Here is a 72,089-nt window from a genome sequence, read left to right as displayed (position 1 = left end):
TTTGGGCCTGAGATAATTCAAGAAATGAATGATCAAGTTTAGTTTATAAGGACTCAAATGGCGGAAGCGCAAAGTCGCCATAAGAGTTATGCAGATACGAGAAGAAGAGACGTATCCTTTGAAATAGATGACTGGGTTTATTTCAAAGTCTCTCCTATAAAAGGCGTTAAGCACTTTGATAAAAAAGGAAAACTTAGCCCAAGATATGTTGGCCTTTTTTCAGATCGTAGGGAAGGTTTGGCTGGTTGCTTATAGAGTGGTCTTACCGGACTATTTTGGCGGTATGTTCTTAAGTCTGCTCTTAGTTGAATCTTATTCCTGTCTTAGTCTTAATGTTGACCTTGCCAATTTCGAGGATGAAATTTTATTTAAGGGGGGGAAAATGTAACACCCCGTATTTTAGTGTATTTTTATTGAAGGAATTATTTTTATGGATTCAAAATTTTATTCTCTTATTTTAAAATTATTGGATTTTTAATTGGGTTATTTTTATGATTTTTAGTTTACGAAAATTATTTTCGAAGTGCTTTCTTTAAATTAATTATTGTTATGTGTTTAAATTTCTTCTCGAATTAAATTAACTTATTATTGGGTTTAATTATTTAATTTCATGTTAATCACTGTGTTTGAAATATTCTATTTCACTAGCTGTTTTAAAATTGTTTCCGTTGGATCATTTTCGTGACCCAAGTTATGAGGATTGGACCTCATTTCTTTTCCCTCTATTTTTCTTTTCCTTTTCTTTTTCTTTTCTTCTTTTCTTTTTTTTTTTCTTTTCTTTTTCTCCTCCTGGTTTTCCTTCTCACGCGCGAGTTCTTCTCTCTCTCTCACCGTCCATTCGTTTCTCCTCCATCGCCGTCGTTAGCCACCAAACCTCTCCAAGCCGCGGCGTTCTTTGTGCTCGCGTGCCGCCGTCGCGCCACTTTCAACCACCATCTCTTCACCACATCATACTCGACCTCCTAGCAACCCAATGGACCCAACCCCACCTCCGATCCGTCACCGATGAAGCACATCCAACTCCATTTTCGTTTTGGGTATTTTTGGCCTAAAAACACCCCTTACGCCGCCACCCACGGCCAACCACCACCACCACTAGCTTCACCGACCTTCCTAGGCCCTACCCTATCAATCTTGAGTCTTCGTTTGCACCCGTTGAAAAGTTGGTTATTGTGACGAATGGCCACAGTGTATTTTACACTGTTCGACAACTATTTTTCCACTTCGAGCTCACCTGTGATCCTCGAAAAATTATTATATAGCATTGTAAGTAATTCTCCAAAGAACCTTCGTAATTTAAATGTATTTTTGCACTAACCCATTTTACTGTATTTTTTGGAATGCTGGACTAAGTCCGAGGAGTTCGGGGGTCGGATGGATTTGTGATTGGAGTTGTTTTGTTGGTTTGGTTTAATTGGTTTGGTTGTTGATGGGTTGTTTTGATTGGATTTGTTGGGATTGATTTTGATGGATGTTAGATCAGTGTTGGTGCATGTTCATACCATTATTTCATGCATGATCATGTTTGTAAAGAAAACTGGGTTTTCGTGCATTGCATTCATGCTCATGTGTGATTTGAAAGGCTGTGATTTTATGTGATATTATTTTTGGGTGCATGTGTATCACGACCCCAAGCCGAGATGCGGCATTAACTCGGTGGAGCTCCTGTGGTTACTCGGGAGCGGAATATACTGAGTAACGTCCCCTGGGTTGTCGCCGGGCGACAATGGGATCAGACGAGATGGTCTCGTGCCGACTCCGTAGGCCTTCTGCTGCGGGGACTAAAGGATGTCTGGCCACGTACGCGCTGGGCACGGAACTGGGCATCGCTCGTTGCGTAGTGTGGGTGCTTGGCCATGTACCCGCCGGGCGCGAAACTGAGCACCGCTACGAAACCAGGACGTGCGGATGGTCCATAGGGGGGCCATGGTGCATATGGAATTAATACACTATTTTATGGGAAAATAGTGCGAGTTGGATTTCTGGGTAAATCATTTTCTGCAAAAATGTTTTACGGATATTTTGGGCCAAAATGGGATTTTGGCATGTGTTGAAATAATTATTTTCGAGAAAATGATGTGTTGAGTAAAATGCATATTTTCCATGTGCATGCATGTTAGTTGCATTTAATGCATTTTATATTACGTTGTTATTTTGGGTCATACTTACCTGCGATACCATTTTGTGGTAACGCAGATTTTGATGCAGATGAGGAGGAGGAGGGCGAGCCTGAGGAGACGGCTCCGCCCGACGAGTGATCTGGGATCACTCGCTTGACTACTTTATTTTAATACATTGTTTATTTGAAACTATTGTATTATATTTTTATGGATGACTGTATAACTGCTATTTAAATTTTTACTGTTGTTTTGATTGTAAATAAATTCTGGTACTTAGTTGACAATCCGCTGCATTATTTCTTTTGTACACCGTTGCATGTACACACACTGGCACTTCGTTGGGATGCGTGACCGTATTGTCACCATCCTGGCATCTCGATCCCTGTGTATTTATATAAGGGGGATTGGGGGACCCACACGAAATACCATCACCTTTAGGCAGAAGTAAATTTCTAGACTAATACAATCTTATTAACTAGTTCACACAATTTTCTAAAATATCACACACAATAACACCTTTGGGCAATATATTATGTGCAATAAATTAGAAAACACAGATATCCTTTTTTTTTTTTTTTTTTAATCAATGAGTGTGCCACTTTGGCGGCTACCACCCACTAATATTTCAAAAATTTTACTTAATGGAAAAACAAGAATAATCTGAATGCCTATGAATTACAATCACAAAATGATAATAATAATCATCAACATGATACCATCAAAGTTAGAGTTCAAATGTGATTGTGAGATAAAAACAGTGTGAATAGATCAAGTATATAAAACAACAGATATGTCTAAAATTAAATATGATCTTGTAAAGCATATATATACAAAATACTTATAACGAGTCACCATATTAACATGCATCCAAAACAAGTTAAGAAAGAGTACACATATGCACAGATCATATAAGATACTAACTATTCATTATATAAAAAAAAATCATAATATACAGTACACTGTAGCCCTTAAAAAAATGTGTAAATAATGTTTAAAAAAAATAAAACAGTGTCTTATGATGTTACAAAAATTTTTCCAAAAATATATAAAGAATTAATAGGGCGAGTACACAAATACTGGAAAAAGAAAACGAGAAAAAACACTGTTCACGTGCCCGCACGAGCCACACGCGCAACTTGATGCGCGTGGGCAACGTTCTGGCTGGAGGAGAATTCATCTTCAACCTCTAGGCGGGTCTGAAACCGGGTCGCGGGTCTGCATTTCGGGTCAACGGGTTTTCAAACAGATTTTTCTCAATTTCTTGCAATTCTTGGGTCAAAAATCAAAATTAATTTAGGGGAAACAATATTTAGTGCCTGAAAAATACATATATGATGTTTTAAAACAATGAGTATCCATATTTAGTGTCGATTGATCAAACTTTGTAATGGGTATGAACCCTAGTTTTGTAAAAACTCAAAACCGAAACAAAACAACTATTAAACACATCTAAAACAAGTAAATAGCATTCCAAAAAACCGATTTTGACATGAGTTTGATCAATCGATTATGTAATATGATTTTCTTGCTCAAAAATGGTTCTGGAAATAAAGGAAAAATAAAAAATAAACGAAACCATAACAGTAAGGCTGCAGAAGCAGATGAAGAGAAAATAAAAGCCCAAACGGATTGAAGATTTACAATAAATAAATCCACGAATTTGATTTTGAGTGATCGATTTGCATTGAGAAAAGAAAACCGAAAACATAACATCAAAACAGCATCCTTGCATTCTTACAAAAAATTCTAATCCTAGCATGGTGGCTCTGATACCAAATGTGAAAAACACGAAAATACATGCTAGAAATTAGAATTTGAATAGCAATATAAAATACGAAAATGGTGAGAATATACCTGCGGAAGCCATATTTGGAGAATGCAGATAGACCGATCTTCCCCTCCTTGCTCCTCACAAAAATATCAGCTATCAATGGGGCAAGCCAATGGACATATAGAGAGGATGAGGGACCTAGCCTCTTATAAAAGAAAACTTATGGAATCCTCCCATTAAGGACTCAAATTCAAATGGGTCTATAAGAATTCCAGAATAAAGACCCTTGAGTTTCCAGGCCTACATACGTAATTTTACCACAATATAAATAGGATATAATCCTATATTACTAAAGTGCAATAAACCCCAAATGATCACTCGACTTAATGGGTTAAAACAAAATACTATTGTGAGCTATATAAATATATATATATATATGTCTAACCCGTTTTATAAAACATGCAATCAAATGAAGCTCATATTTAAAATTATTCTAACAATTCATCCCCATAATTTTGTTGATCATCTATATAACATACGTTTTTCTAACTTAACTAATATTGTATCTCAAATTATGGCTCAAAATTTGTACCATAGCTTCGTTTTCATTGCAGGGCAAAGGATGAAAATGTTCTGGAACTAGATTTTGCAGCACTTGACTTCACTATTCCTCACTTAACCCTGTCTTCTATTGGAAATGGGCTCAATTTTGATGCATATTTCACGACTTCAAAGCTTGGTGGAAGAGTGGGGAATGCACAACCTCTTGTGGACTATTGGAAATGGGCTCAAATTTGTTGACAGGTTCTCCTCGTATTTTATCTGTCTCACTTTTATGGCTTCTCAATGCCACCAATTTTCTTTTTAGAAAAAAAGAGGGTCCGACCTAACCTGAATGGTCCGGGTTGGTTCAGTTGGGGTTGGGGTGTTTCTGGTGATTGGACGGGGCAGGGCGGGGCCAAACCCTACTTGGTTGCAGGCCTAATGGTAGCAGCACCATTTCGGTTTGTGATAAAGGTTCCATAGGCTATTTTAGGGTAAGAGAACCGAGTGTTTTAGAACGGTTTTTTTCTTTTTTTTTTCTTTCTTAATTATGGCTTTGCATGGGTTGAAAGAGAGGGAATTGGCAATGAAAGATGGAGCTCTTTTTTCTTAATTATTGTTTAGTAATGAACTGAATGGTGTATTTTGGAGATTTATTAAGGGATTTGATAATTTTTTGTAGTCAAATAAATGATTAGGTAAAGTTGACCAAAAAATGACAGTTTTGCTGATGAAGTCAATCGGATCTGTTTACAATTGATTCAGATTGAATTAAACTGGACCAAAATCCCATTATTTCGTGTCCTATTAGTAAAAAGTTTGTAGATCGTTTCACAAGTTAGTATTAGTGTGCCACCCAGCTTTGACTACTGGCGTGTCCACTAATACAAATTTTTTTTTTTTTTTTTCTTTTTTTTTGTTTATATTTTTTTAATATATTTTAATATTTTTAAAAATTAAAAAAATATACCAATATATTAATATCCACTTTCCTAATCGGTAAGTAAAAGAAAAAAAAGAAAAAAAAATAAAAAAATATATGAGCAGGCAAAATAAGGCAGCATAATAACATCATTCTATTCCAAATATTTGTATGACTTAGGAGAAAGAGTGAAATTTTAAAATAAAAGGTGTTGGGGGTAAAATGAGTTACGTGTCAAGTCCATCGAAGGCTATCAAAGATTAATGCCCACTAGATGGGATGGAAGGAAGAAATGATAGACAATTAGTTTATTAGACATAAAGTTAAAAGACAAGGCATAAAGTAAGGGGAGATACTTGATGAGGGAGAGGCGGCAACATAAATAGGGGCTTTGGATCTACTTTCTCTGGATTGAATTGGACTTATAGAAGGAAAGGGAACCATAGATCTACAAGATTATTCTTCCGAGATAACTCTATCACTATAAGAAAATTATTTAATTGTGACTAATTATTTCATGCGAAAATGACTATTTCCTATCAAAATGAATTTATTTACATCGTAAATAATCATTTTCGTCACAAATAATCTGTCATAAATACTTATTTATCTTGGAGTGTATGAGAGTAATTTTAGAGAGCTTAGACAGAATGAAAAGCTCTACTTACAATGGATTCCACACCCAAACCCCGTGAAAGGAGGCATCCGTGCAAAACCACATAAATATCTCCTTTACTTTTAGTTATGTGTTATTAAGCAAGTCATGAATGAGTGTTCCAAATACACCATCATCACGAACCACCACGTGAGAAAAGAGGGTCATTCCACAATACTATTACAATACCGAAAAATATATCAACAGTTTGAATGAGAATAAATAAATTTTGATAGTCTACCTTCAAACTTCACAAATCCTTTCCTTTTATGAAAAGTGAAGTTTTGTAAAGACAAACATGAGCTGATCAACACAAGAGTTGGAGATTAATTAGTAAACAGTATAAAAGCAATCTATTCCGGCCCCTAAACGGGAACTTGAAATTTCAAGCTCTATTTAATATATTATGGAAAAATTCACCTAACTCTAGGCCTATTGGAAGAGGCAAATTAAAAGTAGTATCTACCATACCCATAAAACGTCGGTGACTTGAATACAAGCTTTTTTTTTTTTTTTTTGTCTTTAGAAATCAAACAAATCTGCTTCTATTCATCAACCTTTAAACAATACAATCTTGTCCTGGAGTATAAAACTAAAATGGCCTTCAGGACCATCTTCTATCCAAACTACCTCCTCATTTACATTGTATGCAAAATTTGCTAAAAAATGTGCTACCTTGTTAGCTTCTCTGTATGTATGTGTAACTGACCACATAGGTCTATGTACTAACAGCTCTCTGCAATCTGCTATCACCTGACTAATCCACTCCCGTTTTCATCTGCACAGTTAACAGCCTTGACAAGCTCCAAAGCATCCCCTTCAAACACAGCCTCCCCAATATTGAGTTCTGAGCACAGCTTCAAAGCTCTCCACAAAGCTACTGTCTCTGCAACTATAGAAGAATTAACACGTATTTTTTTCAGGCAAAGAGAAACAAGAACATCCCCTGCTGCATCTCTTATAATCATACCAGCTCCCATCATCATGTTTTTCTTATCAAAAGCTGCGTCCCAATTTACTTTCACTCCTCCTTCCCTTGGTGCCTTCCACTTTGCAAGCTCTCTTTCTCCTCTGCCGTTGCTTGTAGTTCTGTTGCTACTTGCTGCTACTTGTTGTCCTTGAGCACTATGATACTCCTCTATGCTATGTTTAACTTGGGAAAAAATGGCTTTTGGGTTAGAAAAACCATTTTCAAAAACAAATTTGTTTCTCCTCAACCACAAGCTTCATGATTATAAATATCAGCAAATAAATAACGCCAATATATACTAGCTGGGAAAACTACTCCGCTAAAAAGCACCAACAAGAGGAGGTACTAGTACTACTGTCTCTCCTCTTGTGAGGGTGGGGTAGTTTTCTCTCTTGGTTCCGAGATATGTCAGAAGAGTTTCAGAGAATGGAGAATGAAATCTCCAGTCTCAGTGAGGGGCTAAGAGTCGAAGAAAGACAGGAAGTAGTAGTGATAGAGGAAGATGTCATGATGTCAGCTGCCAAAAGCAAAAATGTTTGGTGGCACTCGTTGTGGCAGACAGAGAGGTAAACAAAGGTGCTTTCAGATCAATAATGACAAAGTTATGGCAAGCTGAAGGACGAATAGTGTTTAAAGAAGTGGGTTGGAATAGATTTCTGATTGAATTCCAAGGAGAAAAAGAGAAGAATCGAGTCCTACAAGGACATCCATGGCCTTTTGATAAATTCCTTGTGTGTTTAAAAAACTGTCATGGTGAGTCTGCTCTAAAGGACATTCAGTTTGTTTGTGAACCATTCTGGCTTCAATTTCATGACATGCCTTTCGCTGGAATGAACAGAAAGCACGAGGGAAAGACTGGGAACAACAGCAGGGAAAGTGTTGATGGTGGACTAGGATGGAAGTGGTACAGGCTGGGGAAAATTCCTACGTGTGAAAGTTCTAGTAGATATCACAAAACCTTTGATAAAAGGTTTTGGATAACTTTCGAGTACGAGGAGGGGCTGCCCAACTTTTGCTTTCATTGTGGTATAATATTAAAACATACCAATAGAAGATGTTCTAAGATGGCATGGGTAGGAAACAAGATGAAGATTACCAGCTTCAGTATGGCAATTGGATGAGGGCAAGCAACCAGAGAACTCCAAATGGTTACCAAAGGAAGGAGGAGGATTATCGATCAAAGGATATCACTGTAGTAGCTCAGCAGGGTAGTTCCGATGAAGGGCTTTCAGGCAATGATAAAAAAGGAAAGAAGTTACAGGCAGCTGAAAATATGGAAGCAGTTCTTCAGAATCCCTTAAAGTACTCGAGCAATGATCAGCTGTCAAATGATGCTTTGGAAACAATTTAAATCGAGAAAGTCAGAGGAAGGTGGGCCAGTCACAATTGGAATCTAGTTCAAAAAAGGAAGATTCAATTACTATCTCCCCAATGGAAGCAATTGGCAAAAGTTACTCCATGAATCAAGGAAATAAGTGGAAAGCTAGTACTCCATTTCGGGCTACACACTTGGTTAATTCTATGAAGAGAAAAGATATTTGTAATTATGCAATGACTGCATAATCGTTTTGAAAAAGAATGGAGTCGTTTGTTGTTGGTATTTTTTTAATAAGATAATATTAGTTAACAATTCGTATATTTCTTGGCATAACTGTTGCTTTCCTTCAGCTTTTTGAATTGGACGTTTGAAATGGCAGCTTCAAAGTGCACATGTGAAAATAGTCAAAGTTGATTTTAACGGATGGAAAAAATAAAGCTAGCCGTTTGCATATATCCATTTTTTTTTTATTTAATAAACAAACTTTCATTCATAAGAAACATTACATATCAATCTGATCAAACCAAAGAGCATGATTTACAAATGCTAGAACTTGGTCCCACCACATCTGAACATAAGCTACATTCCATGCAAACCGTGCCAAGGTATGAGCGACCCCATTTCCTTCCCTATAAACATGTTGAATATGTGAATCTCTAAAAAGCTTCATTAGCTCCTTAACATCCTGAATCAGATTCCCATTTGATGATAAAGACTCGTGACTATCTTGCAACGCCTGCACCAAAACTAGATAGTTAGATTCGACCACCAAGTTAGGTATCCCAAGTGAAAGACAAAACTGTAGTCCTCTCAACACAGCTAACAACTCGATTGTAGCAGGCTGATCAACCAAATCCTCCTTTTTGGTTACTGCCACGACCACGTGCCCAACATCATCTCATAGAACCACACCTATTCCAGCTTTTCCCACATCTGCAAACATTGCATCATCAACATTTAATTTTAAGAAACCTGGTGGAGGTGGTTTCCATTTACATATTTTTCCTCTTTCCATAGCACTAGAAGCTCGCAGCTGTATAAAGCTTTTATGTAAAGATAGAGCATGGTTCACTGCAGCCAAAGGTTCAATCACAATTTTCTCCATCAGCATCTTATTTCATCTATACCATAAACTCCAACCAATCAGGAAAAACAGAGTTAAATCTGCGTCATTGCCTCTGTCTAAAACAAGCCGAACCTGGTCCAAGAAAGTTGTCTGCTGCTGACCGTGCTGCAAGGAAGGGAGATAATGCATCCATACCAATCTAACATGAGAGCAAAAAAGAATAGCATGTGCTACATCCTCCCCGCTTACCTGACAGAAGCAACAAACATTAGCCACATCTATTATTTTATGTCTCAAATTAGTCAGCATTGGTAGAATATCGTTACAAGCTCGCCATGCAAAAATCTTGATTTTACTAGGCACTTTCATTTGCCATATACCCCTCCAAAGTTTCTTATTAGCCATAAGAGAAGAGCTATCTCCATTCCCTTCAGACTTCAAAGTTTGTATCAATCGATAGGCACTCTTTACAGTAAAGTTTCCACTTGATTCTTCATTCCAAAGCCATTTATCCATATACTTAGTACTTGACAACCTGATCTGAAGAATCCTATCAGCCACATTTGGATTGAAGAGAGATCTAATGTGACTTATATTCCACAATCTGGTATCTTGGTCAATTAATGAATCCACTGTTTCGTCCACATGTGCCTCATTAACCGAAATTCCATCTAAAGCTGGCTGTAAACAACTATGTCCTGGTACACAAAAATCCTTCTAGATTTTAATATTCTCACCCGTTCCAACTCTCCACCGACAACCTGCCCTTAACCACTCTTGAGCTTCAATTATCCCTCTCCAAGCATAAGAAGGGTTAGGGCCCAACTTTGCTTGAAAGAAAGAAACATGTGGAAAGTATTTCGCTTTGTAGATTCTTTGGAGCAAAGAGTCATTATTCTGTAAAATCCGTCACCCTTGTTTTGCTAACAAGGCCATGTTAAAAAAATGTAAGTTCTTGAAACCCATACCACCTCTAAATTTCGACGAGCAAAGCCTTTGCCAATTCATCCAATGCACTTTCCGCTCCTCTTCGTTTTGCCCCCACCAAAATTGAGCCATCAAGCTCTCCAACTCTCTACACAAACCCAACGGTAATTTGAAACAACTCATGGCATAAGTAGGGATGGATAATGCAACAGCTTTTATAAGAACTTCTCTCCCTCCTTGAGACAATAGTTTCCCTTTCCAGCTCTGCAATTTAACCCACACTTTCCTTTTAATTTCCTCAAAAGCTTGAGTTTTAAATCTCCCCACTAGGTTAGGCAAACCTAGATACTTATCATATTGCTGAAAAGTTCTCACCCCCCACAACTCAAGAATCTCTCTGTCACAATTCTGAAACATTTTAGAAAACACCACAGCAGTCTTTGTTTTATTAGCCGTTTGACCTGATGCTAACTCATACTGATGTAACACTTTCTGAATATGAGATGTTGTTTGAGAGTCAGCTTTACAGAAAATAAGGCTATCATCTGCGAAGAGAAGGTGATTTACACTCGGGGCCCTTCTACATACTTTTAAACCTTTCATCATACTTCGCCTCTCAGCATCATTCAATAGAGCAATTAGCCCCTCAGTACAAAAGAGAAATAAATAAGGGGATAAAGGATCCCCTTGCCTAATACCTCTGGTAGGAATAATATGTCCTAGGGATTCACCATTCACCAAGATGGAGAAAGAAACTGTTTTTACACACTCTATGACCAGCTGTACAAAAGACTCTGCAAACCCCAACTTCAACATAGTATTTTCTAAAACAGCCATTCCACCCTATCATACACTTTACTCATATCCAATTTAAGGACATATAACCTTTTCGACCCTTCCTCTTGTGCCTTAGGTAATTCACAAGCTCATACACAATCAACACATTATCAGTCATTAATCTACCCCCAACAAAAGCAGATTGAGATTCAGATATAACATTAGGCAGCAGATTTTTCAACCGATTAACCATCACTTTAGAAACTAGTTTATACACCACGTTACAAAGACTTATAGATCGGAAATCAGACACCATCTCACAAGTCTTATTTTTTGTAATTAAACTAATTAAAGTGTGATTAAGCTCCTTAGGAATCTTTCTCGAATTCAAAGTATGTAACACAGCTTGAGTCACGGAAGTACCAACAATAGGCCAATATTTCTGGAAAAATAGTGGAGACATACCTTCGGGACTTGGAGCTTTCGTTGGATGCATTTGTTGGAGAGCCACCTTTACTTCCTCTGCTTCATAAGGCCTAGTAAGTTGCTGATTCATCTCTGGTGTGACTTTTCTCTCCACACAATCTAAAACTCCCTGTTGACCTTGTTGCCCAGATGTTGAAAAAAGGGTCTGGAAAAAACCAACAATCAGATTCTGGTTCAAGGTACCTTCTACCCATTCACCCCGTTCATTTCTGAGGCCCTTAATCCAGTTCCTCCTCCTTCGAATATTAGCTTGGGAGTGAAAAAACTGAGTATTCTAGTCCCCTTCATGGAGCCACTGCACTCTTGATCGCTGTCTCCACATTACTTCCTCCCGTTCAAGCCACAATTGCAAATTCTCCCTAGCTTTTGACAAACCCACTGGATCAGGTTGCTCTTCATTTTTGCATATATCTTTTCAGTTTATAGAATCTAGGAGCAATATATATATGGCATGCATTAACGGCACTTGATCTGGTGGTAGGCTCCTTTGAAACCAACTATTGCTTTTGGAGATAAAAAGGCTTTAAGAAATGGTACTGGGGTGGGACGTAGGAAGTAGAGAAAAAAAGAATAAAAAAGTTTGAAGCAATTTTTTATCATTGTACTTATAGTGAGAAAAAAAAAAGATAGTCATGATTTGAGATTATTTAAAACTTTCCAGACAAAAGAGGTTATTTTTAGAGGGGCTTTGGAATCAATAACTTGTGCAAAGTTGATTTGAGCTATACAACGATCATTTGGGCAATTGTATCCTGGAAAAGACAAATTAAGAAAAGGTATGCTGCACTAATTCAATTGAAACTTTACATACCGCAGAGAGTTTGAATCTCCTTGAAGAGAGTGAGATTTATGTGCTTTAGTCTAAGTTGGTTTCGTTTGAACTTTACATTTTATTACTGTGTATTTCCTAACATTTATTTTTCATCCCCACCTCCTGTTAATAAGGTTGTTAGAAAGAGTGGTAAAAAACATTTATCCAATTGGAAAAGGATAGCAAGAGAAGGTAATTCACATAAGGTCTGTGAGAAAGGAATCATTAATGAACCTGGACTTGACTAACTCTAATAAGAAGAAAAGTTTAGAGGTATACGAAGGACTGTTGACTATTAAAAAGTTGAATTACATACTTACGTGGGTGAAACCCAGCATAGTGAACTGGCGGAGGCTGCTTAGCAGCCCTGCCAATCACTGTGAATCTCATTTGTTGGAATTGCCGAGGGCTTGAGAATCCTTGGACAGTTCATGAGCTCTATCTTTTAGTGAAAGAAAAGTTCCCAAGTGTGGTTTTTTTACTAGAAACCAAGTCTGAAAGAGACAAAGTTGACAGCATTTGAAATAGATTGGGTTATACTCATAGCTTTGAGGTGGATAGTATTGGCGGATAAGCTGCCATGTGGAAAAAGGATATTTCTACCGAGTTGTTCTCTTATTCTCCGAGTCACATTTCTTTGGCTATCAATAATCCTGAGAATGACAAAAAATGGATGTTGACACTTGTTGAGACTTCTTCAACCCAATAATTGCCTTGGTTATGTATGGGGACTTTAATGAAATAATTTCTCAAGAGGAGAAGTCAGGTGCTGCTATCAAACCATACAAACAAATGGAATCATTCAGAGAAGCTCTAGATGAATGTGAATTAAGTGATCTGAGATTTAAAGGCTCTAAATTTACTTGGAGTAACAACAGGGAAGGGAGGGAATTTGCTAAAGAAAGATTAGATATAATTCTAGGGAATTGTGATTGGAATATGCTTTTTGCTTTATGCTTTATGTTTTCACAGAGGTTCATGTTCTTCCTGTTTTAAGCTCTGACCATTGCCCTATTTTTGTTTCATGCCTCAATGCGGATATGGAGTTCAATCCACAGAGGAAAGTCTTTAGATATGAAGCTGCTAGGTCAAGAAGGGAGGATTGCAAAGACATCGTCAAGCTGGCCTAGAGATCTTTGCTTAATTGTTCCAGTAAGGCTGAATACATACATAGTGGATTGGATAGATGTAGACATCATTTAGTGAGATGAGCAAGTCAACTCGAGGAGATCAGAGGAAGCAAATTATCAAGAAGAGAGAGATGATAAAAAAACTACAAGGTTTTAATCAAGGTGATTTTAGTGAGACCAACAGATTTGCAAAGAGAAGTGGAATTTTTTTGGAAGAACAGGACCTTAAGTTGCGCCAAAGAGCTAAACAAAGGTGGCTTAAGCAAGGGGATAGAAATACCAAGTTTTTTCACATGTGTGCAAACGAAAGAATGATGAGGGTCAATGTGCTAGAGGACAAGAAGAGGTTAGTAGTATGTTCCAACTCTTTTATTAGAAGCTTTTTACTACCTCATAGCTTGATGGTATTTTAGAAACTTTAAAGCACCTTGGTCCAATTGTTATAGAATACATGAATATGAAGATGCTGAAAATAATTCACAGCTGAAGAGATTGAAAAGTCAATATTTGAGATGAACTCTTTGAGATCTCCAGTCCCAGATGGTTTCCTTGCTGCCTTTTATCAAGATCACTAGGAAACTATAGGTGCTGATATTGTTTTTACAGTTAAGGATATCCTTTTGTCCAAAAGGGGTTCTGATGAACTAAATGAAACCTTTATCTCTTTGATACCAAAGAACAATGCTCCTCATTTATCATCCGATATTCGTCCTATTAGTCTATGTAATGTTTTCTATAAAATTATTACAAAAGTGTTAGCTAATAGACTGAAACATATTCCACCAAAGTTAATATCCCCAACCCAAAGTGCCTTTGTACCAAGTATATTAATCACTAATAATATCATTGTGGCATATAAAGCTATGCATTCCATGCAACACAGAATGAGAGGCAGAAAAGAGGGTTACATGGCTCTAAAACTAGACATGAGCAAGACATATGATAGAGTGGGTTGGAGCTTCTTGGAAGCTGTTATGCAGAAAATGGGCTTTGACAAACTATGGATTAAGCTCATAATGAAATGTGTTAGCACTGTTAGCTACTCTATTCTAATTAATGGAGTTCCATAGAGAAGAATAAAACCCTCGAGAGGTCTTAGACAAGGTGATCCACTATCCCGTATCTTTTTTTTCTTTACACTAAAGTGTTAAGCTCTATTTTGAACAATGCAAAGAATAAAGGCAATTCCAGGCATACCTTTTGCTCGAGGTTCCTTGCTATTAACCATTTATATTTTTGTAAATGATGGCCTTCTATTTTATAAGGCTAATCCCTTGGAATGGAGCAGGCCTTTTAGACTTCTTGAATTATATGAACATGATTTAGACCAACGATTGAGTTTTTCAGCAACAATATTAATCAAGAAGTCAAGGACGTTATCTTATCAACTGCAAGGACTAGAGCCTCAAAATCTTATGAGAAATACTTGGGAATACCTTCATACGTGGGCAGACACAAATCAAAAGCATTAAACTCAATATTGGACAAGATTAGGAGCATGGTGAGTAATTTGAAGGTGAAGTTCTTATCACAAGCAGACAAGAAAATTCTTCTCAAATTTGTTATTCAGGCCATCCCCAGATATAGTATGGGAATTTTCAAGATTCCAAAGGCTATTTTGAAGGAGACTAATAGCATTATGCAGAAGTTTTGGTGGGGACTAAGGGAAGATAGATCAAAGATCCATTGGTTGAGTTGGTAGAAGCTAGGCAAGGCCAAAAGCTTAGGAGGGCTTGGGTTTCGTGACTTTGAAAACTTTAACCATGCTTTACTAGCTAAGAAAGGTTGGAGGTTAATTCATAATCCGCAATTATTGGCAGCAAGGGTCTTAAAGGCTAAATACTTTTTTCGAACAAATTTTCTGAATGCTAAGATGGGAAGCAATGCATCTTTTCTTTGGAAAAGCTTTCTAGCAGCAAAGCAATTTTTAAAAGAATGTCTAATTTGGAAAATAGGAAATGGAGAATTAGTGAAGATATGGCAAGACAAGTGGATCATTCAACCCACTTCTTTAAAAATTCAAACACCAGTGAGGATTTTGGAGGAAAATGCTTTGGTAAAAGAATTAACAGACACTGGTACCAAGCAATGGAGTTTGTCTTTGATTAAAGAGTTGTTTTATGAGATTGAGGCAGAGTTAATTAGTAGGATTCCAATAAGTCTTTGTAATAATACATATAAGCTAGCATGGAGATGCACTACAGATGGGAAATTCTTAGTCAAAAGTGAATATCATCTACAAGTGGACATACAAGATAGAAGGAAGGGTCAGTCATTGAGTAGGACTTCCAATTCAGAAATCTGGTCAAAGATATGGAAGATGCAAGTGCCAAATGCTATCCAAGTGTTTCTATGGAGTGCTAGCCATGAAGTTTTACCTACTATGCTTAATCTATTCGAAAGAAAGGTGATGGATGCTCCAAACTGTCCTATCTGCAGGGAAGAGATTGAAACTATAACTCATGCTTTGTGGTGCTGTAGATTAGCACGGGATGTTTAGGGCATATATTCCAAAAGAATTGAAAAAGGATTGGTAGAGGAGAAACCTTTTAAGGAGTTGCTATTAAACTTAAACTAATATTTGTATAAAGAGGAATTTGAAGAGACGACATCTATAGCTTATCAGATATGGAGAAGAAATAGATATGTTTTTGAAGAAATATTTCTACCTCCTAGCAAACTGGTGGACCTATCTTACCAGGCACTTGAGGACTACAGGCAAGCTGTGAAGAAGACCTCTTCTAGTGCATAAACAACTGTTATAGAAGATCAACACTGTTGTGCACCTCCTCCAAATACTTACAAGATTAATTGGGATGCAGCCATTGAGCAAGTACATTGCAAGGTGGGAATAGGGGTCATAGTCCAAAATTGGGAAGGTAGAGTTTTGGCTACACGGAGATCATCTAGGGAATTATATCCAGATTCTCAATTGGGAGAATCCATTGCAGCTCTTAAAGCCTTTATCTTAAGTTCCAATGGACAGTGATCGAGTCTTTGTTTAACAAGATAGTCGCTTGGGTTGAGTTCGGATTACAAGTCAAATAGATTTCGGGCTCCTAACTCAGTAGAAGGCTACTTTAAGTTAGGACTACAACATATGATACTTGAGGGAGATGCACTGTCAGTGGTTAATGAAATCATCAGTCCTGAAGAGAAATGGAGATCTCATTAGATATGTCAAAAACTTGCTGGGAAAGGTGGCTCAGTAATCTGTTAGGCATGTCCCTAGAAACTTTAACAATGTGGCACATGTATCAGCAAAGAATGCACTTGAACTCTCTAAGGAGAGAATTTTATTGGAGGAAATTCCTTCTTGTCCAGGTCCCTAGTCCACATGAGGGTTTTGTCGATGCTGAGGGTCGCTCTTCCCAAGTTGCTCTCTTTCCTTCTATGTTTTCGTATGGCTTGAGGCTTCCATTCCCTCGCCCCGTCCGCGATTTGCTAGATCGTCTTGGTCTTGCCCCATCCCAACTTCACCCGAATGCTTGGAGGCTTCTGATTTGTTGCAGTATCATCTAGTGACGTTTCTTTCTGGAGTCGAACCCAGAGTACGCTGACCTCACCGGCGGTGAGTTCTTCCTCATTCACAAGGTGTTGCAGGAGAAGGAGAATGTTTGCAGCTCCAAGGCGATGCACGCCCTTATCAATCTAGAGTCGCGATACCCTGGTCTCCAAAATTCTTTTTCGTGTTCGACCACTGATGGGAGTTCTTGGTGGTTCAGGTGAACCATCACGAGTTCCTGATTCATACTGATTGGGTCAGGTGAATAGTTTGATAGCTACCCCTGCCGAGTTGCAACGTGTTGCTATAGTAAGGGAGTTGGTGAAGAAGAACTCTAATAACGTTTTCTCGGAAGCCCTTCTTTCCAAGGAGAGCCTATGTTTTTCCTTGCCTCCCTTCAGTCATATTCCTTTTGAAGACAGGGTGACTCTTGCCCGGTCTCGGGTCACTCCTGCCCAAAAGCGCCTCGTGGATCCTTCTCCATCAGGCAAAGGGAAGACACCTCTTTTGGAGGGGGCTAGGGTCAATAGCGGCCCCTTTATGGAGCCTTGATTCCTGAAGGGCAAGCATCTGCTATGCCGGAGATCCATCGTCCGGTCGTCCTGGTGATGCTAATGAAAGCGTCCTGTTGGCATGGAGGTGCCAGTGGAATCTTTTCCCTTATAGCCCTTAGACCCATAGGTGAGAGGCCCCTCGACTAATGCTTGTGAAGTGTTCCCGAAAACTGATGACCTTAACGACCTACTCCAATGAGTCTTGGCAGTCAGGTTTCCCTGGTAGGTCATCGTGGGACGACTTTATCCGGGGGTCTGCTCCCTTTCTTTTGTTGCCGGCAATTGCTCCTTTGAAGGCAGGGTAAAGACTTGCTTTGGGGGTCTCGGCTTTGCGTCACTACATTTTGCAATGTCTTCACCTACTCTCGTGGGATGGGATGATGTGGTCTGTAGGGTAGGTTAGGAGGAGCTCGAGTTGCTTGGAGGCTTGGACTCAGTTATTAAGGGGGCAGCGAGCGCTATTTCCGGTAACCGTGTCACTGAGGTGGAGCACCAAGCAGAAGGTGGTCTCCTTTTGGATGTTGTAGATGGTGCAGGTTTAGGGGATCCGTGTGAAGATCTACCTGCCCAAGCAGGAACACATGCTGAAGTGGTTGTCGACAGGGCTCATCGGCAAGGTGGCCGCACAAGCATATGACACAGAGGGTTCAGTGGAAGTCATCCCCCCTTTGGCCCAACTGGAAACGGGGCGTGTCGCATGGAAGCTATCAGCCAGGTGGTCAAGTGTTTGTCTGGCTTCTTCCATGAGATTTGGCAATTCTTTTTCCCTCTTTTTCTTTTCTTTTGCTATTTTCTAAATTCCTTTTATTGACCATTCCATGTTGGCCTCTCTTGCTGTTAGGGTTCCTCTTATCTAACGGCCTTCATTGTGGACGGCCAAAAGGCCATTGAGTAAGAAAATCAAGAGCTTTGCGTGATGACCTGGACTGCCCTTCGGCATGCTTGCAGTGAGGGGGATGAAAGGGAGTTATTGAAGCAAGAGCTAAGGACGGTACGACTCGCCTTGGAGAAAGGGAGCAAGAAAATCAAGAAGCTTAACTACCATCGGAAGAAGCTAAAGAAGAAAGCGAGGTAAGGTGCCTAGTGGATGGAGCGACTTGTCGCAGATCTTTGAGGTGACCTGTCTCGAGTGTGGGCATTCATGATACCACGCGGGGGCATGGGTATGGTGAAGGCCTTAGGTTGATGCAGGACAGCATTCTGGAGAGACCATAGCTATGCTCGCGGATTCTAGAGAAGTATTTGCTGGACCTTGACCTTACTCAAGTTTCCGTTGACGAAGAAGCTTTTGCATTTAGCCGCAAGTTAGAGATGAAAGAGATCCCTGATGCTTTTATGGGTCCTGCCTTTCCAGCCATGCCCATGCCTACTGTTTTCTGAAATGATGATCCCGATCCTGATGTCTCTAAGGTTGACGCTCCCGATGCCGAGGTCTTTGCTCATGGTTCCTGACGTTACTATGCCGCAACTTCTTGGTGTTGTTGCTATTATTTTATTTTGCTATTCTTTCCCTTTCTTGTCCTCTTTGTAAATGTATGTACCTATGTGCCGTTAGCATGTGGCTTGTGTGTAACTTTTGATCATTAATGAAATTGCTTTATATCTTGTTATGCCGGACTGTTTGTCTTCACACATTCTTCTCTGATGTTTTCTTCTATTTTTTTATGGCCAGCTTCAGGATTTTGTCGCAGGAAATCATGGGCTCGGCGTTGGGCAAGGGAATTGCCTTCATACGGAGCTTACGATCCACCCTATCAGTGCCTAACCTATTCCTACCTACCCCATTGGCTGACCTCTCAACTGCTCACGCTGCCTTCATTCACCCTTGTTAGGTAGTCGTCCTCTTAGGGCCTTTAGCAACTTTATTTGACAAGGTTGATGTCTCTCCACTTTTTCCCTATACCGATTTCCTCTTTTTTTTCCATCCATGATGTGCTTTACCCCGCCTACTCCATTCTTCCTTTTTGCGTTGTTGTTCTTTATTTTGGCATGTAACTAAAAGAGAAGAAGATAAGTATTGTTAGTGTTCGTTGGCCTTTGTCCACTGACGTCCGTACCAGGGAGACTCCGGTTGCCTCATTAGGGGAGAGGCTGAGAAGTGTTTTGCTTACCTGCCTCTATGTCCCTTCTAGTAGCCCCGTGGCCATGGAGTTGGATATAAATATACTAGACTGCTTTTTACTGCCTTGGGTGCCGGGGTAGGTTATTCAGGCAGCCGTAGGGAGCTGCTACTATATATATATATATTGGTTGCTAATACATAGTTAGTAACAAAGACTTTATTGAAGAGTTTTTTAAGGTGTGCTGTTACACCCTCCGACCAACATCACCCAAAAAAAAAAAAAAAAAAAAAAAACCCTCACCCAACTTGCAATTGTTTTTTTTAATGGTTTTTTTAAACATTTTTTCAACCCTTTAGCCATTAAAAAAAATTATGAACTCATTAAAAACACCCTTAACCGTTAAGTAAAAAAAAAAAAAAAAAACAAAAAAGGCCAATCGGTAGCTTTTGTTGGTGATGTTTCTCAGTGGGAATATAATTTTCCTTTTTTAAAAGCATGTGCTAGCATGGGTATATATTATAAGACTATAGCAAATAAAATTATATAATTAGAAATGATGCATTAAGTTTTAAATGTGTAAGGGTATGTTTGGGTGTCAAACCCATATCAACTTATCTCAAACCATTCATTACTGGGACTCACTATTTTTTTAACTTCCTATAAAATGTTAAATATATCTCAACTTACTAATATATTTAAATATATCTTAACTTATTTGATACATTTAAAAACATCCCAATGAGACTCACAAAATATTACTATTTACTGATCAAGCAGGTCATCTGAGATCACTTCAGTACCCAAATGCAGCACAAGTCAAGTTCCAAACAAAACACAAAAAAAATTTAACTTTTTTAAATTTCAAAACAAAAATAATATTAAAAATTTATAATATTTTTATTCAATTTTTTCTCTCATTTTTTAAAACCCAATAAAACATCTTGACTCAATTCATTTCACTATTATTTGCGAAGTATTTAACTGCTAGTCACAAATTTCGCATATCTTATTCTCCAAATAGGGCTAAATCAATCGGATTCGTGTCAAATTGATTTTGATGTAATAAAATTTGTCCAAAATCTTGCCCAAAATCTTGTCAGATTTTACCAACCACTTTTCCCAACTCACAAAAAGAAAAAAGCCCGTGTCTAAAGTCCCTTTCCCATGAGAAAATGATGTTTTTGGATGATATGTGATCGGCCAGGGGGAATTTTGAATAAGTCGGGAATTGATAGCCTGTTGTCATGGAGTGAGAGCAAACCAAGTGAAGATTGGGTGTACAAAAGAGCGAGCAAATAAGTAAGGAAATTAATATTTACAACTTGGTGTGTATGACACATCCTCGGCACAGTTGACATTGTGTGATTTGATCGACAAGATACATTTAAAATTAAAATATTGGTCATGTCAACAGTATGAATATGGTATCTTTCATATATAATATTGCTCTTTTAACAATGATGTAAGAAGCAGGTGTTATTTGATAATGCGTGAAGACCAAATCAATGGAACATTTTAATGTGACGCATTCTGTTTTTTTATTTATCTTTAATCATACTTGCATTGAAATTAAACAAGAGAGTACAAAAGGTGCATGGGGGTCGGGGACCTTGACAAAAAAAGATTCATTACAGAAATTGCAATGCATACATTCAAAACAAATAAAAATAAATGAGCAATGAGACCAATAAATTAGGCTCGTCGGACCCTTGTTTTGTAGTCAAGCTAAGGAGGAGACCGCTATAAAAGTAGTTTTGAAATCCAACTTGTGGATTTGTTGAATACAATTGTGATCCAATTTTGCGAAGCAAGCACTGCCATCATCTGATTTGGATTCCGGAGTCGTTGACCAAAATCTTCACGTTCTTTTTTTCCAAAATTCTTGATAAGAATAAGCTGTAACATAGTCATATATCTAGAATTGGATGATCCAGATTAGTGGTGGCTCATTGGAGGGATGAGCGGCGGTGCCCGTGCATGAGGCTCACACAAATGTGAATGAGGGAGGAGTCGTAAAACCGAGATCGAATATATCTAGAGATAAGAAATCCAATTGTGCCACCACAAGATGATATATTTTGTATATTGGAGAGACTTTCCATCCAAATTGAATTGGAGGAAACTTCATCGATCCAAACTATCTATAAAAGGAAGACAAGTATTTATCAAACAAGTGACATGCACATTTATTTTTTTATTTTAAGTCCAAGTTAAAAATTTACAACTTGCTTGCTTGTGCTTGTTACGTAACCCATGGGTTTTATTCTTTTAGTAATATAATCTTTCACTTAGGTAAGCATAGTTTGATAAATCTATTTACTTTTTATTAGATCCATAATATCTCTTCTATGGGAAACCGGCAACTTGGAAGACTTTGACGGTTGGTTAATTGGCCTAGCCAACCGTCTGGGGCAGCTATTCATCAGACCATAGAATGGCATCAACACCATTTCAGCTTGGGACGGGGGCTCCATATGCTATTTTAGGGCAAGAGAACTGTGAGTGTTTTAGAAGGGTTTCTTTTTCTTAATCATGGGTTTGCATGGGCAGAAAGATGGGGAATTGGCAATGAAGAAAGAACTCATTTCTTCGGCTCTGGGCTCGTGATTTTATTGGGCCTGAGATTTGTTTAAGGGCCCACCAAAAATATGAAACGGACATGTTATATATGGACTATGATGGACGAGAAAAGTTATGATCTTGGATTGTTATTGTTAGTGCTTTATATACGCACGGATTATTACTGATAAGGATAGTTTAATCCAATCTCCAAATCTCGAGTATTCGATTATTGCGTTTCCAGGATAGTTGAAGAAGGAAGGGATTACTATATCGTAGGCAAATATCTCATTGCTTTCTTAAGAGAGAATATCTTTAGTTATAGATGACGGTTACCGTATTGACCTCACTAGGTGGCGCAATTTCATGATAGCGTGCGTATGGTATGCCCGTAGTCATTCAACGCATGGGGCCTCCCGTATGGGCCTCCTTCGGTATTGTTGGGCTCATATGGTGACGATAAAAAAACCTCTCCAAATATCTTTATTAAACCTAAAAAAAAAAAAAAAAAAAAAACCATTCCATGAATAAATAATTATATATATTTAATATTTTAAAACAAATAATGCGAGAATAATTAAATTGATTAAAATGGATGAAAAAAAAGGGATTATTTTATAGCTGTCCAAATGCGATGGTAATTCTAATGTTTGACCATCGCTTTGATTATAGACATGGTTAACTAAAATAGAAAATAAATAAGAAAATTTATCTTTTGTATCCGTTTAAATTTTTGTGATAAATAGTATTTTCACTTGAGATTAGAGCAGAGATTTGAGTTCTAACTCTAAGAGCATTCTCGTCTGGTTCTTTAAAACATGTTTTACTCTAAATTATAGGATTTTTATTTTGGGTTTTCCCTAAATACACGATCTATCCAATTTCCTATTTTGAGGAAAAGGTTTAAGATGTGAATAGTGATTCTCTATATTTAGAGAGTTATTGTTCATCTCCTAAATCACTTTTTATATATTTTATAGGGAGTAGTAAAGAGGTAGAAATAAAATAATAGAAATAATAATAAAAAAGAATAGAAAAAGATTTTTTTAATAGAATATAGAAAAGATAGGAAATGAGATATAGGAGGGTTTTTAAAAATGAGTAAATTTTAGGAGAAAATTATAAGAAGTGTGATTTATAGCTAAAATTTAAAGAAAATTATAGGAAATTGGATGAGAATGCTCAAACGCTTTACACCTTATCAACTTAATAAATATTTAACTCTTGGAACTATTTATTAAGGGAAGTTTGACTCTACATAAGATAGTGTTAAATTTCGCATATTTAACCACTTAAGTAATTGCAAGGAGATGTACGCAACTAGGTACCTTCCCGATCGAGGCTTCCACCCGGCTTATATGAGCCCCCAACATTTAACATTGATGTTTGCTTCTTAAAATTGAATTAAAAAAAAAAAAAAAAAGAGAAAAAAAAAGAAGAAGAAGGAAGAAGAAGACATGTAACATAGGCGAAGAAATAAACCAGGCCAATGACGAAAGACAAAAGAAAAACAAAAAAAGACAAAACAAAAGTTATCTAATCATGAAAATAAGGGAAATGCTAGTAGGCCAAATTAATGCCAGGTTTGAATAGTAAGATGAAATGATATCATTTTAGATGAAAATTAAAGAAAATATTTTTAGTTTTTTTTAACACTATTATTGTTTTAGGATTTGAAAAAGTTGAATTGTTTATTATATTTTGTATGAGAATTTAGAAAAGTTGTAATAATGAGATGAGATGAGATGAGATGAAACCGTTTCTGTATTCAAATGGGGCCTAAAAGAAAAAAATAGAATGTAACACTAATTTTTTTTTCCCAATTATGAGACGTCTTCTCTTCAGATTCAATCTTTTTCTAATCTTTTTATTAATAGCGAGTCTCATCTGCCCTGATCGTCTGCTTTTTCCACACGTGAGTTACTTCATGAGCAGATTTCGCTCATGGGCAGGATTCTCTGTAGAGATCCTCTAACTCTTTTTAGAGGAGGGTTGTTGGACTTGCTATACGGGCCAATAGGAAGGGAAAAATCCCCTTACATGAATGATACAATTTTTAAATTTATTAATGGATTTAATAGTTGTTTGCAGCCAATAAATTATTATTTGTCGTTTTGATAATAAATTAATGCTGGAGATGATGGTGATAGTAATAATAATAATAAAGAGTTATGCTTTTAATCTGATATGAGGTGGATTTTTCAAGAATGCTCCAAGAAATAAACTTTACGGAAAGTAATCTCCTTGCCTAGGGAGGGGCTTGACGTAACGTGTATGGCTTCTGCAGGGGGTACCCAACCCCCGCCAGCATCACAAATCAGGCAACATTCGTATGTAGACTTGCTGAGACATAACCCTCAGGCCATTCCTGAGGTGAGTATTCCGTTTCGGCAGCCCAAGTATGTGGATGGAGATATTTTTGTACAATTTACGAAGGAAGAATTGGATCGTTCTGCGGTACCGTTTAGATTTTCTTTGGTGCTGAAGTTGTAACGCCCCGTATTTTAGTGTATTTTTACTAAAGGATTATTTTTATTTATTTAAATTTTATTCTCGTATTTTAAAATTGGTTGGATTTTTAATGAGTTTATTTCTAGGATTTTAATTAGTGGAAATTAATTTTTATGTGTTTTCTTAATATTTATTTATTGTTGTGCATTTAAATTGTTTTTCATATTTAATTAATTACCGTGGGATTTAATTATTTCAATTTGACTTTACCATTACGTTTAAATTATTTTATTTAACTTGTGGTTTTAAAATCGTTTCCGTTGGATCATTTTTGTGACCCAAATTATGAGGATTGGACCTCATTTCTTTTCCCTCTATTTTTCTTTTCCTTTTCTTTTTCTTTTCTTCTTTTCTTTTTTTTCTTTTCTTTTCTTTTTCTCTGGCTGGCTCTCCTCTCGCGCGCGACTCTTCCTCTCCCTCTCTCTCTCTCTCCGTCCGTTCTTCCTCACCGCCTAGCCCGCCGCCGTCGCGCCGCCGTGCGCGACACCGCCCGTCCGACCAGCTCCCCCTCCCTCCGACGACCTCACCTCCCAAATCTCAGCCCCTACCTCGCCGCCGGTAGCCCACACGCGCCCCACGAAGCCGCGAGCCACCTTCACGCCAGCGCCGCCGTGAGCCGGCGGTGGCCTTCACCGCCCAGCCCGCTAGCTTCCCCAGCCGCCGGCGACCTCACCCCACCAACCTCACCTCCATCCGTGCCGCCGTTAACCACCAGTAGCCCTTCAATGCCGCGGTACTCTTTCCGCCGTTGCGCCGCCGTCGCGCCACCTCCGACCACCATCTTCCTACCACTTCATCCCCGGCCTCTTGGCAACCCATTGGACCCAACCCCAGCTCCGATCCGTCACCGGTGAAGCCCCACCAAGTCCATCTCCGATTTGCACTTTTTTGGCCTAAAACCACCCCTTGCGCCGCCACCCACGGCAAACCACCACCACCACTAGCTTCACCGACCTCCCTAGGCCCTACCCTATCAATCTTGGGTCTTCGTTTGTCCTCGTTGAAAAGTTGGTATTTGTGACCCACGGCCACAGTGTATTTTACACTGTGGTGTTGCTCAAACGTCGCCTTTTTCAACTTCGCGATCCTCGGAAAATTATTATATTGCACTGTAAGTATTTCTCCAAAGAACTTTCGTAATTTAAATGTATTTTTGCACTAACCCATTTCACTGTGTTTTTGGCATGCCGGACTGAGTCCGAGGAGTTCGGGGGTCGGATGGATTTGTGATTGAAGTTGTTTGGTTGATTTGGTTGAATTGGATATTTGTTGTTGATGGGTTGGTTGGATTTGTTGGTTTGGATATTGTATTGGTACATGTGCATTTCATTATTTCATGCATGATCATGTTTGTAAAAGAAAACTGGGTTTTCGTGTATTGCATTCATGTTCATGTGATTTGAAAAGCTATGATTTTATGTGTTAATATTTTTGGTGCGTGTGTATCACGACCCCAAGCCGAGATGGGGCATTAACTCGGTGGAGCTCCTCTGGTTACTCGGGAGCGGAATATACTGAGTAACGTCCCCTGGATTGTCGCCGGGCGACAATGGGTTCGGACGAGATGGTCTCGTGCCGACTCCGTGGTCCTTCTGCTGGCGGGGACTAGAGGATGTCTGGCCACGTACGCGCTGGGCGCGGAACTGGGCATCGCTCGTTGCGTAGTGTGAGTGCTTGGCCATGTACGCGCTGGGCGCGGAACTGAGCACCGCTGCGAAGCCAGGACGTGCGGATGGTCCATAGGGGAGACCATGGTGCATATGGAAATAATGCATGGTGCATTTGGTATTAATGCACTATTTTCTGGGAAAATAGTGCGAGTTGATTTTTGGGTAAATCATTTTCTGGGAAAATGATTTACGGATAATTTGGACCAAAATGAGATTTCGGTGTGTGTTGGAAATTTATCATTTTCGGGGAAAATGATGTTTTGTGGAAAAATGCATGTTTTCATGTGCATGCATGTTAGTTGCATTTAATGCATTTTGTATTACGTTGTTGTTTGGGTTATACTTACCTGCGAGACCATTTTGTGGTGTCGCAGATTTTGATGCTGATGAGGAGGAGGAGGGCGAGCCTGAGGAGACGGCTCCGCCTGAGGAGTGATCTGAGATCACTCGTTTGTAGCTTTTAAAACTATTGTAAATTATTTTATGGATGACTGTATAACTGCTATTTAAATATTTACTGATGTTTGATTGTAAATAAATTCTGGTACTTAGTTGACTATCCGCTGCGTTATTTTATTTGAACACTGTCGCATGTACACACACTGGCACTTCGTTGGGATGTGTGACCGTGTTGTCACCATCCTGGCGTCTCGATCCCTGTGTATTTTTATAAGGGGGATTGGGGGCGCCACAGGTGGTATCAGAGCAGTTCGGCTCTGGGTAAAACCACATGTCCCTTAGGATAGTACCAGAAAATTATTTTTATTATTATTTTAAAATAATAAAATTTTTGTTTAAGTGGTGTAAGTTAAGTTATTTATTTTATATTATGAGTTTATTACTATTTTATTTGATGTTAATTGATGTTAATTGACGTTATTTGTTTTTATTGTTTTAATTAGTGTTTACCTTTGGTTGAGTATGGTTTTATTGGCTTTATTTATTTTATTGTATAATAATTCTGTTGTTTATTTATTTTATTGTATAATAATTTCGTTGTTTATTTATTTATTTGTATGTCATTTTAATTTAATTGTTTTATTTTATGGTGAACTACTTCATTGGTTTTATGCATTTTGTCGTATGTTATTTTATTTATGAAATTTTATTTTATTTTGTTTTGTTCGAAATTGAAAGGCGGGTTAAGGGTTATGTTATGACAGGGAGATGGTACGACTGAGAAGGCCATTGTTAGGCTTAAACATTGGTATAGTAGGCCTGAACTCTTGGTGATTTGTTGTTTTAATATCAAGGCTTGAACATCAGGGTCTGGGTGAACTCTTTGGATTAGGTACTCAAGTTGCTGCTAAGGAGGGGAATAGTTTTTAATTGCTTAGGATAATTGAGGATTTAGGTTCCGTAGAATTTAGGTAATGAGTCTTTGGGGTAGGAGGTTGTAAGTTCAACGAATGTCAATGTTAGATTTATGAGAAGTTCATCTAAGGTTTGTGGCCCCATAGTTTTTTTGAAAATAAGTTAATGGGATTTAAGCTGGTAGGTTCAACAAGCAATTAAGAGATTACTTAGACTAGGAGTTTTTGATTTTGCCAACCTCGATAAGCAAATTGATAATATTTGGGTTTTAGAATTTACAAGTTTTATAAGGAGAATGTTTTAGATTTGAGTTCATCGATCTTGAGGATTTCAGGAAATGATTTATATCTGGGTTAAGGTTTTAGAATTGCAGAGTTGAACGGCTGAATTAAAATAGGATTGATCTGAATTAAGTTACTGATAGGAGAATTTTATGGGAGAATTTCTTTGGAGATGGAAGATATTGATCTAGTTCGGTTAATAATTATTTTTTAGCATGAGGTTACAGTGTCAGGTTGAGGATTTAATTTATATCAATTTTAAGGATAATAGATGGTGACGATTTAAGAAATGATTCTTATTGATTTCGAGGATATAGGTTTAGTGATGGAAATGGTAATGAGGATCACCTGCACGTTTGGAGGATTATTGGTTTTGGCTAAGGGTGCGTAAGATTGATATATAGTAGTGGTGAGTGGTTATGGATTTCGGAGAGTATAGGTCCTAGTCTCATTTGGTTTGAAAGAAGTGGTTTTGGTTGGTGTGGAAGAGGAGTCAACACAATAGTAGTAATTCAAGAGACTTTGGCTTGGAGTTTTTGGGGAGTTGATCGAAGTGTGCAATTGAAGTGGGTTACTCAATGAATCATGGTTGGGAATAGTTATTGTGATTATCTTCAGGAATTAATTGTGACTTGAGGTTACCTAGGGATTTAAATTTTAAGGTTATACTTTCTTTTGGAGTTTGAGCATCTAGTTGGTTGAATGAAAGACATTGTTATTTAACTTGAAGAGAGATTGATGGGATGTCACGTATGGTATATGATAAGATCTTGGAAGTTGAAGTTTAGACGTTAGCGATGAATGATATGATCAAGTATGTGAGTTAATAAAGCATTAGGATCCCTAGGTGCTTTACAAGGGCTTTTGGTAGATTGAAGATTTGATCAGTATGGTTTGCCCTGAGGTTTAATAGTGATGTGCTATTGAAGGAACTAGTTGTGTTAATACTAGCTTATTGGAGTAGAAATAGGTGGGCGAGTTACCAAGGAGGTTTTGTTAATGTTTTGGTGAAGTCAATGGTGGTTCGCTGTGAGTTTAGTCACCGTTAGATTAGATGATGTTTAGAATGTAGATGGTGAGCTTTCGGGTTTAGGTTGTTAGGTAGAAGTCTCTAGGCACTCTTTTTGATTCGCTAGGTTGGAATTGAGTCTTTTAAAGTATGTTTCTTATCTTAGAGGAGATGAGTGTATTTTGGGTTGAGGTCATTTATTTTCAATTTGGGATGCTGAGGTTGTTTGATATTGGGTTTCTGTCTTTGATCATGGTTGTATTTTTTAGAATTTGATTTTGATCAAGGCAGCAGAAGTTAATTGAGGAATTTGAGTTATAACTCGTGGTTTTGGGAGAGAGAGTGTTTTTCTACCAAATTGTGATAAGAGTTTTGGTTAGTAGGAATGGAGCCACCTTGTACTCGATGGTGTTAGTTTCATGAGAACGTAAATGTTTTATGCATGTGGCGAATATCAGAGTGCGCAGTAGAAGCGTGGTATTTTTGTTGTAGTCAGGAGTTCAAATTGTGCTGATTTGAAGAATTAATGGTGACTTGAATTTTGAGAAGATATTTGTAATTGGAGGTTAATCATTTGGTTGTGCAATTTGTTATTGATGGTTAACATTGGAAGTGGCTATTAGGTTTCCAATAGTAGAATTCAATAAAGGTTTAGAAGTTGAAGCATAGGAGTTGATTGCAGTTGGCACATATTATTGTAAGGGCTTTTGATCATTGGAATTTATTGGATGTTGTATTAAGGTTCTCGAGGAAATGAGATTTTTGGATAGCAGTCACTCTAGGAATACTGGTCGTGATGTGTCATTGGGGGACTAAAACGAGTATATTGGATATTGCCATGTTCATTGAGAAATGTATCACGTGCCGTCTAGTTAAGGTTGAGCATCAAGGTAGACTTCAACCTCTCCCTATTCCAGAGTGGAAGTGGGATGATATTTCTATGGATTTTGTGGTAGGGTTGCCGAGGACTCCTAGTGGGAAGAACTCAATTTGGGCGATTGTTGATGTCCAAGATATGTTGGCCATTTTCAGATCGTAGAGAAGGTTGCGCTTGTTGCTTATAGAGTGGCCTTGCTGGTCTATTTTGGCAGTATGTGCTCTTAGTTGAATCTTATTCCTGTCTTAGTCTTAATGTTGACCTTGCCAATTTCGAGGACGAAATTTTTTTTAAGGGGGGAGGATGTAACGCCCCGTATTTTAGTGTATTTTTACTAAAGGATTATTTTTATTTATTTAAATTTTATTCTCGTATTTTAAAATTGGTTGGATTTTTAATGAGTTTATTTCTAGGATTTTAATTAGTGGAAATTAATTTTTATGTGTTTTCTTAATATTTATTTATTGTTGTGCATTTAAATTGTTTTTCATATTTAATTAATTACCGTGGGATTTAATTATTTCAATTTGACTTTACCATTACGTTTAAATTATTTTATTTAACTTGTGGTTTTAAAATCGTTTCCGTTGGATCATTTTTGTGACCCAAATTATGAGGATTGGACCTCATTTCTTTTCCCTCTATTTTTCTTTTCCTTTTCTTTTTCTTTTCTTCTTTTCTTTTTTTTTCTTTTCTTTTCTTTTTCTCTGGCTGGCTCTCCTCTCGCGCGCGACTCTTCCTCTCCCTCTCTCTCTCTCTCCGTCCGTTCTTCCTCACCGCCCAGCCCGCCGCCGTCGCGCCGCCGTGCGCGACACCGCCCGTCCGACCAGCTCCCCCTCCCTCCGACGACCTCACCTCCCAAATCTCAGCCCCTACCTCGCCGCCGGTAGCCCACACGCGCCCCACGAAGCCGCGGGCCACCTTCACGCCAGCGCCGCCGTGAGCCGGCAGTGGCCTTCACCGCCCAGCCCGCTAGCTTCCCCAGCCGCCGGCGACCTCACCCCACCAACCTCACCTCCATCCGTGCCGCCGTTAACCACCAGTAGCCCTTCAAAGCCGCGGCACTCTTTCCGCCGTTGCGCCGCCGTCGCGCCACCTCCGGCCACCATCTTCCTACCACTTCATCCCCGGCCTCTTGGCAACCCATTGGACCCAACCCCAGCTCCGATCCGTCACCGGTGAAGCCCCACCAAGTCCATCTCCGATTTGCACTTTTTTGGCCTAAAACCACCCCTTGCGCCGCCACCCACGGCAAACCACCACCACCACTAGCTTCACCGACCTCCCTAGGCCCTACCCTATCAATCTTGGGTCTTCGTTTGTCCTCGTTGAAAAGTTGGTATTTGTGACCCACGGCCACAGTGTATTTTACACTGTGGTGTTGCTCAAACGTCGCCTTTTTCAACTTCGCGATCCTCGAAAAATTATTATATTGCACTGTAAGTATTTCTCCAAAGAACTTTCGTAATTTAAATGTATTTTTGCACTAACCCATTTCACTGTGTTTTTGGCATGCCGGACTGAGTCCGAGGAGTTCGGGGGTCGGATGGATTTGTGATTGAAGTTGTTTGGTTGATTTGGTTGAATTGGATATTTGTTGTTGATGGGTTGGTTGGATTTGTTGGTTTGGATATTGTATTGGTACATGTGCATTTCATTATTTCATGCATGATCATGTTTGTAAAAGAAAACTGGGTTTTCGTGTATTGCATTCATGTTCATGTGATTTGAAAAGCTATGATTTTATGTGTTAATATTTTTGGTCCGTGTGTATCACGACCCCAAGCCGAGATGGGGCATTAACTCGGTGGAGCTCCTCTGGTTACTCGGGAGCGGAATATACTGAGTAACGTCCCCTGGATTGTCGCCGGGCGACAATGGGTTCTGACGAGATGGTCTCGTGCCGACTCCGTGGTCCTTCTGCTGGCGGGGACTAGAGGATGTCTGGCCACGTACGCGCTGGGCGCGGAACTGGGCATCGCTCGTTGCGTAGTGTGAGTGCTTGGCCATGTACGCGCTGGGCGCGGAACTGAGCACCGCTGCGAAGCCAGGACGTGCGGATGGTCCATAGGGGAGACCATGGTGCATATGGAAATAATGCATGGTGCATTTGGTATTAATGTACTGTTTTCTGGGAAAATAGTGCGAGTTGATTTTTGGGTAAATCATTTTCTGGGAAAATGATTTACGGATAATTTGGACCAAAATGAGATTTCGGTGTGTGTTGGAAATTTATCATTTTCGGGGAAAATGATGTTTTGTGGAAAAATGCATGTTTTCATGTGCATGCATGTTAGTTGCATTTAATGCATTTTGTATTACGTTGTTGTTTGGGTTATACTTACCTGCGAGACCATTTTGTGGTGTCGCAGATTTTGATGCTGATGAGGAGGAGGAGGGCGAGCCTGAGGAGACGGCTCCGCCTGAGGAGTGATCTGAGATCACTCGTTTGTAGCTTTTAAAACTATTGTAAATTATTTTATGGATGACTGTATAACTGCTATTTAAATCTTTACTGATGTTTGATTGTAAATAAATTCTGGTACTTAGTTGACTATCCGCTGCGTTATTTTATTTGAACACTGTCGCATGTACACACACTGGCACTTTGTTGGGATGTGTGACCGTGTTGTCACCATCCTGGCGTCTCGATCCCTGTGTATTTTTATAAGGGGGATTGGGGGCGCCACAGAAGTTTCTGCGGCAAAGGCCTTCTCTGGATCGTATTAGAGTATTTATTCATAACAGATGGGGTCTTGCTGCACAACCAGTGGTTTCTGTGATGCGAAAGCCACGAAATGTGTTTGTGAGATTCTCGAATGAAGATGATTTCCTGAAGGCTCTTTCAAGGGAGAGTTGTAATAATGAAGGGGCTGCTTACAGGACCTTTCAATGGTCAACGGACTTTAAAGAAGAGGAGGAACCAGCCATGGTGCCAGTCTAGATTATGCTACCTGGTCTCCCCCCAAATTTATATCAAGAAGCATATTTACGTAACATAGTGGCGCCTATTGTCGTCTTTGTTTGAAGAGATAATGCAACACGGTGTGCGACCAAAACTGATGGTGCGAGGGTCTGTGTGCTTATGAAGATTGATCAAGATCCAATTTCTTCCATTTGGATTGGGACGCCGAAACACCCAACAAGTATTTTACAGGAGGTGGAGTATAAAACGTTACCGGCTTATTGTTCTTGCTGTAAAGTGCAAGTTCATAATTTAAAGACTTGTAAATCTAAGTTAAAGGAGGGAAAAGAGCTCAAGAATTGGAAGCACAATAAATCGAGTAGGGTATGGATCGCAAAGGAGAAGGAGGATGGAGGTAATGAAAAGGTAGATAAGTCTGAAAAGAATGTAGAGGTTGGTACTGTTTTGTATTTACAGAATGGAGAGGATGCAAAGGTTGATCAATCCGATCAAATGTTAAAGGAGGGAGAGGATGATGGGTTTGTGTTGCTAGAGACGGAGGTTTCGTCTAAAGGAAAAGGTAAAATGGTTGATAATGAGGTGTTGGTGGAAGAAACAGTGTCACAGGATACAGAGGTGGTACCTCTTCTTCTTCTTGGAAATGCGGTAGAAAAGGAGGGAACGGTTGAGTGGAGTGATGGTGGTTTGGAAGTTGATTTACCAGTCGTAAATGGGGATTTGTGTCTAAGTCCTAGTAGGAATGTGGAGGTTGGTAGAGCAGTAGAACAATTGGATGAAAATGATTCAAGTAATTTATTGGCGGTTTCTTCTTTGGTGATTGATTAGTCATTAATGAATGTTGCCTGTGCTGCGGATGGGCTTGTAAGTGATGTTGAGGGGGGTCCTGGGGATATGCAAATTACACTAAATGGTGGTGATCCGATTGAGGAGGTGCAGGGAAAGGAGGGGGTTTCTGAGATGGACAGGAATATAGAAATAAATGATGGTTCGGCCAGAAACGTTGGGTCAGATACAGAGGCAGGAGACAAATTAGAACATTTGGCTAAGGAGAAATTGGTGTTTTCGGATTCCGATATGAGGAAGGAGACGGATAGTAGTATTAAAGAAGTCAAAGTTCGTTGCTCAACAAGGGTTAAGAATAAGCCATCTAGAGTTAATTTATGAATACATCTTATCTTTTCTGGAATGTCCGTGTTGTTGGTACGTCTAGGCGGCATTTAAAACAGTTAGTTTCTAAATTTCGTCCCAAAATTTTTGTCATTGTGGAGCCAATGGTGGATCATGCTCGGATGGCAATCTAGAAGGATAAAATGAAGTTTGCAGAATGTTGTTCGAATATTGGGGTTGGGGGTAAACTATGGATGTTTTGGTCCAAGGATACTAAATTAACTTTGGTGAGCATGGGAGATCAGTACATTTCTGTAGTGGTAAAGGAAAGCATGAAAGAGCTTTATTTAACATTTGTGTATGCGAGATGTTACTATCAAGAGCGAAGGAAATTATGGGAAAGTTTATTATCTTTCAGCACTCAGCAGGGTTCATGGATGGTGATTGGTGATTTTAATATCATTCGGAATGATAATGAGAGACGTGGGGGTAGGCCAAGATTGGTGATTGCGATGGATGATTTTAATAATTGTATTGAGGGTTGTGGATTGGTGGAGATTCAATCATTTGGTCCGAAATACTCTTGGTGTAATGGTCATTCAGGGCTTAACAGATTTTGGGTGAAATTAGATAGAGGTCTGATGAATGTTTCTGCTATGGATGTATTTCAAAATGTTCAAGTAAAATATTTAAATAGGACTTCATCTGATCATTCTCCTTTGTTGATTTCGATGGAGAGGCCGGTTGTGAAGTATGGATTCCCTTCTTTTAAATTTCAGCAGATGTGGACTACCCATCCTTTATTTTTGGATTGTGTGGATAAAGCGTGGGGTGGGGAGGTGTTTGCAAGATCTGCACTACTAAAACTTATGATTAAGTTGAAGCGTGTTAAGGTAGCATTAAGGGAATGGAATAAAAATGTTTTTGGCCAAACGGAAATACATATTGAAAATCTTCAAAATCGTATTGAGGGGCTAGAACGGGATCTACAGGTAGGGTATTCGGAACATGTTGAATTAGATTTGGTTGCTTCATAGGTTGAGCTTTCCATGTGGATGGATCGTGAAGAACAGAGGATTGCTTCTCAGTCGAAGTTAACTTGGGTTAAATCGGGGGAAGCTTCGTCAGGATTTTTTCATGCTCTGCGAAGCCGAAAAACTCTGTTTGTTCGTGAAATGAAAATGCAGAATGGATCTCTTCTTTCATCGCCAGCGGATATTCATGATGGTGCTATTTCTCATTTCCAGAATTTTCTAGCAGCAGGGACGAATCGTTCTTTGCCTTCTTTGGAGGGGCTGGTTCAAGAGGTCATTTTACCGGAAGATAATGAAGAGTTACGTCAGGTACCAAGTTTGAATGAAGCTTATGATGCTTTCCTGTCTATTCCGAGTGATAGTAGTCCAGGACTGGATGGTTTTGGGTCGGGATTTTATCGCACTTGTTGGCATATTATTGGTAGAGAGGTGGTTGAGGCAGTAGTTGAATTTTTTAATGGTGTGGATCTTCCTCGTTTTTATACGGCCACTTTTTTGGTATTAATTCCGAAAGTGGAAAATCCAAAAAGTTTTGATAAATTTCAGCTGATCAGTCTATGTTCGGTATTTTACAAGGTTTGTTCAAAGATATTGGTAAATCAGCTTTCCCCTTTGTTAAAAAAATTGTCTCTCCTGAACAAGGGGCTTTTATTCCAGGTCGGAGCATTTCTGAGAATATTAGTTTAACGCAAGAAATGGTCCATAGTATAAATAAACCTTGTCATGGTGGAAATGTTATGTTAAAAATCGATATAGCCAAGGCTTATGATAGTATTAACTGGAAATTTTTTATGCATATTTTACGGGCTTTTGGATTTTCAGAGATAGTTTGTGGTCTTCTTCGACAATGTATTTCTACCCCTTGGTTCTCGGTGGTGATGAATGGGATTCCTAAGGGGTTTTTTAAAAATGGAAGAGGGTTGAGGCAAGGTGATCCGTTGTCACCATATTTGTTTACGATAGTTGAAGAGATTTTTACTCGGTTGATAAAGAAAGAAGTGGATTTGGGAAAGATCAAGACGTTCTCTCAGCCTTGAGGTACGCCTATTATTTCACATCTTTTATATGCGGATGATATTGTTTTATTTTCTAATAGGGGAAAAGCGTCAATACGTGCGATTATGAATATTCTGAAAGTGTATGAGGAATGGGCGGGTCAAGTTGTTAATAATAGGAAATCTTCGATTTTCTTTTCCAAACAATTTTCGGAAGGAAGGCGTCGGATGCTATTAAGGATGACAGGGTTTTCGGAGGGGGTTTTTCCGTTCAACTATTTAGGAGTTCCAATCATTTCTGTTAGGTTACTTAGTGCTCATTTTGAAGTTATTATAAATAAGATCAGAAATCGGTTAGATGGATGGAAAAGTCGTTTATTGTCGAATGGTGCTCGTCTTTTATTATTAAAACATGTCATACAGAGTCTTTCTATTCATTGTCTTGCGGTGATAAAAGTTCCCAAATCTGTGGTGAATAAAATCTAGAATCTTATGAGCACCTTTTTTTGGGGTTTAAAGGATGGGAAGGAAAAAAAGAAATGGAAGGCATGGAGTAGTATTTGTATTCTAGTGTTGGAGGGAGGACTGGGTATACGTAATCTGCAGGAAGTACAGAGCTCATTACAAATGAAGTTGGCCTGGAATTTGATTCAAGGAATATCGTTATGGGCATCATTTTTTAGACACAAATACGTTGGTACAAAGCATATAACTCTAGTGTCTATGAATAAAGGATCGAAGTTTTGGAAAAGTATGATGCAGGCTTTGACTAAGGTGCTGGAATATTCAAGATGGAAGGTGAGGGAAGGAAACGTATCATTTTGGAGGGATAATTGGTCTGTAAATGGCCCAATTTCTACACAACAAGAGATCAGTGGGAGGCCGGAGTTATTATTGAAGGATTGTAAAACAGAGAATGGATGGAATGGGGAGTTATTTTCACAATTAGTGGGGATAGAAAAAGCTGAAGAATTAATTGAACAACTAGGATGTCTAAAACAGGGTAGAGATAAGTTGATATGGCTTCAGAATCCAAGTGGGGAGTTTTCTACTGGTAGTGCTTGGCAGTGTAATCGGGTAAGATCTTTGGAAATTCCTTGGGCTAAATGGGTGTGGCATTCGGCTATTCCTAAGAAGATATCAGTCACTATGTGGAAAGCTATGCATGCATGTTTGGCTGTGGATGATAGGATCCGTAAAGTGGGCATTCAAATTGTTTCAAGATGTGATTGTTGTGTACACGGGGCGTATGAGGATATGAGTCATGTTCTTGCAACAAGGGAATTTGCAGAGAAGATTTGGAGCTTGTGTGCTATTCATCTTGGCATGGGAAATATGGCTAGGATCAATTGGAGAGCACGGGTAGATAGTTGGCATCGAATTGCTAGAGGGTCTACACAAAAGGGTCAGTTGCTGGGTATTATTCCTTCGGTGATTACGTGGAGGCTATGGTGGAGGCGCTGCAAGGCACGGATGGAAGGAAAGTTGGAGTCTGTAAGTTCAGTGTGGTGTTCAATATTGCATTGGCGTCTTGGATTGTCTTTAGGTTGAAGGCGTCAAAAGCAATATCAAGGCGTGATGAAGAAATTATGAAAAATATGCAGTTGCCGTGTACACAGTTTTCTCCATTGGCTATGAAACAAGTTAGGTGGTTAAGGCCAAGAACTGGGTGGTTTAAACTAAATGTAGATGGAAGTTCGTTTGGGAATCCGGGTCCTCCTGGTGTGGGTGGTATAGTTCGGAATGATAAAGGGGAGTTTGTTTGTGGTTTTGCAAAATTTACAAATCAGAATACTAATAATGCAGCAGAAGTGTTGGGTTTATTATATGGCTTATGGCAGGTGCGGGAGTTGGGTTTGCCGGATGTGGAAATTGAAATGGATTCTATGCTAGTAATAAAATGGTTACAGGATAAGAAATGTGGGTTGTGGTACCTAGAGGATTATTGGGATGAAATTTTGCATTTACTTGGTGGACTTAGCTTTTTTATAAATCATGTGTATAGAGAGATCAATGCTGCGGCAGATGGGTTAGCTCGATGTGGTGCCAAAGGTTGTAATGGAGTATGGTTTTCAGTTTCAAATCTACCGGTGGAGATTAAAGGTATTATTAGATTGGAGAAGTTAGGATGTCTGTATATAAGAAGTGTTCGGACCTAGTTTTTCAATTTTGAGTGTTTTTTCTCTTAGGTGAGGGGATTTGTATTGTGGGGTGATGTTGTTGTTTTTTAAGTTGTAAGGTTGTTTCTAAGGTATTCATCCGCCATAAGTGAGGGTTTTATTAGTAAAATTGGGACAAGGCCACTCATGGACATGTGGTTTTGACTCTTCTAAAAAAAAGTCAAGCGATCCATAAATTAAGATGGCACGTAAAAATAAACTATGATAGAAAAGTCAAAATGAAAACAAATGAGTGGCAAAAACAAAAGTTGTGTGGTACCGATTCAATTTGTTCAATCTCTCTTCTATTTTCATTGTGGCCCTCGTTTAGGGAATTACTAATGGAAATGCAAAGCATACGCCAATTCCTTTTTTATTTTTTAATCTTTTGGAGCTATTAATTTATTATTCCCTCGGTTTATTGGTTTTTATATTCTATTTCCTTTCCTCTTATTTGATATTTTATGTTTACGTAAAATACTAAATAGTCAACGTGACTTGCGCGCTCTTTAAACAAATTAATCCCTAGATCATTTTAATTCCTCAATTAAAATATCACCAATGAGGGTCTGCTACACATCATTTAAAAATTAAAAACATACTAAAACATATAAAATTAACAAAGAAAATCTAAGCTACAATGCACCTATAATGACATAGCAAGTCGTACAATCATTTTAATGGACCTAAATTAAGTTTCATAGGCCAAGTTTATTAGAATTCCAATTGTGGTTTATTAGGTAATTTTAAATAGGCTACAAAGGTATTCATCATGTGTTTCACATTTCCTGACTTAGGAAAAGTTTCGGCAACCGCCAACCTCGGGTAATTGAACCAGATTTAGTTCAGTTACAACCAAATCTTACGTATGATGAAAGGCTGGTATGTATTATAAATAGAAATAAGCAGAGATTGAGATCTAAGGTCATACCCTTGGTAAAAGCGCAGTGGAGAAATTCGAAAAACGAGGAGCTTACATGAAAAAGTGAGCGGGTCACGTGGGAGCAGTTCCCATATTTATTTGAGCTGCAATTATGAGTTGTAACGCACAAAGTAGGGGTAAGATAGACAATACATGAGGAAGAACACGACCATAAATAGACCATCATTTTTCCTAAAACTCCAACCCAACGTCAATAAGCCTTGGAAGACGAAATGTTGCAAGAGAAGAGAACAACTCGGAAAGCAACAATGCCACCTGAAATCATACGTTGAATCTTAGAAGAATGATGTGAGAGGGAAAAGAGAGAGACCGAACGACGACGAATGGAGGAGGAACGCCGTCGAGACGAAAAATGTGCTTGGAAGCCAGGAATCTAATATCCAAAATGCTAAACCACACGAGCGTAAGTGTGGCACAGCAAGGAGGAAGTGGACAATGCCAAAATGTGATGAGCGAGATGAGGGTAAGGGTGAAACTTCACCAACATCCGATGAAGCCGAACCTAGCCTAGACGGAAGGATACAAGAGACCATTACCAACAGGCAACATTGAAAAAGAAAATGAAGGAGACATGAGGAGTCATCTCGTATCTCGACCTCCGATGAAGAAGGCCAACCCAAGCCACAACCCATGTTTTAGCAACCCGTAAATAGAGCATCCTAAACTATTAAATCCCATGCCAGAAACTCCACCTAGCCATTGTCATCCCTCCTCCGAGATGCACCGTCGTTGCATCAGACGGACCAATGACTAAAAGACCACCATTAGAGCTAGCAAGCCTTTACACCAAAAAGTCGTGTTGCACCATGCAAACAAGTAACACAACATAGCTGGACCAAGTTATTCTTTCGATCTTGAACCACCTCTGCCTTGTTGCCGTTGCCACATACAACCACCAATCTGACCACGATAAGTAGTTCCAACTCAATTTCACTCTCTTTCTCTCTCTCTAACGTAGTTTGTGGCTAGTGGGTAATGGGTTATGCCTAAGGTTAGTGTGAACAAGAGATTAATGTGAACATGCACATTTTAGGGGTGTATGTTAGAAACGACTTTGATTTGCATCCTGAGAGCATCACCAAGGTCTCGTGTCACACGAGTTTGCATGAATCATTTAAGGTTGATGATATTTTATGAAGAAACTCAGAGGGAATAGATATCTAGAGGTAGGAATATTTTTAGGGTTATGATGATTTAGGCATTATGAAGTATAGATTATTCGAGCATTTCGGGTTTTAATTACAAAGTCTGTACGTAATTAGAGATTTACGTACAATTAGAAATCTACATAAGTTACGTGCCTATTTTATAAGTGACAATTGATTTATACATTGTCTTGAGAAGATTTAGAGAATGTTAAAAAAGTTAAGCGGTGCTCCTATATATATATACTAGGCTTTGCCAAAAATTGACTGAGATTGATTTTATAAAAAACTTGTATATTTTGTTATGAAGACAATCTTGACTATTTTCTGCACTAGTTTCCGTATCTGAACATGAAAATGCGACATTTTATCATGATTGCTATAGCATGAGAAATTTTTGTAAACTATTTCTCTAAAGCATAAAATGTGAATATCAAGTTTGAAACTTTTATTTGATCTATATGATATTGTCTTTTCAGTATGATATTCTGTTATTGCATTGTATATGAAAATCTTAAGGCCTGAGATTCTATTTTGCTTTGGTTACGGGCCCTACCACAGGTTATAATTATGACCACTGATATCTAACCTTGCCACAGGTGTAAAATTGTGGCCTTCTTTTTTTTTAGTGCACTCACTTTGATGACAAGGTAATTTATGTTCTACTTGGTTATCTGCTGTGACGCCTACAGGTCACGGCTTGGGATGAAATAGAGACTTAGAGCATCGGGACATGCAACACATAATTACATACTCATGTTCATGATAGTTAATATGGAATGCATCCTAGTATGCAACTAGTAGTATGCAGTAATTGCAATGGAATAAGGATGTAAATAGAACTCATGCCAGAATGAACTAAAACATCCCAATATCATTAACAACATCATAAGTTCAAACCATAAGATAACATATCCTCAATGCAAACTACTTTCAATAACAAGTCTCCATGATTAGATCAATTCCTTCATACGCTCTAAAGCACGAAGGGTTAGGGCTATGAATATCAAAATAAGATCTAATCTTGTATCGAGGTCCAACTCTTCTTCAATCAGTCGGATCCACTGGTCCATCTTATCCGTCTTTGTCAGGTCCTGATACAACTTTTATCATTCTAAGTGGAATGATAGTGGGTCCACAAGGGGTGAGATTTACTTGAAATCTCAGTAAGTTAACAACCAACGTGCATAAAGATAAATCATGCATAATAAATGATAAATAGGAAACGTCTGTTATGTCGAAAAATCAATATTTGTTTCCCATCCAAATTCCTAAACATTAAAAAAAAAAAAAAAAACTTTGATGAACATTTTTTTACAGAGAACTTTTTTCAATTTCAACTTGCAAAAACATAACATTTCATCATCATTAAGCCATCATTAACAAAAACATTAACCTTAACATCATAACGTATGGTATCATCACAGTTTCCCGTATGCACTGTGAGTACCTGTTGGTGACGATAGTACAACTCATGTTTCAACTACATTTTCTACAGACTTGTTCTCAATGCATTGATAACATAACATAACACCATCATAACATCATAACATACACACCCACCATTTTTAGGCATCATAAAATTTGACTTCGTTCTAGCGTTCTTTAAAAAAAACCCATTCAAAGCCCGTTGACTGTTCTTCGTCAATCTAGCGATTACCACTCCATTTTTACTTACTCCAGAGTGGACATGGGAGTTTGACTAGGATAATTTTCCATCCTAGCCTTTGGGCTTGTGACAAAAATGGCATTTTCATGCAATTCTTTGAAAATATTTTCATGACATGTGTTTGTAAGTATGCTTCTGGTGAAGAAGGAATTACAAACAGGACGTTTTGACGTTTCTACCCTTTTTCTCTCTACAAAAAAGAGGGTTTGTTGCTGGTAGCCGCTTGGGTTGGCCGTTACGTAGGGCTACATGGCAGCCGCTGATGGTGGCACCGATCAATCATTTGTTGACTTGGTGGCCGCCGTTCCTCAACCCATCCTTGAGATGGTGTTGGCACATAGACCTCCCAAGATGGTAGATAGGGATGTGTATTTCCAGTTTCAAAAGAAGAACTTGCACGGTCTGCGAAACCTTTTCGTTTCTCAGTTGTGCTTAAGTTTTTGAAGCAGCGTCCCTCCTTGGATGCAATACGTGCTTTCATTTATAGCAGATGGGGACTCTTGACCATACCGATGGTCTCCACCATGAGGCGTCCTTGTCATGTGTTCGTACGTATGGCTAATGAAGTTGATTTTACCAAAGCCTTATCACGGGATGTTTGTGAGATTAATGGCATTTTTTATCATGCCTTTCACTGGACTTTCGAATTCAATGAAGAACGTACCGGTATGGATTTCTCTACTAGGTCCTCCCCCAAATTTTTATCTCGAAGCTTTTCTGAATATACTTATGGCGCCTATTGGGACGTTCATTCGTCGAGATAATCTGACTCAATGCGTTACGAGAACGGATGGAGCAAGATTATGCGTGGAAGTTGATGCTGCAAAACCTCCACTGACCCACTTCTAGATTAGGGCTACGGGGCTACCATCTAGTCGAAACCAAGAAGTGGTGTACGAAACGCTCCTAGCATATTGTTCTACATGTAAAATGCAAGGTCACAATGCTCAGACGTGCAGAATTGGAAAGGCTAGGTAGAATGGGAATGGATGGAAAGGGAAGAAAGGCCATCACGAGAATGGGCAATCTGTAGTTGTCAATGGGAAGAGCCAAGTGCGAATGAGTCTACGAAAAATTCTCTGCCTGCTGTTGGTGTGGAAAATGCTATGATAAACAGTAAGGAAACAAAGGGGGCAGTGGAGGATTTGGTTACGTTGGAATTAAATCCTCCGTCCGAGTCGATGGGTGATGTTCTGGTACTTGTAATAGAAGACCCAATAGTGCTAGTGGATCCTGAGAATGAAAATCCATTGGTGCTTGACCGGGTTGGTGACTTGATGATACTTACGAAACCAGAGGGTGCAAACGATCAGGTCGATGACATGATGGTAATTAATGAAAGCCCTAGGACTGCTACGAGTGTTTTTCAGGGGGAGTTGTCTATGATGGGTTGCTAGAATCCGATTTAGCATTTGGATTTGTTTGAGGTTCCGATGGCTAGTGAGGGGATGGAACCAGTTGAGGTGCAAACTGAGACAACGGGGGCAGAGTAATCTGCGGATGAAATAGGAGAGGACTTGCTTGTTCGAAAATATAGTTTCGGAGCCGGAGCTAGACATTCAATTAGAGGTATTCAATCAGGAGAAAGAATACCTTATGGAGTCCAAGGCCAATGAAGGTAAGAAAAAATTCAAGAAAAAGATGTTTGTTAAAATGCGTAGCTCTTCCCGAGTTCATGCCCGAGTTTCTAAACTTTCCTAATGATTGATTCCATTTTTGTATGGAATATTAGAGGGGTTGGGACCTCTCAGAGTATATTAAAGAAGTTGATTGGAGAATTGAAGCAAAATATTGTTGCTCTTTTAGAGTCTTCTGAAAGTTTAGAGGGTGATCGTCAATTGGCAAGATGGTTGAATTTTGATAATTTAATTTCTAATGAGGTTGAAGGGGGCAAAATATGGATTTTCTAGAATGGTATTTATAAGGTGCAATTTGTTCGGATGGGTATGCAATTTATTTCTATTATGGTTGGTGAAGGAAACACGAAATTTTTTGCTTACAGTAATTTATGCCAAATGTACTTTGGCAGAGAGACGCTTCCTTTGGGACGATCTCAACATTAATAATGTGGGGTTGGACCCTTGTGTCTTTGTGGATGATTTTAATATTATAAGAAATAATTCAGAAAGGATGAGAGGTAGGCCTCAACCTAGTATGACTATGGAGGATTTTAATAATTGGATCCATCAAGGGGGTCTTATGGAAATGGCTACGAAAGGGAGTGCTTTTTCCTGGTGTAATGGGCAATCGGGGCTAGCTCATCCTTGGGCGCGGCTTGATCTTGCTCTCATGGATAGTTCTTTTCTTGCTTTGTTTCCTAATGCTATTTGTTCATATATGTCGCGTTCTACTTCAGATCATACTCCCATGTTCATTGAATTTATGAAAGATCCTTTCTCTTATGGCCTAGCTCTGTTCTGTTTCCAACAGATGTGGGTGGATCACCATGATTTTTTGGACTGTGTTCGGACAGCATGGGATGTTCATGTGGACGGATCAGCTATTTATATTTTGACTAGAAAATTAAAGCAGACAAAGGTGGCACTTCGGGAATGGAATAAAAGGGTCTTTGGTCATACTTTGAGTTGTATTGATGCTCTTGAAAAACAGGTTGAGGAGATTGAGCAACAACTTCAATTAAATTGGGAGGATAAATTGGAGAGCAAATTACATGAGGTAGTTTCGGATCTGGCCATTTGAAGGTGACGGGAAGAAGTGAGATTGGCACAAATGGCCAAGTTAAAATGGCAGGTGGATGGCGATCGGAATACCAAGTTTTTTCATGCTTGTCATGCCAATAAAAGATGAAAAAGAGTGCGGGATATGTGATCTAATACGGTGATTTATGAGAAGCCGGAAAGTATTGACCAAGGGGCAGTAGAATTTTTCTCTTCTTTCCTTCAAGGGAACCCACCGACAAAGCAGCCTAGTTTGGAAGAGTACATTGCACCAGTCATTTTAAAGGAAGAAAATGCCTCTCTCACTCTTCTGCCTCTCTTGAGTAAGTTTTTGAGGCTTTGTCTTCCATTCCGTCTTAGAGTGCACCGAGTCCTAATGGGTTTGGTTCAGATTTCTATAAGACATGTTGGGAGGTGGTTAAAGCTGATGTGTGGAAAGCAGTTTTGGAATTCTTCATGTCAAAACACCTTCCTAAGTTCTTTACGGCTTCATATTTGGTTTTAGTACCTAAGGTGGAGTTGCCTACAGGTTTTGATAAGTTCCGCCCCATTAGCCTTTGTTCTGTTTTTTTTTTTTTAATTTGCTCCAAGATTATTGTAACTCATTTAACAGGTCTATTGCCTCGTCTAATTTCTTTGGAGCAAGGTTCCTTTATTCCTGGAGGAAGCATCTTTGAAAACATTCGTCTCACCCAGGAAATGGTTCAATCTATTAATGAAAGAATCCATGGCGGTAATATTATGTTGAAAGTGGATATGGCGAAAGCTTGTGATCGCGTGGCCTGGGCTTTTCTTATTACAGTCTTGCGTAGGTTTGGATTTTCTTCTCAATTCTGTGATTTGGTGCATTTCTGTAGTTCTAGCCCTTGGTATTCAAATATGATGAATGGTACAGTCAAGGGTTTCTTCCCGGGAGGCTGAGGTCTTCGTCAAGGTGATCTACTGTCACCTTATTTATTCATCATTCAGCAAGATGTACTATCCCGGCTGATCCATGGCAGTGTGCGAGAGCATAAGTTTGGGCTTTCTTCTCAGGCCCGAGGTATGCCTATTGTTTCTCATTTGATGTATGCTAATGATGTTATGATATTTTCCAATGGAAGTCAGAGGTCGGCTCGAGTTCTTCAGCAAATTCTGAGCCAATATGAGAGGTGGTCGGGACAGACTATTAATATACAAAAATTGGCATTATATTGTTCGAACAAAATTACCTCTAGGCAAAAGCGGAGACTTTTACGTAGTACTGGGTTCATGGAAGGGACTTTTCCTTTCAAATACCTGGGAGTGCAGATAATTTTGGGGAGACTTAAGCAGGTTCATTTAGAAGACGTGGTGAATAAAGTGAGGCAAAAAATCAGTGGCTGGAAGATGAGGTTACTATCTACCAGTGGAAAACTCATTCTGTTGCAAAATGTTATATCCAACATGATGATTCACCTTTTTGCTGTTTTACAGGTTCCCAAATTACCATCTCTCCAAGATCCACAGGTTGATGAGTTCTTTCTTTCGAAGAGAATCTAATGGGCGAGATAATAGAAAATGGCTGGCGTGGAAACATATTTGCAAACTTGTGGAAGAAGGGGGGCTCGAGTTACAGGCTCTTCAAGATGTTCAGAAAGCCTTACATATGCATTTTGCTTGGAACCTTATTCAAGGTACTTCTTTATGGGCCAATTTTTTCAAAGAAAAATATGTGGGATCTAAGCCTCTGTGCCTAATACGGGCCTCTAAAGGGTTTAGATTTTGGCGAATGGTTGCTAATTGTATTCCGTTGTTGTTGAATAATTCTAAATGGAAGATTAGAGAAGGTGAGAATTTTTTCTAGTATGATAAATAGAGGAATAATGGTCCCCTAATGAATGAGATGCCCCTAGTGGGTCCACCCTTGCTAAAAATTAAAGACTGTAGGTTGTCGAACAGTTGAGATATAGATCTTTTGGAAAGTTTAGTAGGACAGGATAAGGTGGATGAGATTTTAATCTCTTTATCACGACCTAATTCTGGAAAGGATGTTTTGGTTTGGACTCCTACGGAGACAGATATGTTCTCTACCAAATCTGCTTGGAATTGTATTCATGTCAGAGGATCTCCTCTTGATTGGCATGCTTGGATTTGGCATAAGTTCCTTCCATTAAAAATGTCTATACATTTCTGGAGGGCTTGGCATATGGCATTGAGTGTGGATGATAGATTGAGCCGTATTGGTATTCCCAAATGTGATTGTTGTAATGTACGTCATATTGAAGATATGAACCATGTGCTCTTTGAGGGTGATTTCCCTAAAAAAGTATGGTCCTTTTTGGGCACTCTTTTTGGTATTCCTATTGGAAGAGCTTGGAAACAGAATTTTGGGACTTGGTTCAGGCGTGCTAGCTCATCTTCGCAGGTGGGATTTATTGTGGGCATCATGCCCATCATTGTTACTTGGTGCTTATGGAGAAGAAGATGTTTTGCTTGGATGAAAGGTATTTTGGAATCTCATGAAATTGTTGTCTATTCTATTTGTGTGTGGTTAGGTTCCCTTTGTCATGTGGCTAAGCAACCTAAGTGATTATCACGCCCGGATGGCATGATCCTTGAGGCCCTACGGATTAAACTGGTGGTTCCTAAAGTCTGTTGCTGCAGAGTGGTAAGGTGGGTTAAGCCATTGTCGGGGTGGCACAAACGGAATATAGATGGTAGCAGTCTTCACAACCCAGGTTCTCGTGGCATTGGTGGGATTATTCGTAACGATTCAAGGCTTATGGCTCACATGTTGGCTTTGGTTCCAATAATAAAGCGGAACTCATGGCACTCCTTCAAGGTTTGAGAATTTGCAAAGCATTAAATATCACTAAGGTGATAGTAGAAATGGATTTGAAGGTGGTTATTTCTTGGTGGCTTAGAGGGAGATGCGGTGTATGTTATCTAGAGGATTTTTGGGAGGAAATTGTTGGGCTGTCCCGTACTATGCAATGCAATTTTCATCATGTTTTTCGTCAAGGTAATAGGGTGGCGGATTAGTTAGCCAAGTCTGAGGCTTCAGGCGCAGAATTGACTTATTCTAATAATTGTAATATGCCTCGAATTTTTCGAGGATTGCTCCGTTTGGATTTTTTAGGCCTTCCCTCATTATGATGTTAGGTTTGGTTTTTTTTTCTATGGTTTTTATTGTTATTCTTGATCCATAGGCTTGTAATAGAATTTTTATTTTTTTTGGGCTGCGGCTTCCTTGGGTTTCTCGTTGGGCCTTGTTTTTGTTTCCACGGTATTCATCAACCACAAGTGAGGGTTTTGTTTCAATAAAGATGGGAGGGGGTCACTATTGGACATGTGACCTTCCGGTCTTTCAAAAAAAAAATGCTTCTGGTGAAAATGACAATTTTGTGTAACATGCTCAAATCATGAAAAATTGGACATATAATGTAAGAATGTAGTCATGTACTCAATGTATCATATAACATGATGTTTCATTCTCAAAATGACAATTATAACATAAATGTGACATTTATCAATAAATCATAAATAACTTATTGAGTTGTAAGTTAGAGGTCAACTTATAAATTGTCTGAGTTTGAAAACATCATAGTGACTGTAAACAAAGTTAAACTCAGTTACGAATTGAGTTTCTAAGGAAGAGATTCATAATCAAAAGGGTTCAAATATAGATATTTCAAAAATACCCCTAAACTTTCCAAAATTACTACTAAGGCCCTAAAGTTTTACTACTTGCAAATAAATCCCAAATTTAACAAAATTTCATAAACCTCATATTTTCAATATTATAAAACCATCTATGCCCTTATAATTTTAAAATTCAAAGTGCAACTATGCTAATCACACCCAACCCGTGGCATGCAATCCACTAATGTAGACTCTGTTTGAATGTTGAGCTGAGTTGAGATGAGTTGAGTTCTTTATGAATAATAGCGAGTTGAGATAGTGGAGTGAGTTTTGTGAGGCCTAACTAAGATGAGTTTAGATGTGTTTGGATGTTAAGATGAATTTAGATGCATTCATGGGAAGTTGAAAAAGGTAGTGGGTCTCTCGTGTAAAGAGTTGTTAAGTTGAAAAAGGTTTTGGGTCCCACATGTAAAGAGGTTTTAAGTTGAGATGAATTTAGTGATTTGAGAGTTGAGAGTTTGGATGTTAGACTCAACTTGAAATTAGACTGAACTGAGTTGATCTCAGTTCAATCCAAGTTGCAAACGGGGCCTAAGTGTGATTTCAACTAATTAACCCCCTTATGGTGCATGTGTACTCAAATCATCAAGTGCCATTAGTAAGTAAGACCTTAATAATAAATTAAAAACTAATGTTCACGTCCTACAAATTCATCCTAACATTTAAACATGGCTCAATGCCTTAATCACCACTAAATCATCCATTAAGCATACATGATGTTTCTAGTCTTCTTCACCAAAAGATGTTTCAAAAACTAAACCAAATCATGCATTTTCCTTCTTATCCTAATCACAAGGTTTTCTAAATGCTAATTTCTCAAGCCTAGGTAAAACTTAATCAAAACTTTCATGATTTAACTTAAACTAATCAAAACTGATGCACGCTAGATGATCAACACGATAGAATTATAACCTATTACGGCATGCTTCTAATTTCAAAATTAACCCTTCAAGATTTAAACCAAGACGTTTATGCATCACATAAAATCATAATAAGTCATGCCATGGCTACAAATTCAACCCAACATAATTAATTTCAACAAAACCTCAAATTTGACCCGGTTTGGTATTAACAAGCTAGCCCTTGATTAAACTCAATCAAAATTCATTCTCATGGCATAATTTGAAACCTAATATCTCACTCTAACACATAACAAAAGATAAACAAGAATACTTACCAAAATCGTGGCCCTTAAAGCCACCAACCATACTCACTTCAAGAACTTCAAAAACTCATTCGGTTTCCACTCTTTTGCACACTAAGAGGGAGAAATGCTCTCAAGAACTCAAGAGAAAGCTTGGAGGATAGGTGTGGAGAAATAAGGGAGTGGAGGGAGTATTTATAGGGTTGAAGAAGGGAGGGGGCGTTGGCCTTAGCTGGAGGAGAGCATTGATGATTGGTTGAGTGGGTTGTGGAGTGTAGTGGTGAGGTTTCCAACTTGTGTCATCACTTATGTAGGTGAATAGTGTTCAAACCTCCATCATTTTATTCATTTTAGGTACTACATTGAGTTATGTGGGTGCAGGTGCTGCCTTGGTGCAGAAAAATAAAATAAAAATGCAAGGAAGCAAGTGAGGTCATTGTACAATGTCGTCGGGTAGGGTCTTTAAAATCTGTCCAGCTTTCATCACTTGCTTGCTCATCTTCTTGTCCTCTCTCTGTGATTGTGTTGTGCAAGTAATATGACACCTCTCGATGGCCTTTTCAGATGTTTGAAGATGGAGGGATTGGCAGATCAAAGAAAAGGGTGAAGTGGTTGCTGAGTGATGTTTTAGTGCAAAAAAGCCAATCGATTTGGCTCTCTTTTTTGGGTGGTTTGGGTCAAGGCTTCCCATGATGACTTGAGGGGCTCTTGAGAATTTGAGGAGAAAGAAGGTGTCATGTGGTGTTGATCCAACCAAGTACAGAAACTTAAAACAAAATAAAGCCATTCGGTTTAGCTCAACTAGGTGTCCAATGGAATTGGTTGGACTTTGGTTTGGTTCCTTGAAGGAATTTCGTCCAATACTTGGTTTGGTTCAAAAGGGATGAAATGATGTGTGATTGGAGGAATTATAACTAAAAATAAGATGGGAATGGCGTGGGCTAGAGTTGATTTGGTGCAATGCTCATGAAGGTGCATATGTGTGCCGATTGGTGGTGATTGTGCATTGACATATCTTTGCCTCTAATGACGTGTTGGATCAAGACTAAACTTATAATTTTGCCTAAGAATGATAAAAAATAGTAATAAAATCAATAGAGTTCAAATAAAAAAAGTGAGAAATAATTAAAAACGAAATTAAGCTTAGAACATGGTTTAGAGATCACAAACCATGAGTAAGTTGATTAATGCGATTAACTCAAGTTATAACTTAATTGGGGTCAAATGGGATCCTTAGGGGTGTGGGTTACTATTTGGGGAAACCAAATGTATGGTGCATGTGGGCTTCAATAACAAGCGTAAAAAAATGGAAGACAATGCTTTTGGGTCTTGTTGGGCTTGAGGGCCTTATGTGTAAATTTCTTTGATGTGGGCTTTTAGGGTGGGTTATTGAGTGGGCCTTAAGTCCATATTTGAGGGATAAATAAAGGGTTCAAAGGACAACTAAGATTGGGCCCACAAAGCTTGTTTTCCAAGGTTGGGCCTAGGGTCTTTACTACCACTAAGTTCGGCCCAAATGCTTCAAGTCCTTCTCACACTTGGGCCTAATTCCTAAGACTCTTCAAGAAAGGCCTATTAGATCATAAATCCTTATGGGTCTAGGCTTTTAGGTTCCTATTCTTGGCCTAACAAAATTTTCTTAAACACTCTTGGGCTCCTACTTAAAACTGTCCTATTTAGCCTTTTTCTTAGCCCAAAAGAAATGACAAGTGTCATTCCACTATTGGTCTTATGGTAACTAAACCACAATAAAATACTAAAACCCTTCGAAGAATTCTAGTTAAGTTTAAAGTGTGATTCTAATGCTAAGAGTAATCCAAAAAAAAAAAATGTTTTCCAAAAATGTTAACCAAGATTAAGGAAGCTAATGGCTAAGTCTTAATGGGCTTTTTAAGCAGAGTGTCACATCTGCAGATATATACAACCTTGCCACAGGGATAAACATGACCTCTGATTTCTTAATGCAATCACTTTGGTGACTTAGTGATTTATGTTTTACTTGGCTATTTGCAAAATGCACAATCCTATCACTCGGTAAACATGGCCTTTGTTTTGAGTGCAATCAATTTGGTCACAAAGTGATTTATGTTTTGCTTGGCTATTCGTAAAATGCCAACCTTACCATAGGGGTAAACATGCCATTTGTTTTGGATGCAATCACTTTGTTGACAAGGTGATTTATGTTCTGCTTGGCTATTTGCAGAATGCACAACCCTGCCACAGGAGTAAACATGACCTTTGTTTTGGGTGCATCACTTAGGTGATAAAATAGCGATTTGTGTCCTGCTTAGCTAACTGCAGATATCCACAACCCTACCATACAATTCTTTTGTATATATTATTAATTGTAATTAAATGCTTTTGAAAATAACCTTTGCCATATTTTTTAGAACAATCAGTATCTGTATAATGTAACTAGCACATGTTTTACCACTAGTATAAGTTCACTATTTATTGAGTCGGTGAACTCACCCCTTTATGTCTACCATTTTCTTCAGATGAATTTGATGGTTATGACCATTGTAATAGATGGCATGTAACAGGATTATAACAAAATGGTGAGATAAGTGTCAGGTGGTCCAAGTGGATTTGTCAATTTTTTAATATTTCATAGTAACATAGTCATTAAAGATTTAATCATGTATCCTTAAGGTTTTTTGAAAGCATGGAATTAAAATGAGTATCATATATAACACTATGACAAATAAAATTGTATAATTAAAGATAATGTATCAAATAAATGATTAAGTAAAGTTGAACAAAAAATGACATGAATATTGCTAATGAATTCTAGGGGTGGGCAGCAAGGCCCTGCCCTGCTCACCCAACCCTAGCCTGGGTGGGGCGGGGGATCCATGTCGTATCTGCTGCCCCTAACGGAGACCGGGGATGGAGGGGCCCAGCCCCGCTCCTGGTTTCCCCCGCCCCACACCCATATATATAATTATATAAAAAAACAACCATCGTTTTGTCTATGGGGTTTTCTTCTTAAAGCAATATATTCACATCACGTCAGCTTGTAAGTTTATTTTTATTTAATCATTTTGTGACTAAAGTATTTTCCTATTACAAATAACAATCAACTATTGTTAATTAGTAAACAGTATAAACGAAAAATATTTCCGCCCTAAAATGGGAACTTGAAATTAATTACAAGCTTGAAAACTTCAAGTTTTCCTCTGTAGAGGCTTCTGCCTGTCGATAGTACAGAATCTCTTTTTTGTTTTTGCAAACCGGAGGCTGGTGGTAGAATGGAATAGGGTTAGAGGAGATGTACAAGAGAATGTCTCTGACAAAGAAGGAAAGTGAGGAGGTTATTGTGGAGGCCCATAAATTGGAAAAGGCCGCCCTTAGTGGTGGCAATTGTTTGTTGGTTAAACTGCTCACCGATCGTCATTATAATCAGGAAGCTTTTAAGATGACAATGAAGAGAGCATCGAGGCCGGGAAGGAAAGTTCAGTTTACAGAATTAAACCCTGTAATCTTGTTGGTAGAGTTTGACGATCTCCGTGATAAGGATCAAGTTATAAGAGATGGTCCTTCGTCATTTGATAAGCAATTGGTGCTGGTAAAGGAGGTTGAAGGGCACAAATAGGTCCATCAAATTCAACTTACTGAGTCCCTTTTCTGGGTGCGTTTGCATGACCTTCCTTTAATTGCCAGAACTGACTACATTGGTCACCGGATTGGAGACACTATAGGTAAAGTGGAGGCAATTGATCTTGATGAGGGAGAAATGGTGTGGGGAGAGTTTATGCAGATTCGGATTAACATTGATATTACGAAGCCTTTGCTACATGGGAAGATGCTTAATATTGGTTCTGTTGATCCTGTCTGGGTTAGGTTTTCTTACGAACTGCTCCCTAGGCCATATTCATATGGATTGCAAGCTGTGGATGGTTGGCCAAGATAATTTTGAAAAAGATGGTTTTCCTTATGGAAGTTGGCTGCGCGCAGGTAGTCCAGGTTTTCGACGGTGGTCTCAACAGCAACATTCGAGTGATAACGGGAATCGCGCTCTGGTAGATACACCGACGTTGGGGTCAAGTACTGAAGATTCTCCTAAGGGAGCTGGAAAAAATTTTGGAGATGGGGCGGAGATTACGGAAACTGAAGTGGTGAAGAATCAACAGTTGATTGATAAGGATGGGATTCCTGATCTTACGCATTCGTTGCCATCCTTAAATCCAGAAAATTTTGGTTTGAATGTTTTGGCATCTAGGAAGGAAACAGATACTGGAAACATGCAGACGTTAGAAGATCTTAATCCCAGGATTTTTGGAGTGAATAATATGGTGGGTGAGTAGAATACTGCTATTAGACTTACAATGCCGTTGAATGAGGATGGGGTGGGAAGTGCAGTGGATCAAGTACAAGATCTAATGGGCTTGCAGGAAATGTTAATACGGCCTGAAACAAGAGAACTCAAAATCGAGGTTGGGCCCAAGGTAGGCCAAAATGAGGGTATGGATATAACGGGTCGAAAGAGGCCTAACGTTTTGAAAGGGGCTAAGTGGAAATGGATGTCTATTATTAATATCATTTCATCTCCAACTCCAGATAGCTCACAAGGGACATCTTCAACTCGTAAGCGAAAGGCGAAGGTCGAGGCTGGTGAGAATATTGTCAGAACATCTAAGAGAAGGCAAGCCAGGAATATTTTGGTAGAAGGATTTATGGAGACCCAAACTTCAATATCGGCGGTGGCTTATGATCAGCACCGCTGAGAGCCATGAAACTGCTCAGTTGGAATGTCCGTGGGCTTGGGAACCCACTCGGCATTCAGACCCTTCGCAATCTTATCAAGAAGGAAGCTCCCGATATTTGGTTTCTTCAGGGAACCAGGTTACAGGTGCGTGATTTTGATTCTTGTAAGTTTAAGCTTGGATTTAGTAAATGTTTGGCAGTGAGTAGTGAGGGATGGAGTGGTGGCAGTGCGATGTTGTGGGGAAGGGATGTTCATTTAAGGATTCTGAATTACTCAAAATTCCATATTGATGCATGTGTTATGGTGGATAGGATTAGTACGGATACATTCTTTCTTAGGGGGTTTATGGGCATCTGGATCATAGCCTTAGATATAGGATGTGGGATTTGATTCGTTGCTTGTGTAGACGGGATGATGAGGCATGGTTGGTGTTTGGGGATTTCAATGAAATCCTCTATTAGCATGAGAAGTGGGGAGCTCGAGATAGACCCGAAAGACAGATGCTAGATTTTCGAAAGGTTGTTAATGATTGTTTATTGACGGATTTTGGTTTTAGTGGTCCCAAATATACCTGGTGTAATAGGAGGGAGTCTAGCTCGAGTATTAGTGTATGACTGGATAGATTTTTTGGGAACCCAAAATGGTGAACTCGATTTGCACAAGCAATAGTCATACATGAAGGGGCTGCTTATTCGGATCATATACCCATTTGTTTGCATTTAGAAGTACCTCTTGTGGCGAGTAGAAGGGAGACGTTATTCAGGTTTGAAGCCATGTGGCTAGGAGAGAATGGTTGTGATAATATTGTGGAAGATACTTGGAGGAGGGGCACTAATAGTAAGTCTATGAATGATTTGATGAATAAGATCTAAGATTGTGGGCAACGGCTTCAAGCGTGGAATCGATCTAGCTTTGGCCATGTGCAAAAGAAACTGAAACAAGCTAAGTTTCGATTAAAGCAATTGCAAGAAAGTGACCCAATGAGTTTAAGAAGGATTGAACAACAGGCTATCAGGGATGATATTCAGAGGTGGCTAGAGTGGGATGAAGTTATGTGGAGGTAGAGGTCTAAGGCACTTTGGCTTAGAGAGGGGGACCAGAATTCGAAGTTTTTCCATACAAAGGCTTCTTATAGAAGGAAGAAGAATTTGGTTGGAAAATTGCAAAATGATGAGGGTGAATGGCAGGAAGGGGAGTTGAGGGATGGTTTGATTACTGAGTACTTTCAGAAGCTGTTTTCAACTGTAGATCAGAGAGGCCCAATGGATTTTCTATATGCACTGGCAGGAAGGGTTTCAAATGCTATGAATGATGATTTTTCTAAGAGGTATATAGAGGCTGAAGTTCAGGAGGCTCTGAAGCAGATGGATCCAGCCAAAGCCCTAGGACCTGATGGTATGGCTCCATTGTTTTTCCAAAAGTATTGGCATCTTGTTGGTAATTTGGTTACTCATGTTGTTTTACATGCTTTAAATACTGGGTCTTTTCCATCTTCTTTAAACCATACTTTTATAACATTAATTCCAAAGAAGAAGAACCCAGTGAAAGTAGTAGATTTTAGACCCATTAGTCTGTGTCATGTGGTATATAAATTGATTTCGAAAGTGATAACCAATAGAATGAAGCGGGTTCTGCCTAGTATTATTTCGGATTCACAATGTGCTTTTTTGCCTAGTCGTTTAATTATTGATAATGTGCTTGTGGCTTATGAGTTAATCTACTATCTAAAAAGGAAGAGAAAGGGTAAGAAAGGCTATATGTGCCTTAAACTTGATATGAGTAAAACCTACGACAAAGTTGAGTGGGATTTCTTGGAGAAGGTGATGGGTACCATGGGTTTTGACAACAATTTGGTTAATTTGATTATGTGTTGTGTTAAAACTATTACCTTTTTAGTGCTGGTGAATGGGGAACCAAAAGGAAATATAGTTCCAAGTAGAGGCTTAAGACAAGGGGACCCATTGTCCATTTATCTGTTCTTGTTATGTACTGAAGGGCTCATTTCTTTATTAAAATCTGCTGCTCTAGACCATGAAATTCCTGGGATTAAAAAATGTAGAGGTGCTCCTTTTATAAACCACTTACTGTTTGTGGATGATTCAGTAATTTTCTGTAAAGCAGATGTGGGGGAAAATACGAAGATTGAAGCCTTATTGAAGAGATATGAGCTTGCCTCGGGTCAAAAAATTAATAAGGAAAAAACAACCATGATTTTTTCAGGAAATGTATCTGTTGAAAGGAAGAATGAGTTAATGCAGTTATGGGGAGTTCAAGGGGTACAACAGTATGAAAAGTACCTAGGATTACGTCCGGCTGTTGGAAGATCAAAATCCAAGGCTTTTTCAGATATCAAGCAAAGAGTATGGAAAAACTTGCAGTGCTGGAAGGAGTAGTTATTGTCACAAGGAGGGAATAAATTCTTATTAAAGCAGTTGCCATGTCCATTCCAACTTAATCAATGAGTTGCTTTCTGTTACCTGCTGGTTTTTGTACTGAGTTGGAGGCAATGATGGCTAAATTTTGGTTGGGACAGAGGAATGAAGAGAGGAAGATACATTGGCTAAGCTAGGAAAAACTGTGTGATTCGAAGGGGAAGGGAGGTCTGGGTTTTAAATCTCTGCATGGTTTTAATTTGGCTTTGTTAGCCAAACAAGGTTGGCACATTTTGAAAGAAACAGGTTCTTTGTTGCAAAAAATTTACAAAGCCAGATATTTTCCTCATAGTTCTTTGTTAAAAGCTGGCCTAGGAAAAAATCCATCCTTTGCATGGCGAGGCATTTGAGAAGCTAAAGAGTTATTGAAGCATGGATGTGTATGGAAGATTGGGGATGGGAGGACTGCCAAGTTGTGGAAAGACCCCTAGATCCCCGGTCACCAAGCATTGATGCTAGAACATGTTGATCTCAGAGTTGATTTCCAAGAAGCTACTGTGGCTAGTTTGATAGATACTCAGACTGGAGGGTGGAATGTGGCACAATTAAGGGCTCTCTTTAATCCAAACTTAGTTGTAGACATTTGAAGGTGCCTCTCTACTTTCGGGAACAACCAAATCAGTGGATTTGGTCTCAAGAGAGAAGTGGAAAGTTTAATGTCAGAAGCTGTTATAGGATGGCTATGGAGAGGAAACATGGTACTAGAAGGGAAAGCTCAAACTCAAACCAGTAGAGAAAATTATGGAAGGCTTTGTGAAAAATGAAAGTCACAAACAAAATTAAAATTTCCACTTGGCGGGCATGCAAAGAGGGATTACCTTCAAAAATAAACCTATACAAGAGACATGTTTCAACAGACGTTTCTTGTTGTTTATGTAGGGAAGGGGTCGAAAATAGTGCGCATGCAATATTCTATTGTCAATCTATCTTTCCTATTTGGAATTCTCATGTGCCTATAATGCAATCTTTGGACAAAAATATGGATGCTATGTAGGTTGCTATGAAGGTAGTTGAGCAGGGTAAGGAAGGGGAGTTCGCCTTAATGTTTTGTCTTGCTTGGGGATTTTGGTGGAGGAGGAACCGGATGGTGCATGAGTAGAAAACTGTAGCAATGCAGCAGGTTATTGACAATTCCTTATTTGTGTTTAATTCTTTTAAGGAAATACGTCTGCTACCATGACCTATGATTCGAAGTTTTTATGACCGGAAGCCGCCTCCTATAGAGTGGTTAAAAGTTAACGTTGATGGTGCTGTTTTTTGGGATATTTACAAAACTGGTGTGGTTTGGTGCTTCGAAATGATGAGCGTGAAGCTCTCTGGGCAGCTACTATGGTTGAAGAGGAAGGGATTAATGTGGAAGCTATTGAACTATTAGCTATCTTTCAAGCTTTACAACTGTGTGCGGGTATGGGAATTACCAGGATAGTAGTGGAGTCAAATTATTTGATGGCAGTGCAAGTATTGAATGCAGAACTTGAAGTTGCAGCTTTGCTTGAGGCCCTGTTACTTGAAATTAGGAAGCTTCAGGCTTTATATACTGAATGCCAAATACAACACGTTTGTAGAGAAGGAAATGGGGTAGCCCACAAGCTTGCCCGTTATGCATGGAATGTTGAGAGTATCACAATGTGGTTTGATTGTTTTCCAGATTTTCTTTCTCAAGCCATTTGGCTTGATAAATGTCTATAAACTCTATTCTATTAATGAAATGTTTGTTCTTTATAAAAAAAATAAAAATAAAAAAAAAAGAAGAAGAAATTAATTACAAGCTCTATTTAATATATTATGGAAAAATTCAGGTCACTCTAGGCCTATTGGAAGAGGCAAATTAAAAGTAGTATCTACGTACGTACCCATAAAATGTCGGTGACTTAAAGTCTTAAATAAAAGCTTAATGATTATAAATATCAGCAACGCCAATATATACTAACTAGGAAAACTACTCCGCTAAAGCACCATCAACAGGAGGTAGGGGTGAGCATCGACATCGGAGTCGGATTTAATACGGATTCTACTAAATCCAACTCTGACTCCGACTTGGATTTAATATGGATTTTTTCGGAGTTAAAATCCGAACTCCAACTTGTGTAGGCTCCAGTCCGACTTTGATTCTGACTTGTCAGAGTGGAGTCGAATTTCGGCTTTCTACTTTGGGTTTTTTTTTTAGCTTCATATTTATCCCATTTAAAAAAAAAAAATTGTGTGCTTTCAAATTTTAGTTTTTCCAAAATTTTAAAAACTAAAAATAAATCATTCATTGCTAATTTACTTCTATACTAATAGCTAACTTATTTTTATACTAGATTTATATTATAGCGTCTAATTACATGTTATCATACTAGAGTATTACATATTATTTTTAGTGTCTAATTACATGCTATTATACTATAATATTACATGCTATTATATTATACTAGTGCCTAACTTATTTATAACTTATTTCTACACTAGACTTATTTTTAGTGTCTAATTAGATGTTATTAACGAATCGGTAATCTTGATCATCATTTGCAAAATTCCAAATTGATGTCTTTTATCAACATCGCAAGGCGTTCGAGTTCAAATGCTTTAGTAAATTAGTATTATGTATTATTAACTTATTATGCTGGACTTATTAGTTATTTCTATAATAGTGTCTAATTTATTTCTATACAAAACTTAAACTATATTGTTTAATTACATGTTATTACACTAATGTCTAACTTATTTATAACTTAATTATATACTAAATTTTATTGTGTCTAATTACATGTTATTATACTTTAGTAAATTAATATATGTGTTATTAACTTATTATACTAGACTTATCTAAATACTAGTGTCTAACTTATTTTTAAATTTAATTATGTATGATAGTAATACTATGATGTTTACATATACTAAACTATCAATAGTCTATTTGTATTACTGTATAAGTATATTATTTTTTTAATAACTTGCTCATACTAATACATTATTGAACTTAACTATATAACTATACTAGTATGTATGATAAATATATATGATAAATACATATTTTTATAACATATGTACAATATCAGAGTCGGAGTCGAAGCATAAAGTCAGAGTTCGATCAGATCGGAGTTGGAGTCGATCCAGAGACACCTCCAACTCTGACGTTTACTCCTATTGAAAAATTTTAAAAAAATCCAACTCCGACTCCATTTTTTTCGGAGTCAGAATGGAGTCAGATTTTTTAATTTTTACTCAGTCTGAAGAGAAGGTATTGCATAATGATGAGCAATAATCCCAGTCCAACATCTTAATCACCATGATCATGCTACAAGAAAAAGGTGGCATTTGCAGCTAAATTCATTTTCGATGAGTAAAATTTACTGTAGCAGTCTTTTCTTTTCGACAAAATACAAATTCCACTTTTTGCAACGACTTTTTGTCGCTGCAAATAAAATCACCGAAAAAGAGATGGAATCACGAATGTTGTGGCGAGAACATCGTCGCTGAAACTTATTCCGACGATTTTAACATTTTACGATGACACTAAGTCTGCCACTAAAACTTGTTCGTGCAGTGAGGCCTTTTTGTGGCGACTATTTTCACCGCAAAAAGGTAATGATTTCAAAATTCTCCCTTCTCTTTCTTCTCCCCCATCCTGATATTCATGTGTTGTGATGCCATTCATGTCTCTCTCTCCTCACCCTTTGCACTGTAGCCCCATCCCATTTGTGTCACCGGCTAGCCGTTGCTACATCATCGGTGAGCTCTATAAAAATCATAGAATGAAATCTAATTGGTTCACCTCTCTTCTCTCTCTCTCTCTCTCTCTCTCTTTGTTCCTCTTTGTCTCTCGCAATATCCTCAGTTCCACTGCCACCTTCTCGCACCAGGCACGCCTTAAGGTAGCAGTATGTGGAGGCAAGCGGTGTCATCTGCATCAACGTCTCAACTCTGAACCCTAACAACATTTTCAGCCCTCTCTCTTATAGAGATCATCATTTTTCACTCTCCGTCATTTCTGAATCTCTTATCTCCGAACGCATCCTCTACTTCTGGTAACTCTTCGTTTCCACAGTTGAACAAAATATAAATTTTCTTGATTAAAGGAGTTAGAAATTTGTATTTGTATGGCTGTATGGTTCAACTTGTAAAAGGGAACACCAAAAATCCACCAGAACCATAGTTTTCTTGCACCCAAAGTTGAACTACAACCAATATCCACTTATTTTTTCCACTGCACCGCTAAAAGTGGGCTCCCTTTCTTTCCCTTGTTTTCTCTCTTGTTATGTGAGAGCTTCGATCTTTCCTCCTCAAGTATATATTTTTTTGTTGGTGTATATATCGATGAAAAATGATTGTTAACAGAAAAATAAGAATGAGAGGAGACCAATCAAGAAGTAAAAGGGACTTGGCAGGAAACTTCACAAAGCTGGGAGTTGAATGTTCCAAATGAGGTTAAAGTATTTATATGGAAAGCTATTTCAGATGTTCTTCCTACTAAGATGAATCTGCTTAAGAGACGAGTTAGAGAAAATTCGCATAGGTTGCCCACAGGTTGCCTTAGGAACATCATAAGTAAAACAACATTGACAGATGATTTCAAACAGAGGAAGTTGATGGATTTAGTCATGAATAAATTACATTTGCTATGGACCATGCATATAGATTCCTTCAATTAGGTTAATTAACACAAAGGCATATTATAGAGGTATATATCGACATAGGATACATAAACATTTAAAATGCTGTCCAAATAGTTTCTTAGGGCATAATGTGACTCACCTGAACAACAAGTGTTAAAACTAGATGAACCACTAATTAGCCACATACAATTCGGTCAAAATTAATAATTTTAAAAAAATCAATTGAACATGTAGTCGCAAACCTAGCTGATAAAGAATCCCATCCATGCATTAAAAGAAAAATATCTTTTGACTGAACTGGAAATAGGGGGTGATTAATGGATGCATGGAATAATTCACAAAGAAATGGATGAAAGGAATATTTAATAGGGTTGAAATAGCACTTGCTGTAAAAATAATAATAATAATAAATAAATACCTTCACCGTAAGGGGATATGTGAGATTTGTTGTGTTCAATTCAGTAACACATCGATTCCTAGATGGTGGTCCTCACAACTTAATTAAAGATCCTTCCTCCAAGCTTAGTAGGGAGCAAGCTGTTGATAGTACCAATGATCCACCTAAAACAAACACAAAGAGTTTGGAGTTAGGAGTTAGTTGGCCTGGGGGTTTAGAGAGATTTCCTAGATATGAAATCAACTTTTGTTGCTCAAATATTTATTAGGGGTTTGTGTATAATACTAACACAATAACAACACATCCATTAGAGCTAAAGCTCATCTCAGTTGCCTGCATTCACCAACGTGTCACAGTGGACTTTATAATTGACTGATACAAGTATTTCCTGATTAATGAAAACTGCCTACATTTTTCATACATAAATTAAATAAATGAAAATGTTAAGTGATGAAAGCTTACACAAAGTATTTGGGGTTTTAACAAGCAGGTGGACAACTTCGGATCAGCATTTATTAATCAGGGCCCATGAAAAAAAAAAAAAAAAGAAAAGGAAAATCTGGCTACATTTTTATGTAATAACACGAAACAGAAATCAGTTTTCAAGTAGCTAGATTTTACCTAGTTATATTTGGAAAATCTATTGATTAACTATAAGGAAGGGTATAAAAGCGAATATCTTAAACATCACAGCGACCAAAAGATCCAAGAGAAAGGAAAAAAATAATACAACAGAAACCTTTATAACCTTAAAATAGAAGGAAAGCAGGTGTGAATGAAAGTTTCATAGTATTGATAAGTAGGTGTGCAATCAAGTTCATATGTAACAAACTAAGAACAAGAGTGTGGGAAGCTATCTACTTTCGAGTCTAATTTCCTCAATCAGCATAATCATCACTTATTTGTTCTGCTCTATATCAAACCTGGGGACATAGGAAGGCATCAAAGGTCAAATTGATTTCAACTTTAGCAGCTAAAATACCAAAGCTAGTAGGCCCTGCACAGGGAAACAACAAATTATATATACTTTTTTTTAGCATTTTTTTTTATCAAGGCACAACAACAATTCTTTATTATTCCAATATAGTTATCATGCAATAGTACTACTACTGCCCTTTAAACCTTGATTTTGCGCATGCATGCAAGGAGGCAGACATATATGTACTCTGACCAGAATGAAGTAGTAGTATTTGTACTTCTAGCTTAATTTTTATGACTCCAAAGGATCGAGCCTTTTATCGGCCATAATATATATATATATATATATATACAAAGAAAATCTAAAACTTTTCATATATGTTCCAAAAAAAGAAAAACAAAATATTACAAAAAGGTACAATCGGTCCCCGCTAGCTAATCATTATGCGGAAGGGAATAAATATTGCACCTAAAGCGAGTCCAAATTAGGTACTGAGAAAATTGACCAGCTTTTTGGGTTCAGAATCTAATCACTCCCACTCCTTGCCTTCCATGCATAATTTACGGCCAATCTTTTTCCTTTTGTCTTTTGTCTTTTTATTATTATTATTATTTTCTTTCCACTTTTTTGCCTGTTTTTACAGCTTCCCAACTATACATTATATAGAGCAATTGACACTATATATATATATATATATATATCCATATTGTTATGAAAATTAAAACCATTAATTATAATGTGCATGCACAACACATCAATGGTCTCCAATCATAGATAAATCCAACCCTTAACCTCATGATCAGCTTATATATTTCGCATCCATCATCCCTGATGATCACTATTTGTACCTTATCCCAAATACTAGTACATTCATAAGCAAGTACTATTGTTATGTCTTTCTTAAATAATATTATAGTCACTATTACATAATTATCAAGTTTTCAATCATTCGAAATACACAACAAAAGCCTGTGTTTAATCGACACACTGATCCCTTATAGATAGAAGCTTACAAACCATCAAGTTTAATTTCAAAAATCTCATTCTAAAGATAAGCTAAGATGATCATTAAGTTTTCAACCCACTGATCACTAAACAATATAATCATGTTAATCAACAAAGCCCTATCTAGATAACATGAGATCATTGAAGAGCTGGCTTGGCTCCATATATATAATTTATTGATGATCAATTAGTAATGGGTAATTACTAATACTAAAAGTGGTTGATGAATTAAGTGGAAAGTAATTTGCCTTGTACCATTAATTTGTGTGTTCCCAAAGTAATACGTACCTTTCGTTTTCAAAAAAAGAAAAGAAACAGACATTATAATAAATACAAAATTGTTACACCTTTTTATTCCCATCTAAGCCCAACTGTAACATGTCCTAAGAGTAAAGCCCATATTAGATCATGTCCAAGTCCAAGTCGACTAGCCCTAACCCGGTTGGTAGGCCTGCCTTCACCCAAGGTTAAAGTAAGTATGTTTACTTGACATCAAGAAAGAAGGAGCAACTCACTCTCAGCACTTCACCAACCAAAATCATCAACAACATTTTAAGTTCCCAGGGAAAATCTCATTAAAACATGCCAAAAAAAAAAAAAAAAAAAGAAGGAAAAAAAAAAGGGTTATACTAGAGTGATTCAACGTTGGACAAACAAAATTGCTCCTCTTATACATCCAACGACCCAAACTCACTAGAAGCTTCAGGATCTCTGAACAATTTGTTTATTCTCCAAACCCAAAGGGCCTGCGTCTCCGAGTGTGTTTTGAGGAGAGAGATAATTTGACTTTACTTTATAAGGCATACCTACTACTACTACATTGCTACGACATCTATAAAGCACTTTCGTCGTCTCCCCCCCCCCCCCCCCCGGCGGCGAATGCTAAACCCTAGTGTTGGAGTCTTGCATCACATATAGATAATATGGAATTAAAATCCAAAGTAGAAAAGGCTAAGGTTAAAATAGTCAATACAATGTAATTAGTTAATTCTGTTAGTTTACATTTTCAGTATAAATATGATGTAATAGCAGACTTAGAATAACACTTCTTTTCATTAATTCTTCAATACAATTCAGAATTTCTTTCTTTTCCATCAGTTCTCAAACTCTCTCTACATTTGATCAAGTTCTTGTCATGGTATCAGATTAGAAATTCCGCACATTGATTTTCTGGAACTCGATTCATTCTTTTTCATCTTTTGATCATTCTCTTTACATTTCCTTTCTTCTCTGCATTACAACTTCTTCAAGATTTTGTAGTGATTTTTTTTTCTACACAGCCCCTTATCTTGAATTCTGTGATTCTCAATCTTTCTTTCTTGAAATGCCTTCTGAAAGTTCTACCGATTCTGTTATCACAAATCCATCAGATATTTCATCAAGTCCATACTATTTGCATCCAAGTGATAATCCTGGTGCACTTCTCGTCTCAGAAATTTTTATTGGAGATAACTATGTTGCTTGGAGCCGCTCGATCACCATTGCTTTATCTATCAAGAATAAAGTGGCATTCATTGATGGTTCAATTCGACCTCCAAACACTTCTGAATCTGTTCTTTACACAGCTTGGTTGAGGGCTAACAACTTGGTACTTTCTTGGCTTATAAACTCTATTTCCAAAGATATTCCAAATAGCTTGCTCTATGTAAATTCATCTCTTGATCTTTGGAATGAATTAAAGACTCAGTACTTAAGAAGTGATGGACCAACGGTTTTTCATCTTGAAAAATCTTTGAGTTGTATCAATCAAGGTTCTTCCTCTGTTACTGAGTATTTCAGTTCCTTCAAAACTTTATGGGATGAATATGTCAGTTTTCGTCCCTTACCAACGTGTACTTGTGGAAAAATGTCAAGATGTACATGCGATCTTTTCTCTTTTATGTTACAAAGGCAACAAGCAGATTATGTTCTAAAGTTTCTAGTTGGTTTAAATGATTCTTTTGCTCCCATAAGAAGTCAGTTGCTTCTTTCAATTCCATTACCACCTATGGCTAAAGTCTTTTGCTTATTGCTCCAAGAAGAAAGCCAAAGACAATTGACCAACTCAGTTCCTACTGAATCACATGCATTGATGGTTAAACAGCCGAATCCTGCAGCAAACCAATACAGATTTTCAAAAGAAAAATCCAAGAAATCTATCCTTCATTGTACACATTGTGGATACAATGGACATACGGTGGACAAGTGCTTCCAGCTTCATGGATACCCTCCTGGGTGGACTGGACCAAAAGGAAAAAGAACTCATTCTGCTGCCCATGCTGCAATTGCAACTGATGAAGTCTGTAATCAAAACAGTAATGAGTCTCACATGGTTTCTTTGACTTCTGAAGATTTTAATAAACTACTAGCTATTGCAAATTCTTCTCAACCATCTCAGTCATCTCAAAATCCTTCAAATACCCAGAATACATTAGCCTGCAATCTCGTTACTTCATCTCAATTTTCTGGTAATTCTTCTTGCAACTCAGTTTCTTCCACTTCAAAATCCAAATGTTCTTGGATATTAGACACTGGTGCAACAGATCATATGATCTATTCACCCCTATTCTATTGTTTTCCTCCTAAACCAATAAATGCATCTATAAATCTGCCCAATGGACAGATTATACCAGCTACACACATAGGAACAATTTGCATTTCTAATAATCTTTTCTTACAAAATGTCTTATGTGTACCATCCTTTACTTTTAATCTGTTATCCATTTCTAAGCTAACCAAAGATTCTAATCTTTCCTTGTCTTTCTTTCGTACTCATTGCCTTTTACAGGACCAATCAATGAAGAAGATGATTGGGATTGCATTTGAGAAACAAGGCTTATATTACTTCAATTCTGCTGGTGCAAACTCTAAGACTAATCCCACTCATTTTTCTGCTGCCTCTCAAAAGTCATTAGACTTATGGCACTATAGATTAGGACATGTGTCCCTTTCCAGACTCTCTTCTCTTAAACACCTTGATTCTTCTATCTCTATGGATTGTCAAAATGTATGTGACATTTGTCCCTTAGCAAAGCAAAGAAAACTAACATTTCCTGTATCACACAACAAGTCTAATAAAATGTTTGATTTGATTCATTGTGACATATGGGGTCCATTTGGAACCATTTCTTATTCAGGATATAGATTTTTCTTAACAATTGTGGATGATTTTATACATTGTACTTGGGTTTATATGCTTAAAACAAAATCTGAAGTTCCATTCCTACTTAAAACTTTTTGTAAAATGATTAAAACACAGTTTGACATTGCTGTCAAAGTTTTAAGATCAGATAATGGACCTGAATTCATTCTCATAGATTTCTATCATAAAAATGGAATTTTACACCAAAGAAGCTGCGTAGAAACCCCACAGCAAAATGGCACAGTTGAAAGAAAACATCAATATTTGCTAAGTACAGCTAGGGCTTTAATGTTTCAAGCAAATATTCCATTATCTTTTTGGAGTGACTGTGTCCTCACAGCAGCTCACATTATCAATAGGATTCCTACCCCTCTTCTTAAAAATAAAACTCCCTATGAAATGCTTTTCAATAAAATACCAAAGCTTGCTCATCTAAAAGTATTTGGTTGTCTTTGCTTTGCTTCAACACTTCAACATCACAGACACAAATTTGATCCTAGAGCTGTCAAGTGCATATTTCTCGGGTATCCCTGTGATATAAAAGGCTACAAGTAATGGACCTCCATACTAAGAAAATCTTCATTTCCAGGAATGTTATATTTCATGAAAATATTCTTCCTTTTATAGTTGTACCAATTGATCCTCAAAACCACTCTTTTCTATTCCCTCCATCAGAAAATCCATACAGCTGTGATATTTTCCATTATAATCCAGTTGCTAATCAACCTGTACTAGTAACTTCACATATTGATGATGACCATCAAAATTCTCTTATACCTCAAAACAATCAGATTTCCAATAATCCTATACCTCAGAACAATCAGATTTTCAATATTCCTGAACAACCAAGAAAATCCACTCGACTTAGACAAGCACCTCACTTTCTGTAGAATTATTATTGTAGTCAAGTTTCTTCAAATGCAGCTCCTTCAACTTCTTCTACTGATGGTTCCAGCAAAGGTAATTTCTACTCCATTTCCCCTTTCCTTTCTACAAATAGACTCTCATTATCTCATCAAGCTTTTCTTGCTTCAATCACAACTTCATTAGAACCCAAACATATAAACAGGCTGCTCAATTTCCAGAATGGCAAAAAGCTATGAAAAATGAACTTGATGCTTTAGAGTTAAACAAAACATGGGAGCTTGTTACTTTACCTAAACATAAACAGACCATTGGTTGCAAATGGATGTTTAGAATCAAATACAAAGCTGATGGAACAATAGAGAGACACAATGCAAGATTAGTAGCAAAGGGTTACACTCAACAAGAAGGCGTAGATTTTTTTGACACCTTCTCACCCGTTGCTAAGATTACTTCTATTAGACTTCTACTTGCTGTTGTTGCAATTAAGGATTGGCACATTCATCAATTAGATGTGAATAATGCGTTTTTACATGGTGAACTACATGAATAGGTTTACATGGATTTGCCTCTTGGACTGCCAAATCAGAACAACAAAGTTTGTAGACTTTTAAAAAGTCTCTATGGTCTTAAGCAGGCCTCTAGACAGTGGTTTGAAAAACTGTCTACCTCTCTCATCAGCTATGGTTTCTCTCAAGGTAACTCTGATTGTTCATTATTCATCAAAAAGTAGCAACATCTTTTATGGCATTAATAGTATATGTTGATGATGTACTGTTAGCCAGTAATAGTTTACAAGATATTGATCTGTTAAAGAAATTTCTGGATGATCAATTTACAATTAAAGATTTGGGGCCATTGAAATATTTTCTTGGACTAGAGGTAGCAAGATCTCACACTGGGATCTCTCTTTGCCAACGAAAATATGCACTAGACATACTACAAGATACTGGCCTCATTGGTTCCAAACCTGCAGCATTTCCTATGGAATCAAATCTTAAACTAACTATTGATGATTCAGAACCATATGAAGATCCTTCGGCTTATAGAAAACTGGTTGGCAGATTGCTATACTTAACAATTACCAGACCAGATCTTGCCTATTCTGTCCAAGTTTTGAGCCAATTTTTGGCAAAACCGACAGTTAATCACCACAAAGCAGCAGTGAGGGTCCTCAGATACTTAAAGGCTACTCCTGGACAAGGTTTATTTTTTCCTTCAACTTCAGAACTTCAGTTGAAAGCTTTCTCAGATAGTGACTGGGCAGGCTGCATTGATAGCAAGAAAAGCATAACTGGTTTTGCAGTCTTCTTAGGAAATTCTCTAATCTCATGGAAGTCTAAAAAGCAGGCCACCATTAGTCGATCCTCTGCTGAAGCAGAGTACAGAGCTCTTGCAACTACAACTTGTGAGATACAATGGTTAATCTATGCACTACAAGACTTACAAATTGATCACTCTCAGCCAACACTCTTGTATACAGACAGCAAATCTGCTATGGCCATTGCCACAAACCCAGTACAACATGAGAGAACCAAGCACATACAAATTGATTGCCATTTAGTTCGAGAGAAGCTGCAGGAAAAGCTCATCAAGTTATTTTATATTCCCTCTCGGCTACAGTTGGCAGACATACTTACAAAGCCACTTGGATCATTGCCTTTTCACCATGTCCTTCGCAAGATGAACATTCTTAACATTCATGTTCACCTTGAGGGGGGGTGTTGGAGTCTTGCATTACATATGATAATATGGAATTAAAATCCAAAGTAGAAAAGGCTAAGGCTAAAATAGTCAATACAATGTAATTAGTTAATTCTGTTAGTTTACATTTTCAGTATAAATATGATGTAATAGCAGACTTAGAATAACACTTCTTTTCATTAATTCTTCAATACAATTCAGAATTTCTTTCTTTTCCATCAGTTCGCAAACTCTCTCTACATTTGATCAAGTTCTTGTCACCTAGCATCAAAGCTCACCCTCAATTTTGTCGTTCCTTGGTAAGTTCCATTTCTAGCATTCCCCTCCATACTCACTTAACCCTTCTTCTTTTTCTTCTTGTATGTCTTTTGGTTTTGTTTTGCCTCCTCTGATTAACTTTTTTGTTCCATATCTTTCCCTTCAATATGGGTTTTGGTTGGGCTATGTGTTTAGTAGGAAAAATGCTTATCTTTTCCTGCAATTATTGATATCGCTTGGTTATCACTTGATTTCGTATTTTCTCCAGTGTGCAAAAAGGACTGATATTCAATTGCCTATATCTACTGCGGTTTTTCCCCTAAAATATTGCATCCATGGTTGAGATAATTGAACATGATGAATTAGATTATATTTGTAATCATTTTTTTTTCCAGTGTTTATCATGCCTTACCATTTGAGTTCGTCCAAAACAGCTTCATTTTCTCAGCAGCAAAGGAACTGCTTCGATATGCATGACTATTTAATTTGGTCAATCATGTTAATTCTTGAGAGTGATTGTCTATTGTTAGTAAGTTAGTAAATTACCTAATGTATAGGATTAGTTACTTTTATGCTTTGGTCTGGGTAACTACTGAGTACATCAATCAATCACTCCTTGGAAAAGTGAGGCCACGAAATTAATTCCACACATGCATGCATGGAATTGATTTGTCTATTAGGTGTATTTAGATGGGGAAATTCATGAGGAGTGTATATCGTATCACAACCGATAGAAAAATTAGCAAAATTGATAAACATAATGTCACAAACCCAACTCTACAAACCCAACTCTACAACAACCCAACTCTACAAACCAATCCCTTTCTCATTACATCACAAGAATTTCACAACAAGTCTCTAATGGCATTACAATTTGATGATTAACTCCATGCAGGAAACAATTCATGGATGCATAAAGAGTATCGGCAATATATTGGATCTAAATATTCAATGAGTCTTTTCCGGGGAAAAAATACCTTAATGCAGGATCTAACTGTCATATTCAGCTTTCTCGCTCCTCCCACATATCGAGCTCTGCTTCCCATTTTGGCTAATGGTGGGATCCTTCTGGACTAGTCTTGGCATGACAATATTTGAAGGATAGCTGTGCCAAATAGAGTGTAATTAAGATAAAACAATAATTTTGAGAAAACAAGCCAAAAACCCTACGAATTTTTACAGATTGAAGACAATGGAAGGAATTAACGAGATAGGGCTCGAGATTTTCTGACCGTTACCTTATGATTTGGGGAACAAACCTTCAGTATACAAATTGGTAGAAGGCGTCTTCGATTTGGGAAGGGAACATTGAAAGGAAAATAACAAAGAGAGGAAGATGATGATGGGAAGCAATGGGAGAATGAGCAACACGGGATACCGCATAGGGGAAAAAGTATATGTAAGTTTTATTGCGGCATTTCTTCAAAAATCGCCGTAATAAATTCTCTTTCGTGAAGAAGATTGCCGACGGAAAAGATGTAAGTCTATTGCAACGAAAAAATCGATGTAATAAGTAAATATGTTGTCATGAGAAATATTTTCACTGTTCACTCATGCTATGTTCATGTCTGCGCGGTATTATTATCATTTTCTTTTGCGAGAAATGTAGAAACGTCGCTAAAAGCCTTTTTCCTTGTAGTGCCTCCTCCACTTTGCAAAGGTAGAGACAGTTATCTTCTTGGATTTGGGTGTGACATTTTGATTCTTGTGAGTACCAATAATTGTTTTAAATTAAAGGTTTTGGACAGGAAAGAAAAAACATATTTTTGAATGCTTTTTGCAGTTGAATTTTATACAATGCAATGGACTAAGCTCCGTAGTAGGATATCAGACCATGGACTTATGCAGTTGATATTTTTTTTATTAGGTTAGGTTTGAGGGTGGCTGTGAATGTGTTGGGATCGTCCATCTTAGGTTACTTAGAAATTTGTATCTTTTTGGTTAGTTAAATATATATCACACCTCAAAAGATTCAGCAATTTTTCTTTGATAGAAAACAATTATGTCTTTTTGTGTTAGACTTATAATTAGTGTTGGATAGAAAACAATGCTGAATAAAAAAAACACTCCTGAGCTTATCAACATAATGTTATGCTTCTATTTGTTATGACAAGTTTGGATGAGATGTCTTATAATCTTGACACTTGATAATTGAGATTATGACATGCTATATACTAATGATACTTGGATATATATATATATGATATATATACCATAGATATATATATATATATATATATATATATATATATATACTTGGATAGAGACACGATATATATATATATATATATATATATGGTAACCTTGTATGTGATGCTACGCTCCCTTGTACGCTCATTTAATTATTCTGGGTTGTCTAGGGATGTATTCTATGATATTGTGAATTTCCTGCTGCAGTTTGCATTTATATCATTAGTACTTACAATAGCTGTTATTGTGAGGAAAGGGTGGCGATGGTGTTATCAATTTTGGTTGAACTTAATAATTATACCACTTTAGTGCATATGCTTGTAAGAATCTCACTTAGACAGTATATAATGTATTCTCTCTCTTATCATTGGAGGGGCTAATCATATTCAAATTTATGCTCATCATGTTCGATTTTATGCTTATCTTATGTTGGCTTTAACCTCTTTAGGTTTTTAGAATCTATTGAGTTGTAGTGTATCATACTTTTTTTTTCTCATGTCATATATACTTCACTGTTCAAGTATATTTTTGGTGTCATTTATTTCTTGTGTCACATATATTTAAGTTATTGTTACTATTTTTTATTCTTTT

The 72,089-nt window shown here is 37.9% G+C and overlaps 2 protein-coding genes across 2 annotated transcripts; both read left to right on the top strand.

Moving 5' to 3' along the window:
- Positions 1-42,806: 42,806 nt before the first annotated feature.
- LOC121242320 lies at positions 42,807-46,957 on the top strand. Its single transcript, XM_041140200.1, has 8 exons — positions 42,807-43,145; positions 43,327-43,435; positions 43,847-44,493; positions 44,856-45,024; positions 45,109-45,338; positions 45,465-45,646; positions 45,951-46,150; positions 46,827-46,957. The coding sequence occupies exons 1-8, from the start codon at positions 42,807-42,809 to the stop codon at positions 46,955-46,957; spliced, it is 2,007 nt and encodes a 668-aa protein (XP_040996134.1).
- Positions 46,958-68,090: 21,133 nt separating this feature from the next.
- LOC121242319 (uncharacterized mitochondrial protein AtMg00810-like) lies at positions 68,091-69,107 on the top strand. The gene has a single exon (XM_041140199.1). The coding sequence runs from the start codon at positions 68,091-68,093 to the stop codon at positions 69,105-69,107; it is 1,017 nt and encodes a 338-aa protein (XP_040996133.1).
- Positions 69,108-72,089: the final 2,982 nt, after the last annotated feature.

This window comes from Juglans microcarpa x Juglans regia, chromosome 8D (genome assembly GCF_004785595.1).
Source record: "Juglans microcarpa x Juglans regia isolate MS1-56 chromosome 8D, Jm3101_v1.0, whole genome shotgun sequence".
In the NCBI taxonomy this organism is placed as follows: domain Eukaryota; kingdom Viridiplantae; phylum Streptophyta; class Magnoliopsida; order Fagales; family Juglandaceae; genus Juglans; species Juglans microcarpa x Juglans regia.
This window is presented reverse-complemented; position numbering and strand designations above follow the sequence as displayed.

Excerpts from the sequence above, each read along its gene's own strand:
- LOC121242320 (XM_041140200.1), top strand. The coding sequence starts at position 42,807 with ATGGAAAGGGAAGAAAGGCCATCACGAGAATGGGCAATCTGTAGTTGT. Across the intron at positions 45,339-45,464 it reads CTTCTCAATTCTGTGATTTG|CAAGATGTACTATCCCGGCT; the intron begins GTGCATTTCTGT and ends TTCATCATTCAG. Across the intron at positions 46,151-46,826 it reads TGCTTGGAACCTTATTCAAG|AGCTTGGAAACAGAATTTTG; the intron begins GTACTTCTTTAT and ends TCCTATTGGAAG.
- LOC121242319 (XM_041140199.1), top strand. The coding sequence starts at position 68,091 with ATGGCATTAATAGTATATGTTGATGATGTACTGTTAGCCAGTAATAGT.